We start from the raw sequence: 72,089 nt of genomic DNA, 5'->3' as shown, positions 1-72,089 counted from the left end.
CCCTCAGTGGAGCAGACTTCTAAAAGCTCTGATTTTGTGCTCTGCTGCTCTATTGCTTGCTGGGAGCTGGCTACTTCCCCTGCATATATTGCCTGAATTCAGTTCTCCACTGCAGGAACTTGAGGTCACTACCCCACCGCATGGGTCCTCTGATTCTCTTTTTAAAAAAAATTTCATTAGTTCATTCAAGGCTGTCAAAAATCTTACTCAGCCTCTCAGTTACCTCTTCCAGAATTGGCAAATGCCCAGGGAAAAAGCAAGTCCCAGTGTACCACTTTGGATTTCCCTCTTCTCTGCTATATTAGCTTAGCTATTTAAACTACCCTGTTACCTGTTTCGTGACTCTAAGTAGATTTTTTTTTTTTTAAATTAAGGAGATGTGTCTGGTTTTTGTAGTGGTCCTCAGTGGGAAAGTTGGTCCAAATTGCAAAAGCTATCATTACTAGAAGTCCTTTATGTAAAATGCCAACAGTCTTGGATGGGAATATATATAAAATGTGGATTTATGAGAACAAGGCATGAAATATTAGCCTTAGGAAAGGAAATGGGATTGAAGCTCTAGGAAGACAGCTCTGCCCACTAAAGAAGTATAGGCTAGGTTGTAACAGAGTGAGAAAGCAGTTCAAATGAAGTCACAGTGTATTTATTTCTCTCTCACATAAAATCCAGAAAAATGTAGTTGAGGTTCTTGAGGTGGCTCTGACCTAGGGGCATCCAAGGACCTAGGTGTCCTCTATCTTGCTGCTCCAACAGAGCAACGTCATCCTTACCCTCAGGGCCAATAACTACATTATCGTTCCAGTTAGGGAGGGGGCAAGAGAGAGGAAGAGGAGGCTAACCAGGTTGTTGGGGGATTTTTCAAGAGATATAATCTGGAATTCGAATGTATCACTTCCTTTATTGTGGTCTTGATCCAAACTAATTATTTGTATAGTCATCTCTAGAGGTAAGAGAGGATGGATATGTAATTTTTTGCTGGAAAGCCTGATGACCTGTTAAAAGTTGTGGTGGAATGGGGTGGTGATGATTGTAATAGTAAGAGGGACAAGGAAAGAATGGATCCTGAGGATGGCAGTCTCTATCATGACCCTGGTTAAGAGAGGTGGAGAATGAAGTCTCATACCCAGGTGGGCTCACGGGACAAGGAGGGGGAGACACCAGTATGACTTCACTCAAAAGAAGGGGTGCATGGTGTTTCTGTGTGCTAGGAGAAGATGAATTCGAGTCGAACTTGAGTATGCAACAGAATTACCTAGAAGGCTTGTCAAAATATAGGTTGGTGGGCATCACTCCCTAGGGTTTTGATTCTGTGGGCCTGAGGTGGTTCTGAGAATTTTTTGTTTCTAACAATTTGCTGGATGATGCTGATGTTACTGGTCTGGGGATCAAACACGGAGAGCACTCTGAGCGCCTGGGCTGCTTGAACTGGTTTTGTAAGCATTGACAAAGATGGGTGTATTGTATTATTATACCAATAATAACGTAACTGAGCCCCATGTTTTCTGTTGTGAAGTTCTGGAATCCTTCACTGTTATATTACTGAGGAGATGATAGACTAGATCACCTCCTCACCATCCATGAGCATGACCACTTTACTTTTGATTTCCTCATACTCTGTTTCTGTCTCCAGGCTAAGTCTGATAGAATATCTTGCAAAGCCATTGAAACCTCTTCACTTGAAGCATCTCTGATAAGCAGATTTCACTGTGTGTTTGCTTCACAAAGGTAGGTGCACTGTATTATTGTTATAGCTGTTTATACATATTTTAATGAGAACTCTATGAATATAGGTCTTGGTTCTTCAGGACCAAATGGAATGCGATTTATTTAGTTGTTTCCTCCCTTTTTGAGTTGACTGAGTGGGGTAGTTGAATTTCTAGACGCTAATTTATAGAATGAAGTCGAAAACAAAGGCAGATCAGTTTGAAAATAATTATGTTGGGGTGCCTCATGACTCAGTCAGTTAAGGATCTGATTCTTGATTTTGGCTAAGGTCATGATCTCAATTGTGAGACTGAGCCCTGTGTGGGGCTCTTCTCTCTCTCCCTCTTCTTGTGCCCCCACCCACATGCTCTCTCTCCCTCTCTCTTAAAAAAAGGGAAAAAGAAAAAAGAATGTTTCCTGAGAAAATTACCAAAAACTGGAAGGAATCTATTTATAGGCTTCATTTTTAATGACTGATATCTACGACTTAGTTGAATCTGGATGGCTTTATTTCTGATTCCAAGTGGCATTAAGCAGCCAGGTGGGGGATAGAGAAAGGGGAAATTTTTAATGCTCTAGTATCACAGATGGCCCCAAGCAGGACATTAGGGGACACACCTGGGAAAATAGGAAGGAGCCCCCCAAAACAAAGAGAACAAGAAATGAGGGACAAGTAGGGACAGAAGCAAGACCCAGGGAAGAGGCCATCACTCAGGTCAAGTCCCAAGCTTATGTGACTTATCCAGTGCAGTTCTTATTTTCTCAAATCATGGGGAATCCAATATGCTGGAAACAGGCTGAAGGTAGAGTGTCAGAGAAAATTTGGTAAACTTCTTGATACTAATTTCAGAGCTAGGTCACTCCAATCATTCTGTCAGAAGTCCAGGCAAAAGCTCTGAATAAAGAGAAAAATAAGGTCAAGACACTCAGGCAGGAGAAGGCCAGGTAGAGCTATGGCTACAACTCAGCTTTGTTCTAGAAACATCCAGGGGTTTCAGTGTCGGATGAGAGGTAACTGTCAGTCAAAACTCTTAGTTTTCTGGACAAGTCTGTCCTAGAGAGAAGATCAGCAGTTAGATGCTGGTTCAAACACGTGGGTGAGACTGCCTGGCCGGACATAGTGACTCTCCTTGAGGCTGAGTCAGGAAGATGCTTCCTTTAAAGCTACTTATCCAGAATGTTCTGAGGAAATGAAAGACCTCAAATCCTAAGAAAACACGAGAGGTTTTTTTTTTCCCCTCTGAAAAGTGGTGCTTCTTAAACACCTTTTAAAGAGTTTGGGGTCATTGCCTTTGTGGGAACAAGGCAAAAACTTGTGTTGCTTTGAATTTCAGAATGTATGTATTTACTTCACCAACCTGATAAAGAAATGAGTTTGAAAGATGTCTATAGAGTGTTATCAAGCAGTATTTTTTTCTAAATATGTCCTTTATTTAATGTTTTCTTAAAAATTATTATCATCATTATTATTAGCAACCCTCCAGGAAACTCACTTTTGTCCACATCTCCCCCTCTTCTAGTCACTACCCACCCCCAAGGGAAATCCCTGTCCTGTTATCTGACAGTGTCAATGAGTTCTGTCTGTTTTTGTCCTTTTATAAGTAGAACCAAACAACATATACTCTTTTGCATCTGGCTTCTTTCATGTGTATTGCTGTGTGTGGTTGTAGACTATGTATTCTTGTTGCCATATGGTATTCATTGTGTGAATATACCAGATTATTTATTGATTATTCTGTTGACAGGTATTTGAACAGCTTCCAACTTAAGGCTATTATGAATCATGGTGCTTTCTAGTCTACGACTTCTGGTGAGCCTATATTTATATTCTATTGGTGCTTTATTTTTTTATTTTTAAAAAGAGTTTATTTATTTGTTTGAGAGAGATCACAAGTAGGCAGAGAGGCAGGCAGAGAGTGAGAGGGAAGCAGGCTTCCTGCTGAGCAGAGAGCCCAATGCAGGCTCTATCCCAGGACCCTGAGATCGTGACCTGAGCCGAAGGCAGAGGCTTTAACCCACTGAACCACCCAGGCACCCCTGGTGCTTTATTTTTAATTGTAAAAATAGTTTACCATCACCCCCTTTGAATCAGAAATTGTCTGGTTGTTGCTGTCACAATTTAAAGGGGGAGTAAGTGGGGGTCTCTAAGAGCAGAGCTCCAGGAGACCGGTAAAGATGATCAGTGTGGCTCTGGAATCTTGCATTGGCAAATCTTATCCCTTTCTATACATTCTCTTACTTAACCCTTCCAACAGTTGTCCCATTTCCTCCCCCTCCATTTTATTTTATTTTTTAAAGGTTTATTTATTTATTTGGGAGAGTGAGCATATGTGTGAGCCGGGGTTGGGGGCAGAGGGAGAGAATCTCAGTCCTCACTGAGCAGGGAGACTGACACAGGGCTCTATCCCATGACCCTGCGATCATGATCTGAGCCAAAACCAAGAGTCAAACACTCAAGAGACTCAGCCACCCAGGTGCCCCTTTTTCCTTCATTTTAGAGATGAGGAAACGAAGGCACAGAGAAGCCAAACAGCCCACTCAAATCCACACAGGCAGCAGATAGAGGAGCCAGAATTGAACCCAAGTGGTCTGTATCCAGAAGCTGAGCTCTTTGTCACTCAGCTTTGTCGCCTCTGTACCCCACATCCTCCTGTCTCTCTCAACAGGGTGAGTCCTTCTCCATATTTAAATATGCCTCAGCTTGCTATCTTAAATGGAACCCTCCCATGGCCACACATCTCCTTCTAGCTGTTCCCCCTCTTCTGCCCTTCACCTCCTTAGTTCTTAATGGAGTTGCCTACTCACCTTCTCTTGATTTCCTCACCTCGCTCCCCTCTGACTTTAACCCCTACTTTTTAACACACTAGATCCTGCTAAGGTCACCAGTGACCTCTCTGTTGCTAAGTTCAGTGGTCGTCATGTTGCTTCTTTTATTGTTGATCACTCTTCCCTTGAAACTCTTATCTCTTGACTCAAGTAACTTTCCCAGTTCTCATCCTATCTCTTTCATCTCTCCTCAGCCTCTTCAGCTAGTGAATCCTCTTCTATGTGACTTTAAATATGGTGGTGACTCCTGCCTCATTGCTGGCTCCTTCTCTTCTAATTCCGCACCTTTTCCCAAAATCAGCTTATCTCCACCCAAGGCTCCACATTTACCATCTGCACCCTGATCATCCCCTGAGTTCCAAACTTGTATATCAGACTGTCCATTCCACTTCTCCGATTCACGTTTCCTAGGCACCTAAATTTAGTTTCTCTGGAATGAACTCACGAGTTCTCCTATCCCCAACCTGCTCCTTCCCTTGGGTTCCCATTATCAAGTCCGTGGAGCCATTATCCTTGATATCTGATATCTGATAACTGCAGAGTCATCCTTGATATCTTCCACTTCATAGCCCTCAAATCCAATCAGTTACTGAGTTTCTCCCAAAACTTTCCCTAGTTGTCTCTCAAATCTCTCTAGTGTCCCGCATTCTAGACTTAAGTTACTTTTGTCTCTGGCTTAGATTAGTTAACATCCCTTCCTGAAAGGTCTGCTTGCATTCCTTCTTACCTTTGCGTTTTTCAGATTGCAGCCAGAGTGATCATTTAAAAGTGCAAAAATGAAATCCTGCCATTTGCAATGACATGGATGGAACTAGAGGGTATAAGGCTAAGCAAAATAAGTCAGTCAGAGAAAGACAATTATCACATGATCTCACGGACATGGGGAATTTAAGAAACAAGGCAGAGGCTCATAGGGGAAGAGAGGAAAGAAATGAAACAAGATGAAACCAGAGAGGAAGTCAAACCATAAGAGACTCTTAATCTTAGGAAACAAATCGAGGGTTGCTGGAGGGGAGAGGGGTGAGGGGATGGGGAGGCAAGGTGATGGACATTGGGAAGGATATGTGTTGTGGTAAGCACTGGGTATTATATAAGACGGATGAATCACAGACCTATACCCCTGAAACAAATAATACATTATATGTTGATTAATTGAATTTAAATTAAAAAAAATAAAAATAAAACAATTCAGGTTTCTAAGAAAAAATAAAATAAAAGTGCAATTCTAATTCTATCATCCAGCTCCCCAACTTAAAACCCTTCAGACAGGCTCCTTACTGCTTTTGGGAGAAAGGTCAAAACCCTGATCACAAGTTGTAATACCCTCTATGATCTGGCTTGTGTCTCTAGCCTCCTTTCTTTGGTGTCGGTACCATGGACACAGGCCACACCTTGTCATCCCTGCTTAACTTCCCCACCCCGTACGACCCCTCCGCTTTGGTGCCTTTGCCATCAACCCCTCTTCTGACCCTGAACTCATCCTACAGATCTTCACTCAAACTTCACTTCACTGGGCCCTCAGATGAGGTCAGGACCCTCTGTTATAGCTCAGATCCTCCACTACTCCTCCACATGACTGTTCATGATTGCAGTCACTTCCTTATGTAGATGGTTGTTTTGTCAGTGTCCCCTGATGGAAAGTTAAGTTCCACAAGAGCAGAAACTATTCCTGTGTGGCTGTCTGCCCTGTTTCCAGAACCCAAAAGAGTCTCATATCTCTAACAGGGGCTCAAATCAGTGAATAAATTCGTGACTTGCCAACTTTTTTTTTTTTTTAAGATTTTATTTATTTATTTGACACAGAAAGAGAGAGATCACAAGGAGGCAGAGAGGCAGGGGAAGCAGGTTCCCCCTGAGCACAGAGCCCGATGCTGGGCTCGATCTCAGGACCCTGAGATCATGACCTGAGTTGAAGGCAGTGGCTTAACCCATTGAGCCACCCAGGTGCCCTGTGACTTGCCATCTTTAGAATTTTCAATTCCATCTCTTCTGATTGTTCCTTACTCCTTTTTTTTATCAATATGTCAAGGCTGTTCATAAAAATTAGACTAGGTTGTGAATTCCAGTATCAAAAGAAATGGTTTTATACATTTGACATCATTAGCCATCATACAAAACAAAACCACCATGAGCTACTGCCTCACATGCACTAAGATGGCTGTGTTCAAAAAGACATGTGTTGGGAGGAATGTGGAGAAATTGGAACCCATATGTACTGCTGGTGGGAATGCAAAATGGTGCTGTCACTTTGGAAAACAGTCTGGCGGGTCCTTGATATGATGAACATGGAGTCACCATAGGACCCAGCAATTCCACTCCCAGAAAAATGCTTAAGAGAAATGAAAACATGTCCACACAAAAGCTTGTACATGAATGTTCATGTCAGCAGTATTCATGGAAGTAATCCAAATGTTTATAAACCGGTAAATTGATCATTAAAATGTGGTATAGCCAGGGCGCCTGGGTGGCTCAGTTGGTTAAACGTCTGCCTTCAGCTCAGGTCATGATCCCAGGGTCCTGGGATTGAGCCCTGCATTGGGCTCTCTGCTCAGCAGGGAGTCTGCTTCTCCCTTTCCCTCTGCTGCTTCCCCTGCTTGTGTAGTCACTCACTGTCTCTCCCTCTGTCAAGTAAACAAATAAAACCTTTTTAAAAACTGTGGTATATCTATACAGTGGAACATTATTTGCCAATAAAAAGAAATGAAGGGGCACCCGGGTGGCTCGGTGGGTTAAGCCATTGCCTTCGGCTCAGGTCATGATCTCAGGGTCCTGGGATCGAGTCCCGCATCGAGCTCTCTGCTCAGCAGGGAGCCAGCTTCCCTCCCTTTCTCTCTCTGCCTGCCTCTCTGTCTACTTGTGATCTCTCTCTCTGTCAAATAAATAAATAAAAAATAACAAAATCTAAAAAAAAAAGAAATGAAGTACTTACTCATGCTGTGACATGGCTAAACTTTGAAAACGTGCTGAGGGAAAGAAATTAGTCACAAAAGACCATGTGATTTCATTGTTATAAAATATAGAATAGACAAAATAGGCAAATTCATAGAAACAAAAAGTAGATTCGTGGTTGTCTAGGATCGGTGGGGTTTGGGAAATTGAAGAGTGACTACTAATGGACATGTGGAGTTTTTTAGGGGTGATAAAAATGATCTACAATTGACTGCGGTGCCATAAATCTCTGAACATCCTAGAAGCCATTGAGTTGTCCTCTCTAAGCGGGTGAATTATATGATAAGTGAATTATATCTCAGTAAAGCTGTTAAGAAGAAAAAGATGGTTTACTTTTTTATTTTAAATGAAGACTTTATTTATTTATTTGAGAGAGTGGGAGTGAGTGAGCATTGTGGGGGATCAGAGGGAGAAGCAGAGAGGGGAGCCTGGCACAGGGCTCGACCCTGAGACTTCAGGATCATGACCTGAACTGAGGTCAGACGCCTAATGGACTAAGCCACCCAGGTGCCTCAAGATGGTTTACTTTTGAGGGTAGACTGAAAGCCCATCATTCAGATCTCATTCACAACAATTAATATAGCAAGATTATGGACACAGCCTGTGTCATCTGCATGTGGCTCGTCATTCCAGTACTCTCTCTGCAGATCATGGGCCCCCTTGCTTTGTTTGCTTTGTTTTGATGTGACATTTTTTTTAGAAGATTTTATTTATTTATTTAACAGAGAGACAATGAGAGAGGGAACACAAGCAGAGGAGTGGGAGAGGGGGAAGCAGGCTCCCACTGAGCAAGGAGACCAATGTGAGGTTCAATCCCAGGACCCTAGGATCATGACCTAACCTGAACGCAGACGCTTATCGACTGAGCCACCCAGGCGCCCCTTGATGTGACATTTTATATCTGTCTCTTCCCTTGACTTGTGAGCTCAGAGCAACTAATAGGTCTCCCCTCTCAGGATTGTTGTGAGCATTAAGTGAGTTAACAAGTGCAGTGAGCTTAGTATTGTGCCTGGCACATGGTAAGTGAACACTACATATTACCTATTATTATCCCGACCCAAAACTAGAGGATTTTATATTGTTACAGAAAAAATAGAGCCATGGCTTATATTTTGCAAGTTAAGTGGCTATTATCTGTGTACGTTTGCAAGTCCTATCACAAATCCACTTCGTTTATTTTTCCCCTTCTGCGAAGTCAAGGGCCCAGACCTCCCTCCGCTTCATCCTCACCCTTAAAACAGGGCGCAATAATATAGATGAACACCAGGGGGCAACATGCAACTGCAATTAAAAAAAAAATGGCACGCTTGAAACTTAGACCAGATCTAAAACATCTAGTGTAAAGGGGTGAAACCTCTTTTTTAAATATAGCATTTTGTAGTATTCTTCTATAGGAGGGAAATATCACTATCAGGAGGGTATTGCTGCTAGAAGGCTGACCGCAACGTTACTTAGATTCTACCTACCTCTGACTGCCTAAAGGAGGCTTATAACCATTTCCTCACACGCTGTGCACTCTGCGTACTAGCTCTCATGAGAACACTTAGGTTTCCCTGTGAGCTGGTAGCTCTGATGGAAGGTGTCTGGGAGCTTCCCTTAATACAGCGCTGCCTTTCAAAGCACTTTCCTGTAGTATCGAATCTTGGGGATGGGGGGCGCAGTTGCGCTTCAATTCCTGGGTCCCCCTTGGGTTGCTGATGACTTTCTGTTGAGGTATAGGTGCTCCCATTTGACAGGAGTCCTTCAAGGCCAGGAACCATACCTCACCTTCACCGTTGTGTCCCCAGAAATTTGCAGGGTTTGGCATGTCCTCGTGAAGCTGGTTAAACATCTGCCGGACTAAACTCTTCCATGAACTGAGCCTGGAAAAAGAGGGCAATTCTGACCACCTGGTCCAAGAGAAATGAATGGGACTCCCCTGAGTAGGACTATTCTTTAATTATTCTTTCGATAGTACAAAAGCATTCATGCTCAGAATGGAAAAAATCAGGCAAAGAGAACATTTAACGTACTTCTAATCCCATCTCCCCAAATCTGCGGACTACCACAGACATTCTTTTCATTTTCTGTCAGAGCACAATATATAAACGTGTCTCTGTGGGTGTATGTACACACACACACACACACACACACACACACACACACACACACAGAGTGTTTAGATTTATGGCAGCATGGAACATAGAATTCCACTCTTTGATGGTACTATCTTTAGCTAATCCCCCCCTCTTTTGGGAACTTACATTGTTTCTCAATTTTCTTTTCAAGAGCACTCTGGTGACTATCCTTGTTGCTAAATCTTACCCCACATTCTTTATTAGTTCCTTAGGATAAATTCCCAGGAGGAGAATTTCTGGGTGATGGGTAATTTACATTGTCACCAACTGTGACAGTGCCCTTGATCAGATGAAAAGTTTTAATTAAACATCACACCAGAACTCTGTAATCTTGTCTGTGTGGTGTCATCAGCACTCAAAACATTTGGTGAACTCCATGTTTGGTGATCCAGCCGATGACTCACACGAGAAAATAAATCTTCATCTTTCTTCCTGCCTTTGATCTTGGACTGTTCAGGAAAATCCAATTTGTTTTGAAAGGACAGAGAAAGCTACTCTGGAGGAGATTCATATGGCTGTGGCCCCAGCGTCCAGAGCTAAGATAGACAAAGGGACCACGGAGTGAAGTGTTTGGTGCCCCAAAGGCCAGCTCTCATTGTATAGGTCTTAATGGACTTGTTTAAGAAGTTGAAAAAGTAGTGTCATGACATTTTCCAGGTGTATTCCTCTTAATTCTTTACTAATTTGAAGGGTTTTTTGTTTGTTTGTTTCCTTTCACCTAACATTTCTCTAAACCTTTTCAGAAATTAGAATGAACTCTACTTCCTCAGCCGCTGAGCACCCTGATGGGTTGCCACAAGGAATCCCTTGGGCCTGGCTTTTTTCTTAAAGGTTCTCAAGCTCCTCTTTCTTTAGACCTCAAAGGTATACACAAAAAACTCAATATTTAAAAATACAGGGATTTCCTCACGGGAGGGGAGAGAGATAGCAGCCCCGACTGGGCTTAGTATTTCTGTCTTGAGGGGCTCAGGTGTGCTGTTGATTGATGGGAGTGGGTAGGGGCACAGCAGTTGTACTGGTTTTTGCTATATTCCGGGTTTATCTGCAGAGGTCTGGGGAAAGGGCTGGTTGGTCTATGAGGGCGGAGACCCCAACTAACTCAAGCCGGCCCTTGGTGCTGCCATTTGTATCCTGCGCCGCCCAGAAATTCACAGTGGCTGGGAAGCCCACCCAGCTAAGCCTTAAGGGCTGGTTTTCAAGGCCCTCTGTAGTATAACCTTTACCCTGCTTTTCCAGCTTTCATATCTATGCCTTCTAGAGACCTGCACAGATGCTTTGCCTCCTTTTGGCCCAGCTGCTGCTCTAACCACCACTGTGACAAACAGCTCTCTGCACCTGCGGCCCAACAGCTCTCACTTTAGCAGCGCTGAGAATCATTCACTTGCTGACTGGTGTCTCCCCAACCCTGCAGTATGGGCGTACTTGTCTCCTGGTTGCCTTCTGGCTGTGTGAGGGACGTGCCGTGATGTGGGGCATACGGCAGTCAGTGGGGGATGGGACTGAAAGGTGAAGACGTCCCCTTCTGTCTGTTAGTTGGGCAGTTCAGAGGTCCTTCTACGTGACTCCTCAGAAGCCTCCAGGGGGATGAGGCCCCAGATGCTCACATGGTGACCAACTGATCTCGCACCCCTGTGCTGGCTTTCCCTCCTTGCCTGGTCCCCTCACCCCCATCCTTTCCCGCTATTCCCTGCGGGGAAACAACAGTAACCCTCCTATTTGCTGCTTCCTGGTTACGTTCCTGGCTCTTCATCTGTTCATTTCTTTGATATCACTTGGGGGCCATCTAGTATGTTCCTGGTGTGGGGAAGGGCCCTAAAATATAAAAATGAATGAGACACTAGTCTTGTTCTCAAGGAGCTGGTGGTTTAAGAGAGGAAGCGGCAGCTGAAACCTGGCAGCAGGACATGGAGAGTGCTAGTCCAGAGAACCAAGGTGTAGGGGGGTCCAGGCGGTAGGACAATTGATCCGGTTTGGGGTCTCTGGGGAGTTTTCTTGAATGGAAAGTAATTTGCTGGAAGAAAGTGGAGGAAGACTTTTGGGGCTGAAGGAAGGGTTTGGGCAGACAGGAAGTCATGAATGTTTTTTTTTTTTTTTTTTTTTTTAAAGATTTCCTGTATTATCAGAGAGTTCGTACAAGGAGGGGAGGGGAACAGGGAGGGCGGAGGCAGAGGGAGAAGCAGATTCCCCCACTGAGCAGGGAGCCTATCACACAGGGACTCGATCCCAGGACCCCCAGATTATGACCTGAGCCTCAGGCAGACACTGCACCAACTGAGCCACCCCAGCGCCCCAAGTCATGAATGCTTTATGTCTGGAACCTGTGGAAAGTTCGGGGAGGCTGGGTGGAGGGCGCAGGAGGAATGTACACATGGGAGTCTCTCAGGATCTAGGTGCTTGCTGCACCTGGAGAGGTCTGAGAAGGGGCCTGGAGTGGCTTCTTATGTGTGACCAGCCTGGTTTTGTCCTTCTGCACCCGGTGGCCCTCCCACTCTAGCCTTAGCCTCCGACTGGGGTAGATGTCTGCAGGGATGGACTTGGGACAGGCGTGAGGCCCAAGTCTGCTGGAGTGCTCCTGCGAAGCTGAGTCTTTCCTCACCTAGCTCCTGGTAATGTGCGAGGCTTATTCGGCATCAGTTTCTTGCTGTCACGTAGAGCCAGGATGAAGCCAGGGCCTTGGAACAGCCGGGAGTGGTGAGGTCTATCCTTCCTCCCCCACAAGAATGCCCATGTCTTTGCCCTGGCACTGGCCGTGCGGACTCGAGCTTGTGTATGTTTCTGTGTTCTCTGCTGTGCAACAGTCCTGCAGCTGGGGCTGTGGGTGGCTTTCCACGGACTCCCACCCGCTTGTGGTAACCAGGCAGCTTCTGACCGGGGCCAGGCCGGTGACTTTCAGAACAGAGCAGACTGACTGGTAACTGGCCTGATCAAGCAGACCCTGCCCTGAAGGGGTCAGCAGCGGTTGGTGGGGGGTAGAAATGAAGGGACACACAGACAAGGTCCTGGGCAGAAACTGAGAGAACAAGAGAAGGAGAGCAAAGGAGAGCAGAGGAGAGAGAGCAGGGGGAGGGGGAGTCTCAGCCGATTGAGGATCTGCCTCCTGGTTTCAATTCAGATGGTGATCTCAGGGTCCTGAGATCTGGCCCTGCATCAGGCTCCACGCAGTGGGGGCAAGGGTAGGGGGGCAGACTGAGATTCTCTCTCTTTCCCTTGGCCACCCCACCACATGGTTTCTCTTTCTCAGATAAATAAGTAAATAAAGTCTTAAAAAAAAGAGAGCAAAGGAGAGCGGAGAGGAACAGGGTGCTGGCAACAGGGTGGGCACAGGCGGTATGGCTGAGTCACCATGAGACAGCAGCCCTGGGAGCTGTGAGATAGTGAGGGCCCTCCAGAGTGGCCTGGACCACCTCTCTGTTTCTTTCTTTCTTTCTTTCTTTTTTTTTTTTAAAGATTTTATTTATTTATTTGACAGACAGAGATCATAAGTAGGCAGAGAGGCAGGCAGAGAGAGAGGAAGGGAAGCAGGCTCCCTGCTGAGCAGAGAGCCCAATGCGATGTGGGGCTCCATCCCAGGACTCTGGGATCATGACCCGAGCCGAAGGCAGAGGCTTTAACCCACTGAGCCACCCAGGCGCCCCCACCTCTCTGTTTCTGAACTCCGCCCCAGACTCCAGCAGCCTGTGGGTCTGGCTGGGCCCGTGCTCCCGGGAGCACAGACAGACATCCACCCTCCTAGTCCCTTACACATCCGAACTCAAAATGGCGTCAGGAGCTGCATGGCCTGGGATGGATGGCAGCCCTGTCGCCTACCGCTGTGAGAACTTGGGCAGTTAACTGCCCTCTCTGTGCCTCAGTTTCCTCCTTCGTGAACCAGACTGATACAGGTGTCCACCTTGTGGGATTGTTGTGATAAGTGCACGAGTGAAGGACAGAGCCTGCAGAGAGGATCCGGGAGCGGCAGGAGCAGCTCTGTGACTAGGGAGCAGCCTGGGGCTAGGCAGGACATGCAGTTGGGTAATTGCGGAGAGTGGAAGGGACCCATTGACAAAAGCTGTGGGTGAGGTGCAGGGACAGGCAAGGGAGGGCAGAGCCCCTTCTGGCTAGCATCCGCTGGAGCCTTTCCCGGTTCTGGCCAGAGCTGGCGAGGAAGGAGCAGTTAGCAGACACCTGGCAGTCTCCAGAGAGGGCAGCCAGACAGGAACCGTGGGCTCTGGACAAGCCTGCCGCTGGGCCAGACGGCCCTTCAGGGAAGAAGTGGAGGGGATACAGACCCCCAAGCCCTCTCCTCCCTCATACTCATCTCCTGCCCATGCCACCCAAAGACCAGTCCAACTGGAGGTGAAAGCCCAAGGCAGCACAGAAGTCCACCTGCCAGGGCCCAGAGCTGGGGGTGAAGGGTGAGCAGAGAATGGACAGCCCGCCCCCTGGGAGCCGCAGCTGCCCCAGCAGCCCCCAGGAGAAAGATGGTTTTGGGCTGGGCCTGCTGAGTCACGGCCAGAGGGCGCTGACTCCTGGGCCAGAGGGTGCTGGCTGCTGGGCAGGGGTGATTACCGATTACCAAGGGAAAACTGCTGTGTGTGTGTGTGTGTGTGTGAATATGGATATTACACAGGTCAGGGAGGGGAGGTGGAAGGCAGTGCCTGGTGTGGGTCAGGGAGGAGGCTGCCTGGCCTAGCCCAGGCTCTCTCTAGTCAGCTGCATGGGTGCCAGGCCTTAGGCTTCCCTCCTCTCACTGACTCAGGTCCCTGTGGTCCAGACCAGGACGCTGAGACTCTAAGTTCAAAAAGCCAGGGGTCATTAGGAATGCCTGAATGGGAGCCCTGGGGGGTAGCTCTTCACTGTCTCTGGTCTTTAACACTGAGTGAGCATTGCTCAAGGTGTGGTCACTACAGGCCACTGTAGGAATTTTTGTCCCTTCTGTGTTTTACCTGTATCACTTACTGAATATTTTCCTTTTGGAAATTGCACCCCCCCCCCGCCTTTTTTTCCTCTGGTACTTTGAACAGTTTTTGTTTGAAAAGGAAACCATATCACTACCATAAATGGAGAGCTAGGCTCATCTACAGTAAAGAAGGTAAACCATGCCTGGAAATGCAAAGGAGTTTCTGGCCTCTGGCCTGGTGGGCTAAATATCAGAGCAGAATAATTTCAAAATAACTCCCTTTCAGTTGATAGGTTGTCCTGGGAAGCTTCTCTTCCCTCTATCTGTCGGGTCCCTAAGATCTTTTGTCACTGATCTGATATTGGATTGGAGCCAGAGCAGTGCTTAACAACCAGCTCTCCAAAAATAAATGTAAACACACACACGCACTCTTTCTCAATCTCACACACACACTCTTAGTACGCATCTTACTGATAGCAATGACCTGTAGCACACAAATTACAAAGAAAAGTATATAGTACTCTTTATTGTGAATTCCATATATTCTGTTGATTCTCTGAGAATGTTTCCTTCCTTCCTTCCTTCCTTCCTTCCTTCCTTCCTTCCTTTCTTCCTTCCTTCCTTCCTTTTAAAGAGTATTTGTCAGAGAGACAGAGAAAGAGAGTATAAGCAGGGGCAATGGGAGACAGAGGAAGAAGCAGGCTCCCTGCTGAGCAAGGAGCCCGACACGGGGCTCAATCCTGGGACCCTGGGATCATGACCTGAGCCAAAGGTCAGATGCTTAACCAACTGAGCCACCCGGGTGTCCCAATATATAGTACTCTTTACTGTAAATTCTATATAGTCAGTTGATTTCCTCAGAATTTTTTCATTGCTCTTTGCTGAGCTCACCTATCTGTACCAACCTGAGGCTGAAATTGACAAACAGGTGTGGTTACAACATAAGTGTAGGTTGATACTATTAAGGTCAGAGAGAAAAAACAAGGACACATGTCAGAAATTCACTAGTTTGTCAATATCATCAATGATGTGAGTGACTTCTTTGCTAAACTGTGTAATAGTTTTCAAAATACTGTAAAAATATTTCCTCACAATGTTGTTCTGTTTGCTCTAGAATGTTTGGAATATGACATACTTTTTGTTAAAACTGTACTACTAGCAAAAAGAAAAAAAACAAAACAAACAAAACAAAACAAAACTGTACTACTAGCATTTTTCTCCCTTACTTTTAAAAGTCCAGACAAAATAAAACAATAAATCAAGCCATGGTGTGGAGCATTTGCTGATTTCTGTGGTATAAATACTCCTACCATGACCCATTTCAAGTGAGCTAATGTGCCATCCCTGAGCGTGATGCAGAGTTGAGAGGGGAAGCCCCATGGCTCATTCTTTCTAGTATCTCCACCAAACGGATACAATGGACACAAAACCTCAGCAGCCTAGAAAACAGTTAAATGTAGCAAACTGATTGGGAAAGTGGGAGTACTTAATGCTTTTATTTTTAACATAATTTATCTCATTGTAAATTTTTATAAATTTGATTTTTAGTAATAGCTGTATTTATCAACTGAATCTCCTGATTCCTCAAAAATTCACTCAGAACTTGTACCAGATCCAGTACACCAGTGATTGTAACTGTAGTGATTGCGTATGCACTCCTCATGGCACCAGTGTCCAGAATAATCTCTGCTTTTCTTAGATGGACACACTCCAATCAGCTCTACCTCCGAAGAATAGCAGAGAATGTCTCTCTCCTTATTTCTCTAACTTCCTAGTCTACTTTCCTTGTTACTGACTCTGCTCCCCAGATATTCCTCGAACATACCAGGCACGTCCACCCCAGGACCTTGGCACTTGGTATTTTCCTTGCCTAGAATGTTCTTTCTCTAGATGTCTGTGATTCACTCCCTCATCTCCTTCAAATCTTTGCTCAAATGTCTCATCCTCTCAGTGAAGCCTTTCCAGACCACCCTATTTATAACTGCAACCCCTCCCCTCTGCTATTCCCCCACTGACCATGCTTTACTTTTATGACTGACCTGCTTTATTTTCCTCCATAGCATCAGTTACTTTCTATGTATTACGCTGTGTAAGATCCTCCTGTATATTTGTTTATTGCCTTTATTATCCATGAAAATGGAAACAACACAAAGGCTAGGTTTTTTGTATATTTTGTTGAATTCTCTGTCTGAAACCATGCCTGGCACAGGGTAGGTAGTCAATATATATTTGTTGAAAAATGAATGATTCAATTGTGGGTGCCTAGTAAATATGTATTGAGTAAACAGATGAGTAATGAGTATTGCTTCATGTCCTGGAGGCACAAGTTACCAGGGGGAGATGTAAAAAAAATACATATATAAAAAATACATATATATATATGTATATATAGGTACATATACGTATATATATACACACACACATACATATACATACATCAGCTTTATTGAGGTATAATTCATATACCATACAATTCCCCATTTGAAATGGTTTTTAGTGTATTCAGAGTTACGTAACCATTACTAATATCAATTTTAGAGCATTCTCATCACTTTAAAAAGAACCCCATGCCCATTAACAGTCACTCTTCACTGGCTCTCCATATCCCCAGCGCCAGGGAACCATTCACTTACTTTCTGTCTCTGTAGATTTGCCTATCCTGTACAGTTCCTGTAAATGGAATCATATAATATGTGACCTTTTATATTTGGCTTTTTCACTTAGCAGAACATTTTCAAGGTCCAATGTGTTATAGCAGGGATTGTGTTTTATTTTTTTATACTGGTGAATAATAATCCATTCTATGAATATACCATATTTTGTTCCTTCATCAGTTGATGTATATTTGAGTTTTTCTACTTTTTGGTTATAATGAATAATGCTGCTATGAACATTCATGTACAAGTTTTTGTGTGGGCATATGTTTGCATTTCTCTTGGATATATACCTAGGAGTAGAACTACTGGGTCACATGGTACTCTATGTTTAACATTTTGGAGAATAGCCTACCAGCAATGTATGAGATTTTGAATTTCTCCACAATCTTACCAATGATCATTAGTATCTGGTTTTTTTATTATGCCCTTCCTAGGAGGTATGAAATAATTCATCTTTGTGACCTTGATTTGCATTTCTTTGATGGCTAATGATGTTGAGCATCTTTTCACGTGCTGATTGGCTATTTGTCTATCTTCTTTGGAGAAACGTCTATTTAGATTCTTTGCCAATTTTAAAATTTGGGTTGTCTTTTTATTACGATATAAGAATTATTTATATATTTTGAATACTAGATTATGAGATATAAAATTTGTAAAAAAAATAGTGAGCTGTGTTTCACTCTCTTGATGTTATCTTGTGAAGCACAAAAATTTTAAACTTTGATGTCCAGTTTGATGATGCTCAGAGTTTTATAGTTTTAGCTCTTACATTTAGGTCTCTGATCCATTTTGAGTTAATTTTAACATGTGGTGTGAGGTAGGGATCCAACGTCATTCTTTGACATGTAAATATCCAATATCCCAGCACGGTTTGTTGAAAAAGCTATTCCACCCTTGAATTTTCTTGGCATCATTGTCTAAAAATAGGAAGATTTTAAATCAGATTTGTGTAATCTAATTTGCGTCTTTGTAATTTATTTTGTCAAGATGTATTTGGCATAAAATCCATACAAACTAGCTCAAGAATAAAGGGAATGCTCCTACTGCCTAGATTGTGATTTTTAAAACATTTTAGTTTTGAGAAATTATTATGGAGGTATAATTGACATATAACATTATATTAGTTTTAGGTGCAAAGTGTAATAATTCAATATTTGTACTTATTGCAAAATGATCACCACTATGTCTAGTTAACATCTATCACCATACATAGTTACATATATCTTCTTGTGATGAGAACTTTTAGGATTTTAGGATTTATTCTCTTAGTAGCTACTCTCTTAGTAGCTTCCAAATATACAATACAGTAGTGTTAACTATAAAATACCATGCTGTATGTTACAGTCCTAGGACTTATTTATTTTATAACTGGAAATGCATAGCTTTGACCCTTTTCACCCTCTTTACCTCCACCTCTGGCAACTACTGATCTTTTCTCTGGATTAATGAGTTGGTTTTTTTGTTTGTTTGTTTGTTTGTTTTTTTAAGATTCTACATATAAGTGAGATCATATAGTATTTGTCTTTCTCTGTATGACTTATTTAGCATAGTGCCTTCAAGTTCCATCCATGGTATTGCAAATGACAAGGTTTTATTTCTTTTTATGGCTGCATAAATATTTCATTGTATATATATACCCCATTTCCTTTATCCATTCATCCATTGATGGACATTTAGGTTGTTTCCATGTCTTAGCTATTGTAAATACAGGCATACCTCATTTTATTGGCTTCATTTTATTGCGTTTTGAAGATATTTCATGTTTTACAAATAGAAGATTTGTGGTAATTCTGTGTTGAGCAACGCTTTTGATGCCATTTTTCCAACAGCATTTGCTCATTCATGTCCCTGTGTTATGTTTGGTAATTCTTGCAATATTTAAAGCTTTTTCATTATTATTATATTTGTTATGGTGATCTGTGATCAGTGATTACAACTTGCTGAAAGATCAGATAATGGTTAGTGTTTTTAAGCAATAAACTATTTTTTAATTAAGTTAGGTGCATTGCCTTCTTTTTAAAAAAAACATAATGCTATTGCATATTTAGTGGACTACAGTGTAGTCTAAACATTTATATGCACTAAACATTGATATACCAAAAAATTCATTCTTCTCACTTTAATGTGATACTCACTTCATTGTGGTGGTCTGGAATGGAACCTGCAATATCTCTGAGGTATGCTTGTAATGCTGCAGTGAACGTTAGGCTGTGATCTTGAATTATTATTTCTCATTAAAAGAATTGAAGGTTCCTCAGAGACATAGTTGATTTTAGCTTGAAGGCAGAAGGAGTGAGATGAGTCTGGAACATTAAAGATCACTATTTATATCCTATCAAAAGGACCCAGGAATTAAGCTGAATAAGAGTTCACCAGGCCAAGATGGACTGGTATGAACGTCAATAAGGATAATAACTACAGTGGATAGAAATACATAAAAAATGTTTAAATCCATGATACATACTGATTTAAAAAATTTTTTTATTTTATTTATTTTTTTAAGATTTTATTTATTTGTCAGAGAGCAAGAGAGAGCATGCAAGCACACAAGCAGGCAGAGCAGCAGGCAGAGGCGGAGAGAGAAGCAGGCTCCCTGCCGCCTATGCCGGACTCGATCCCAGGACCCTGGGATCATGGCCTGAGCTGAAGGCAGCGGCTTAACTGACTGAGCCACTCAGGCACCCCCATAATGATATTTTTTAAAATGTTGCTTCATTGGTTACATTGGAGGTTGCCAAGAAATCATCTCACTGTTTTGTAAACTCATGAAGGAAAATGAGCATTTATCTTACCTTTCCCTTGTAAAATGTACCTTCAAATAGTGGAAAAGGGGAGGTTTCTTACTATAGACGTTTTCCAGCTAATGAAGATGGAGTGACAGATTTGGAATATCATTCTGTAATCCCTAATGAATGGATATGGGCTATCAGTGGCTGATAACATAACCAGTAGAGACTGATTGATTGATTGATTGATTTTGTCCTTCCTGCTATGGAAGGACACGATGTCTAGTTAACATGTGTAGTTAACCACTCTGAAAGTAACCGCATTTAAAAAAGAAAAAATCAAATCTGATTTTGATCAAACCTCTTGTCTTCACTACTGATTTAAAAGAAATACAGAGTGCAGAAGATTCTATCAAGTGATCATCTGGATGCAATGAAACTGCAGGTAACTGCTATAGGACATCTGGGCTCTTGAATAAAGAATTTCGGAGAGAGAATCTATAGATTGAAATAGATGGAAACATTTCATCAGTCTGATGTAGGATCTCACATGGATTCCCATTCAAACAGAATACTTCAACCAGGGAAATAGGAAATCTGACTGGGTATTTGATTATATTGAGGAATTATTAATTTTAATAGGTCTGATAACAGTATTGTCATATAAAAGTTATCATCCTTAGATACTCTATACTGAAGTACACAAAGAGATGAAATGATATAAATACCTGGGATTTGATTTTAAAAATCCCCATGTGGAGGGTGCCTGGGCAGCTCAGTCAGTTGAACATCTGACTCTTGATTTCAGGTCACGATCTCAGGGTGGTGGGGTTTGGTGCTCAGCAGGGACAGAGTCTGCTTGAAAATTCTCTCTCCCCCTTTGCCCTTCCCTCTATTCTCCCGCTGAAATAAATAAATCTTTTAAAAAGTCCACCTGTGAAAAAAAAATGCACATGTGGATGTAGGAAAATAGATGAGTATAGATGAAGCAAGATTGGCCAAGGGTGGATAATTGTTGGAGTTGGTGACAGTACATCAAATTCATTACATTGTTCTCTCTTCCTTCTTTTGAAAATTTACATAATAAAAGTTTTAAAGAGCATTATAAATCTTGACAACAATAATCAGAGAATGAAAATCAGTGAGAGAAAGCATGTGTTACTTGCTATAACGGTGGTGGGTGGGAGTCAATAAATACAGTCTAAAACTGAGAAAGGGAATAAAGCAACTAGGGGAGTGTCTTGGGAAGGCACAAGGGGCCATCTCAGCACAGGATAGCTCAGAACAGGAAAAGGAGTGTCGCTGGGCCTTGTGGGGGTGAGGAGTGAGGACTGGGACCTGGAAAAGTGGGCAGTATGGCTGCTCACTCTACCTCTTGGGTTTCCTTGCTCCCCTTGTCTCTGCTTTTCTTGCTGGGCTCATCTTGGCACAGCCGTAACTTCCCAGGACTGTGTGGGTGCCATGCTCACCATGGACAGTCTTCCACTCTCTTGAAAGAACTGGGTTGGTTGCTGCTCAGCCAACAAATGGGCTGGCCTTGGGTTAGGTCATATCAACTGAGGCCAGCTTTGTGAGTCTATGGGGGGGCGTGAGTTGGTTTGGGGTTCCCATCGAGTTTTCCAGAAACAAGGCAAATTCTTTAGAGGGAGTAGGTTTAATTGTGGGCCATGTGAGCCATGATGCTTAGCTGATATGGGGATGGATTAGATAAAGGAGAGGCTAGAATTAGGAGATCAGACAGGACACTGTTGAACTCCACAAATATTTACTAGACACCTTCTGTGTGCATGACCTTGGATTAGGGCTGGGGATGTAGGAGTAAAGGAAATATGAGAGATGGAAAACCCTGTAAAGGGGATGGTGAGGTGGACAAGGCTGGATTTCAGCACTGACTGCCTTGGGGTCGGTCAGGGAGACCCTGCTCCTTTTTCTTTTCTTTGCATATCCTCCCCACTGCCTGAGCCCTGGAAAATCCTACCCAGCTCTCAAAGCCCATTGCACACACACTGCCTCTTCCAAGAAGCATTTCTGATCTCCCTTTGAACTCCATATCAATTTGAATGTCCTCTGACTGTCATGGGCTTTATAATGACACAATTTGTGTAGCTGCACATTTTGTGATTGTAATTTGCCTTTTGTCTTCTGCTTTCAGACTTGAACTAATCCGTTAGAGTCCCTATGCTTGCTACATGTGCAGGCAGGCCCATGGGATGGGCCAGTCTTGGCCTTGAATCCAATTTTCACTGCTTGCAAGCTGTGTGATTTTTTTTAAAAAGATTTTATTTATTTATTTGACAGACAGAGATCACAAGTAGGCAGAGAGGCAGGCAGAGAGAGAGGGGGAAACAGGCTCCCTGCTGAGCAGAGAGCCTGATGTGGGGCTCGATCCCAGGACCCTGAGATCATGACCCGAGCTAAAGGCAAAGGCTTTAACCCACTGAGACACCCAGGTACCCCAAGCCATGTGATTTTAAGCAAGATACTTAGCTTGATTTTCTTCATGGGTTAATGAAAGTGGTAATAGTCACCTCAGCATGTTTTTGAGAATTAAATTATATCAAGGATATAAAGAGGAGAGAAGGAAGCAGAGAACAATTGATGGATATGTAGTGAATGCAGACCATGTTTGGCCTTGAAGGGTGAGTAGCATTAGCATAGCTGGACACATAAGAGAGTACATTGCCAGAGGTATGCCCTCCAGTCCCTCAGGGGACAGGGGAGAAGGGTGGGTTGGCTAGAGAGAAGGGCAGCAAGGGTGCCACACTGGATGGACATATCTTCTTGTCAGCAGAAGCCTCTGTAACTCTAGGACTCAGGCAGCCGCACGCGCTTGTCCGGTGTAATGGAAACTCTGCCTTGAGCTGCAGTGTGCCTCTTACTTGATATCACTGTCACAGAGTCTGGAGGCAGTAACTGGAGCAGTACTTAGGGCTTGTCTCTCAGGGCGCTGGAGATGGACAGTCTTCTCAGCAATGTTCAATAGTCGACCCCTCTGTTCTACTTGATTCTGATATTTTCCTGAGGGGTTTGTGACACCAAATCCTCAAGGGTTTCCCCCACCTTGGCAGCCATCTTAGAAGTCCCATTTCTGGGCTCTGGTTCCTCATGTGGCAGTTGTTCGATGCAGGCCCGAGTCACACTCTCCTCTATCCAGATGATCTCCCCCGGTCTTCTTATCCCCTCACAACTTAAACACCATCCATATGGTGGTGGCCTCCGAAATGATACCTCCAGCCTGGCCTCCCCTCAGAGCTCCAGACTTAAGCAACTGTCTGGGTGCTGCCTTCACCCATGTGCCTCTCTGGATTCTTCTTTAAACCAGCTCCTTCCCTGGTCTCATTCACTTCAGCAACCAGAACTCACCTCATTTCTAAGGGGAGAAACCTAGGAGTGATCACCTTTGGTTCTTCTCCTTTTCTTATTCCTATAACTACTATTCCACCCCATTTCCCCACTCCCCATCTAATGCTTTAGCAACCTCTGCCAACTCTACCTTTAAGACTCAGCCCAGGGGCACCTGGGTGGCTCAGTGGGTTAAAGCCTCTACCTTCGGCTCAGGTCGTGATCTCAGTGTCCTGGGATCAAGCCCCGCGTCGGGCTCTCTGCTCAGCGGGGGCCCTGCCCACCCTTCCCACCCCGTGCCTTTCTGCCTACTTGTGATCTCTGTCTGTCAAATAGATAAAGTCTTAAAAAAAAAAAAAGACTCAGCCCAAATCTGGGGCACGTGGGTGACTTAGTGGAGTGTTGGACTCTTGGTTTTGGCTCTGGTCATGATCTCAGGGCTGTGGGATTGAGCTCCACATTGGGCTCTGTGCTCAGAGGGGAGTCTGCTTAAAATTGTTTCTCTCCCTCTGCCCCTCCCCCTCAGTACACACACACACACACACACACACACACTCTCTCTCTCTCTCTCTCTCTCTCACAAATAAATGAATACATTTAAAAAAAATAAAACTCAGCCCAAATCTGCCCATTTCTATTTAACTCTCCTCTGCCCATCCTTGTCCAAGCCATAATTATGTCTCATAAGAACAAATGCAATAGTATCCTAAATGTGTGCATTCTTGCTCACAGCAACCATTTTTCTTGCTGAGCAGCTAGAGCCAGTTTTAAAAATCTAAATCAGATCACTTATGCTCCTTAAAAATTTTCCAATGGCTTTCCATTGCACCTGGAAAGAAATCTAAACCCCTAGCTTCAGCCTCATGGGGCAAGGATCTATCTTCTTACTGACCGGCCCTCCAACTGTCTCCCCTGTGACTACTGTGTTCCAGCCACACTGGCTGGTTCTACCACAGGCCTTCTGTACTTGCTGTTTTCTTCTTGCCTTGTGCTTCCCTCCAGGTGCTTTTTCCTTGGCCTTCAGTGGCTGCTCAGTGTGATACAGGCACCTGGTCATCTCTAGCACATCCCTCCATTTCTGTTGTCTGCAGAGCAGTTCTTACTCTCTACTACTTTCTTGTTTATTTTGTTATCTATTGTTCCTCCCCTGACTGGAATGTTCATTCCTTGAAAACAGGCATGGGACTGTTTTTGTATACTGCTTTATCCCCAAGACCTAGTATAGGGCCTAGCACACACTCGGTGCTGTAGGGTCTGGAATTTGTTTGGTTTTACCCAATTTGTAAACTAGTAAGTTAGCCTTTTACTATTTCCTAGATGCTGATCGAGACATGAAACTCCAGAGTCAGAAACACAGGACATTATTACTTCCAGGACAGCAGGCAGCATAGTACCAGCATGCTTGCCTCAGGTTCCCTTGCCTTCAGTCCTCATGGGAGATGTCACATAGGTCAGATGGAGGCTGTCTGTGCAGTGACTTTGTGTCGCAGGTGCAGAACACTGAACTTGGGGAATTCATGACTTTTATAGTAAGCAGTAAGCAAGCCTACTCTTCATCCCTGGGGAAGGCATTACTTCATCCCTCAAGGTTGCTTGCTGACAACACAACCTGAGAAAGGGCCCAGGTAAAGAGCAGTCAGGCCTTGTATCCCCGGTATACTGAATAAGGTAGGCAGGAGCATGAGAGCTCCTTAGAGCAGTATCTCCACAAGAGGCATGTCACAAATATTTGTTGACTGGAAGAATGAATGAAGGAAACCTGGTCTCAGTGCCTAGGTACCAGGTATTGATGCCTGCAGGTGGACTCACCTGAGGTCAACACCTGCCTGGATCCCTGCCCATCACTTACTCTTCAATACCCTTCTACCATTGCTCTTAGCCCTCATGATACCTTACTCGTACCTATACTACCTGAAGCAGAATGCTTGTTGAAATGGGTAGTTACTTCTGTGAATGCCTGAGCCTGATACCATCTGTGCTTGCTGGATGGGGCTTTCCGCCCATGTTTGTGACTGGGTCTGTCTCTTCAGAACCTGCCCTGGCCTACTACCACATTGCACTGCTGTTAAATGACCTAAGATTGGTCCTGTGTAACCACATGACCTGAGGAATATTCACAATGGTGCTCATAATGGCGTTTTCTGGTACCTATTGGGTGTGTAAGACCGGAGATGTCTGTTGTAGTCCTGCTCTTCAGCCTAGAAAGTACTCCAAGGAAAGATGTTCAGTGGCCTTTCTCATAATCCAGAGTCCAGACTTACGGATTTGGAAAGTTCAAACTGACATTATCCTGGGTTGACAGAATTTAGTGATGCTGACTGACGAACAGAGCTCTCAGAGAATGAAGACATATTTGAAAACCAATTAATTTAATTGGCAGAAAGGTTTAACTGTCAAGTAGTTGGAAATAATCTACCCAGAACATTCTCACCCTGTAAGCAAATTACATGGGAAGTTAAATTGTATTCAGAAAGCTGTCTGGCAGGCTCAGAATTAGACCCACACTACCGCACTGCTAGGTGATAGGGAGGTTTAATGACATCCTGCTTTGAAAGCCTGATGCGTCTGTCTTTATGTTAGAAACATACCTATCAGCTTGAGCCTTATTGTTTACCCTAAAGAGTTCTTGGTTCTGAGCCAATCTTTGCCTCTTGGGCTTTTCTTTTTCAATGTTTCTAGGTTGACAGTTCTCCCTTGTTGATCTATACATTCTTTTTTTTCCCTCTGGATTTTACTTCCAATTATTTTCTATTCATTTACTGCACAACTACTTTGCAAGTACATCTTATTGTAAAAGACTGTAAAAGCAACATATACATATACAGAGGAAAAACACATGAAAGGTCTTATCCCTCCCTGCCACATCCCTCTGCCATTCTCCCCTCCTGTCCCACATTCAATGGGACATCAGGGAAATAAATGTATTGGTATCTGGAAGGAATTATTCAGGAAGACCTCAGTATGGATCGGTGATTATTTCTGGGAGAGGAGTTTGTTTTTGATTTTTTACTTTATTCTTTATATTTTCAGCATTAAAAAGTTTTTAAAAAAATAATAACTCATATAATCTATAATAAAATTTTTTAAAGATTATTTATTTATTTATTTGACAGAGAGAGAGAGAGCGAGAGAGCACAAGTAGGGGGAGCAGGCAGAGGGAGAGGGAGAAGCAGGCTCCCCGCAGAGCAGGGAGCCTGATGCAGGACTCAATCCCAGGACCCTGGGACCATGACCTGAGCTGAAGGCAGATGCTTAACCAACTAAGCCACCCCAGGCACCCAATAAAAAAAAATATTTCTTTTAAAAAAAGGGAAAAAAGCATGGCATTCGGAATCCTGCAGATATGAGTATGAATTCCGGCCATAGTGCCTTCTGTCTCTGTGGTTGTGTATATGCTAATCTGCCTCCTTGAGCCTCAGTTACCTAATCTGTAAAAAATGAATGCAACACCCCCTCCCTCCCTTATAGGCTGTTATGAATAAAGTATGCGAAAGCACCTGGCACATGCTTGTCAAATAAATTTCCTTCTAATGAGAAGAAAAGGCACGTTGCCGTGGGACCCCTCTACAGATCATTTCTAATTATATATGTGAAATGTTCCAAAGCCACAAAATCACAAAGACAGTGCGTATGCATATGTGTAGGTGTGTGCGAGAAGAAAAGGAAAGAAGTATATGATTAAAACTGTTAGAAAGATGCAAAGTGATGTGAATGTCCCTGGTACCACTGACTATACCCTTAAAAATGGTTAACATGGTAATTTTATGTTAAGTATATTTTACCACCAAAAAATGTTAGGGAAACAAAAACAACAACAAAGCACTGCCAACACAGGAATGAGGACACCTTTCCTTTCCCACACTCTCTGAGCCCTGGACTTTCTCAGGTAAACGTGCAAAGCCACATTTTGTGTTTTCTTAGTTTGCGTCACGGTAAAGGCATTTCTCTGGAGGGCCCATTTCCACCTGTGTTCATTTCCTGTGTAGTAAATACAGGTCAACATGCAGCATGGAAAGTGGTTTATTTGTATGTCTGGAAAATACTGACTAAACGAGGAGACATCTTTGACCGCTGGCACCGCTGCCTGGAACAGACAGGGCAAGGGATGCGGGCTGGGCGTGTGGGGAGCGCGTGGAAGAGGATACCCCTTTTCGCTTCCTTCCCTGTGGACTGGTTTTCAACTGCTTTTCCCACACCTTTTCACTGAGTCTTTTTTGTTTGTTTGTTTTTAAAGATTATTTATTTATTTATTTGAGAGAGAGAGAGAGAGAGTACATGAGCAGGGGGAGAGGGAGAAGCAGAAGCTGCCTCCCCACTGAACAGAGAGCCCTCCTCGGGATTCTATCCCAGGACCCTGGGATCATGACCTGAGCTGAAGGCAGATGCTTAACTGACTGAGCCACCCAGGCACTGCATGTTCTTCAGAACCTTAACAAAAGTCATATTAACACATTGGCTCCATACTTGGAGATGGCTCTGGAGGCAGGAATATCAATGGTGAAGCACTTTGCTCCTCGGACAGCCCACCTGACGGGCAGTCAGAGGAGCCCCCATTGGTCAGGGTCCTACTATGCACACACGTCCTTGCCTCTGAGCCTTGCATGGGTGTTTCCCATAGTGAACCTCTAAGGTGAGTGTTAGCTCCATTTTATAAATGTGGAAGCTGAGGCCCAGGGAGGCTAGTGTTTTGCCAAAAGCCTCCCACTGCACATTAGTGGCAGAATCTGGATCTCAATGTTGATCTGCTTGGTCTCTGAAGTCCATACTCTCTTCCTTATCCTTGGTAGGTCACTTCACTTATTTTAACTACAGTGTATAAGGGAAAAATAAAAATAAGGTGGGTGTTTGGACCAGATCAGTGGTTCTCAGCTCTAACTGGATGTTGGCCTCTCCTGGGAAGCTTTAAAAAGGCCGCAGAAACTTGGGCCTCCTGCCAGGGATTCTAACTCTTGTCCTCATATAGGCCCAAGTGGGTTGAGAACCCCTGGTCTTCCCCAGTGAATCTCCAACTCTAATTGCATCCAAGTCACCTGGAATTGTGTTAAAATACAGATTCTGACTTGGTAGGTCAGGGGTGTGGCCGGAGATGCTTACATTTCTAACAAGCTCCCAGGTGATGCTGATGCTGCTGGTCCGGGGACCACACGTTGAGTAGTGAGGGTCTGAATGCTCTAAGGTTACTGTCCCCGTCTAACATGCTGCGACAGTAGAGAAAGCAGTTTGAAAGCACAGGTATACTGTATCCACTAAACATCTGCATCTCTACCTCCCATTCATCCCCCTCTGTTACAAACAAGCTGTATTCTTTTCGGTGGTCAAAATGCACGAAAACCAAACATCAGTAACAATGCGTCGTGGAACACCTCGAAGGGCCGTGACTCTAGCACCTGTTCCTATCCCGGTTCAATAGCTTACCGGCTCTAAGCTTAGGCAAGTTGCTTCATCTCCCTGAACTTCAATTTCCTCCACTTCAAATTGAGGCTAATAAGCCCTTATCCCCACTGGGATATGGGGAGGATTTAATGGGTTAATATAGACCAAGCACTTGGCACAAACAGGTACCCAGTAAACGGCAACTGCTGTTATCTTGCTGAACTTGGCAAGCTGATCCAATCTTATGATATAGTTTCCTGTAGGGTCAGAGGAACCCTCACCAGTGCCTTTGCAAGAATCACCAGACACAAAGCAGAGTCTGCCTTTGATGTGAAGGTCAGGTGACATTCTGACATAAGACATTTTAGGGTATGGACCCTTCAGGCCAGCATTTCTGCCATTGCCTAGAGAATCACTGGGACAAAGAGATTATTTCCTCCCTTCACGGGGTTGTTCGATGTTCCCCCCGTCTCTGTTCCCTGCCTGCCCGAGGCAAATTCCCCAGTGATTTTTGATATAAAAACAATGTTAACTCTTGAAGTGTTTCCTTTATGCTGTCAGCAGACTAACATTTTTTTATTCCGTCAGATATCTGTGGTGGGCCAGGTACCCAGGGATACAGGGATGGGCAAAAAAAGTCAGTCTATGTCACCCTGGAGTTTGTGGAGGGGAGGCAGACACTAAGCAAATAAAATATACAATTGTAACTGTGGAAAGTGCTATGAAGGAGAAGAACAGGGTACTCTGGAAGAAACGAGGGCTTGTGACACCACCAACTCTCATTTAAAAAGAGCCTCGAGTACCCATGTGTAGAATGGATTGGAGCAGGACAAGATGGGGGGCAAGCAGTGGGGAGCTTACAGCTATCCAGACCTGGGTGGCAACAAGACTCGGAGCAAATACCCTTAATCTGTATTAGTTATTATAAAATATTAGCTTGTAGTTCTAATAGTTTTATAATTTTCCCCCTTTTGTTCAATATAAAAGATACCATGTTGTCATCATGAAAAATTCTAACATGTATGGCTTTCCTTCTCTACATCTTCTTCCTTCCTTTCTCCCCTCCCTTCCCTCCCCTCCCCTTCCCTCTGTCTCTTTATCTTTCTCCTTTCCTCCCTCCTTTCTTTTCTTCCCCTTCTTCCTCCTCCTACCTTCCTTCCTTCCTTCCTTTCTCCCCTCCTTCCTCCCTCCCCCGCTTTCCTTCCTTCCTTCTCCTATAAAATAGTGGTGGTGAGAGTAGGTGTTGGTATCAACAGGGTCTAACATTCTCCCTTGCTCTGTCATTTGGAGACTCCAATATAAATGAAAAGAGTTCACAAATCCAAAATTTTAAGCTTCAACTTAGTAGCTGAAGCAGGTTTAACAATACAGAGAGTTAGATTTCCTATTCTTTAAGAAGTCTTTCTTTCGGGCCAGCACAGGTCAGTGGAATTATAATCATACTCCAAGCACAGGCTGCATGACTCAGGAAAGGTCAAGGCCACCAGCATCTCAAGACAGAACTACAAAGCAAAAATGGTCTTTATTTCCAGGCACTGTGCCTAGCTCTAGACTGTGGGAATCTGAGAGGCAGCTGGAGCATGAGTCACCAGCTAACACCGACTGACACATGCTGGATCACAGTCATCCCAGAATCACCTCATATAAAACCTGGTTGGCGTGATTTACACACCTCAACTTTAAATAGCTCAATTGTCTCACAGGAATTAATACTATAGTAGAAGCATTTAGAAAAGAAACCTTCAAATATTGCAAGTTAGGAAACGTGGCATCAGAGAGGTCAACTGACCAACCTCAGGTCACATTGCTGATACTTGGCAAGACCCCAGACCTGAAGTTAGGTACAGGCAAAATTTCCTCGGACGGTGTTGTAGGGAAGTTGCATGACTCTGCTGCTGAGACAGAGACACTCAGCCTTCCGTCTGAATATGCGGGTAGTTCCAGGTCCTACTTGATGATTGAACCCTCAGTGACCTCTCCTGTGAAATTCGTCATCATGTGCATTGGATAGTTCACTGTGGGCACATCACCCTCTTAATCCCCTAAATGTTAAGGAATCAGGGAAACCAAGACCTACTCCTGCTCACAGAGAAGCTGAGAATGCCTGATCTCAAGGTTAGTTTGTTTAAAAATTTTTTTGAAAGCATAGAATATAGAATAATACAAATACAAACATAACATACACTCAGGTTTCTGAGTCCCAGAATGAACAACTATGGACATTTGTTCCCAAAGAATTTTGAGCATATTTTTTCTTTAGAATGGCTCAGGCATTGGAAGACATAGGTTGAATCTACCATCTTGCTTGATCAGCCTGATTTCTATCAAATTAGAATATAGAACTAGGACAGGAAAGGGAAAGAAATTGTTTTATGGTACACAAGTGGACCATATGATGAGTTTTGACAAATGCCTATCACTGTGTTTTAAATTGCCTTTGCAACCGGAACTACATAAAGCCATGTTTTAATTTACATAATCTGTTTTGCTATTTTCACTTCCTCTTAAAACAGGGAATAACCTGGGGATTTTTGTTTGTTTGAGGGCTGAAAACGCTTAGTTTTTAAAAAGCCAGAGAGTAAAAATTAAGCTTACAGATTTCCAGTGATAGAGACTAAAGGCAGCTAAATAACTCTGGAAAGTAAAATTTCAGAGTTTTGTTGCCTAAAACTTTACTTTCGTTTGTTGAGTTCTGGAAACACGTTTGAACTGGGAGTGTGAATTCTGGAATCAGTGCTGCCATTAAGGCACTATATGGCTGCTGGCCCATCACTTTACTTCCTGGGGCCAAAAAGTTAAGACTTTATGCTTTAGGAATAACCTGATTCCATGATCTCTTTCTTCATGGGCTTTTGATTACAGCTTTCTTTACCTTCAGTACCTTGTTGAACAGCTGGTCCCGATTTTCCCCCATCACACAGAACAAGAGCGCTTGGCTAGGGATGTGAAGTGGTAATGACAAGCTAGGCTGGCTTATGCACAAAGCACGTTGCCTGGGTGCTGTGTGCACACTGGACAGCCACATCTGGATCCGTTCTGGCTCTGGGATCTAAGTGCACCTGCTCCTGGATCCTAGTCTCACCTCCATAGTACCCCCTTTGTCCTGGCTTGCATGTGACTTCCTTGATAACAAGAGCTATAGTTCTCATTCATTTATGAACTCGTTATAAGCACCTTCTTTTGCTCACGGCACTATTTTTCACCTTTATTTGAAGAGTAGCTTAGAGGAGATTTTAGCAATTCTTTAGCCATGTCTGGTCTTTTCGCCATAAACATCTTTGCCACAGACGCTTTGCCACAAGCATTTTTGCTGTGTAACTAATTGTCCATAAGGCAATTTTGCTGTAACAGATCAAATAACTGGTTTCATTTCTTCATTGATGAATCAACTGCCTTTGGCAGAGTTAATGCATTGAAACTAGTTGTCTGTTTCACTTCTCCATTGACAGAGTTCCCATTTTTGTACGTTACAAATCTTAGCTAGCCCTCATAATGGTGTGTACAGGGATACATAGATGTGTTGATCTTGAAATGGTCGAAATAAGTACGTAGATTGACCTAACCGAAAGTACGGTGATAAAACTTATGGGAAGTGTGAAATGAGTGTAAAGCCAGAGTACATTCTATACCAGAAAATGACAGCCCTTCAGTTACATTGATAACAAAGCTCAGTTACAGTGCATTATACCTTTAGCATTTCTTCCACGTTTCCCATACAACTTTAGAGGGTCTAGCAATGGACATGCCAAGAACAAACAGCAGCCTGGAGGTTTTCCACAACATGATACAAAGCTCCATTACAAATATGAACCCTAGTATTGGGAAGCTGCTACCTTTCTTAATGAAGAAATTTTAGCAAAAAAAAAAAAGAAAAAAGACGATGCTGAACAAGGAACAACAAGCAAAAAGAAGTATAATACTATGAAGGAAAGACTTGAAGACCAGTGATTAGGTATAATCCACCAAGGAAGATCGGTTATCTGTACGGTATTATGGTGAATGTACACACATTTTAAATGCATTAAAATATTTTGCATTCTGGGGTACCTGGATGGTTTAGTCAGTCAAACAACTGACTCTTGATTTCAGCTCAGCTCATGATCTCAGGGTTGTGAGATCAAGCCCCGTGTTGGGCTCCATTCTGGGCATGGAGCCTGCTTAAGATTCTCTCCCTTTATCTCTCCTTCTTTCTCTCTGTCCCCCCAGCACCCCGCTGGCACACTCTCTTAAAATATTTTGTATTCCACAATAGAGTCTTTTTAATTTTGTTATTTGTTTCATTATGTCCTTTTTAATGAGCGTCCAAATTTTATTTTTTGTGGTTTTTGTCTTTTATGACAAAATTGCCTTATGGCCAATTAGTTATGCAATGAAAGTGTTTGTGGCAAAAATACTTGAGACAGAAATGTCTATGGCCTGTGTATAGCAAAACTTTCTAGAATCTTCCTTAATTGCCTGCGCTGTATCCTGGATAAAATCTCAACACTGCATCTCACCTAAAAAATAAAAACAACTCTAAAGCCATCCCTTCTTAGGAGGCTAGTCTAATGTCACTGGGCTCCTCAGTTAAGCACTCTTCTATCCCCACCAGGCACATGGGACTATATTCCGAATTCCTTTGAGAGTTTGGGGTTGGGATGGTGAGAGTGGGTCACCTTGGGCCAAACCCAGGACTCCGGATAATAGCTCTAGCCATGACTCTTCCTTCTGATTCTGTAACACAGGGGAAATACTCTTCTTCTTCAAGTGCTAGCACTTGCAAGAACATCTCCAAGGAAGAGACCAGTAACACAAAGGACAGAGCATGGTTCGGGGAAGTGAGTGTGGACCCCAGATCTAACACAGACCTGCATCAGGACCTTAGACAAATGACTGTTTCTTCATGTGGAAATAGTGATAGCCCAAGGCCAAAGTAGTGATGAGGTTTCATGCACCTGCACATTGTAGGCATCCAATAAATAAACATTATTCAACAGGGAAAAAGCAGCACGATATTCATTTTTGGAAAATATTTATTAAAAAACTAAAGTGAATGTGGCAAAAAACAACAACAATCCAACACGTACCCTTAAATAGCAAGCATATGACACTGGTTATAAAGCTTTTCCAACTCTACTGATCTAGTCTTTCCCACCATCTACAGTCAAGGATGGCCTCTGAGGCAAGCCACATGTAAACAGGTCATCTGCACTAGTGATGAGCAAAAACTAATTACGTGACACCTATCAGTGGCCATACGATTCGCTTTCCTAGGCAATTCACCCCAAACACAAGAGAGCGACCAAATCTCAGGAGTGTGTTCCTGGGAATCTGCAGTTCTGGTTCTAATCTGGGCATGGTAGGTGGTGGGGGCATGAAATAGTAGAGAGACAAACAGTATCAGTAGAGGGCAATCGTAAAGCACCTTTAAAATCTGGACCCTTTCCACAATTTAACCCAGTAATTCTCAAACTTCATTGTTGAACAGAATCACCTGATGAGATGGTTAAATCCACAGGCTCCCCAGATCTGCATGTTTAGGATTAGCACTACAGGTGATTCTGTGCCTATTGGTTTGCCATTCCGTTTGAGAAACACTGCTTAAAATGCATTTAAACAGTTCCTATCCCCCCTAAAAACAAGGTAAAAGTTAAGGAATCTATCGACAGTCACTGTGCTTTTGTCAACTTGGAGGGACCAAGAGAGGGAGCCAGGCAGGAAGGAGCCTCCCATTCCTAACGTCCTGGTCTTCGGGAGCCCTGAGCCACCGGTCAAGTGCTGTTCAGGAAGTAAATAAAATGTAATAATAAAGTTGATTTTAGATCACAGAACAGACTCCAAATGACTAACAGGCCAACCCCATTCATTCCTGTTTAATGAACTCTGCTGGGCTAATGCCAGATGGGAAGCTGCTTGTTCAAACAGAACGTGGGGTAACTGGGGGTCTTGATCCGTGAAGACACAGTGAATAGAACACCTATAAAAACCTTTATTCCCCACTGAGCACTGTGCCCAGATAATTGCAGCGCCTCACGGACAACACGTAGAAATGGTCACATTGATTCCAAGGTTGCCATTATCTGCAAACAGATGTGCTATGGCTGTGTCAAAAACAAGGCAGTCGCTGTTCATGATGGCCGCAGCCACACCATCGTGGATGGACCGGGGCGTGGCCTCCCAGGTCAGCCTCCGCCGGTTCCCGTTCAGCTCCAGTCTGTAGGCAAAGTTCTCGGCTTGCTTGCGGGTGCCGATGAGCAGCACGATGGCGAAGAACTGCTGGTGGCCCTCGTACTTCTCCTGCTTCTCCAGCACCAGCATGAAGTGGTGGCCGAAGCATGACTGCATCATCACCCAGTCGACGGCCCCCGGCAGGTTAATGTCCGTGGCCAGGAAGACGATGTCTTCTCCCTGCAGGGTGGTGATGCTTTTGTGGGCATGCATGAGATGGGACATCACGGCTTCCAGGGACCCCTGCCACTTGCAGGAGGCCCCGGGGCAAGGGCAGGAGTAGGGACGGTATTCACAGATGTCTTCGTGTTCTGGCTTCTCCGTGTGGTGCAGGGTCAGGGAGCAGCCCGTGGTGGCGTACTGCAAGAAGGGAAAGAGACGCCGTGAGCCATCGCGCCTGCGCCGAACTCCTACAGGGGCAGACCTCGGACAGGGGCTCACCCACGAGGCTTTCTAGGGCTTCAACTCTAGCCTCATTCCAACTACGCTTGCTAGAGGGGAGTTAACCAGGTAAGACTAAAGAGTCTCCATTATTATTGGTCATCAGTACCGCCAATCCATAAAATCAGGGGAATTTTCTTAACCAGGAGCAGACTGAAAGCCACTCGAGCATTGTTGAAAACGTTCAGACGTAACGGTGGAAACGTGAAGCACTCTTACTATTATAACATCTCCAATACGACTGCTGAGCCAGCTCTAGAAAACCTGGCCTGCCCCATTTTTTATGGGAATTTAAAGAACTTTGTACAATTTTACAATGGCTTAGGCAAATGGTGGGCAAGGGATATGCTGCCTCTAGACTGGTTTTCACCTGAAGATAATTAGGAAAGCAATATAGCTCCTCTTGGTTGTCCCCTGCCCCTTCTTCCTAGCTCAGATCGGTGACTGGCAGGAAGGCTGCGGGAAGGCTGCCCTTCAGGTCTCGGCTCTTGCCTGCTGGGGTGACCAGCCAGAGTAGAAGAGGGCTGGACCCCCTTCCCATTGCTAAAACATTACCCCACTTTACCTTTTAATATCCCAATCCCAAGGGGATTTGGACATACTTTTGGGTACTAACTTGGGACCCTGTTGGTTAGTTTGGTTCCAGCCAGTGGAGGTTAAAATGAGAAGGGCCCAGACCACTTCCTCAAGTCCCAGCACCCATCTTCATGACCACGTATGTCGGCCCTCATGACAGGCCCGGGAGGCAGGAGAACTGAAGTGGGTCCCAGGGTAGGCTCCCCAGCAGGGATTTTGATAGTCAGTCCCTCAATGCTGCCATAATAAGGTAGGGACGAAACCTTTTTCTCCCTTGTTGAGATGATATTCCTGATGAATAAATCACACCTGTCTTGGGAAAGGATGACACCGAAAGGAATTACTCCTACTCCCAACCCTCACAAGAATGACAGTGTTAATTCCTAGATACCAGATGGGGAATTGGCCCACAAGTAGACACTTGTCCAGAAAACCACGCTGTTGCCTTACAAAGAATTAGAAGAGCTGAATCACATTTTTTGGGGTGAAACTAGGAGTCGGAGCACACAGTGGCGGGTGAACTGTCTGGGTTACCTCCCTTGGCTCCTCCCACCCCTTCCTGAGATAGGAAGACAGCAAATAAGGGCAGGGCTGGGTCCTGTGTCTAAGATGCTATGACCGTATGCTCACAAAACAAAGCCTCACATCTGTTTTTGGTTGTTTCTACCCTGCCAAGGGAATAAACCCCTTATAAACTTTAAAGCCGGTCAAATTCTGACCTTTGCAGATGCGTTTATTTAGCAACAAGCAGGCACCCAGTACCTTCTCCATACAGGACCCTAAGCTACAGTCACTGAGAGGAAGCTGAGAAGGCTGGCTCCATTCTTTCGGAGATGAGTCTCCCCAGCAAGGAAGAAGGTGGTGGCTTCAAGAAAGAAATGCAACTGGCTCCTCCCCTGTACCTCAACCTCAAGCGGATTATACCCACCTGTAGTAGATATTGGCAGAGGTAGTTCCCTGTTATGGACTTTGCCCCTAGGGAATGCTTATTTACCTTCCTGAACCTGAACCACGGACTGATTTTAAAAGCACGGGTATAAAAAACTTTACCATCAGAAGAAGAAACAAATTTATTTATCCATATATATTTCTCCTTGGTGTTTCTAACAGGAAGGCCCTAAAACACCCCAATCCCTGTTACCTGTGTTTTAAATCTAGAGTGTGGCTAGGAATACACAACCTTCTGATGTTCTTCTGTGAGTGATGCGCGAGGCACCTGTGCCCACTTTAGACACACATATTCCATGCAATAAAAATAGCAAGATAGGCGCCTGGGTGGCTCAGTAGGTTAAGCCTCTGCCTTCAGCTCAGGTCATGGTCCCAGAGTCCTGGGATCGAGCCCCGCATTGGGCTCTCTGCTCAGCGGGGAGCCTGCTTCCACCTCTCTCTCTGCCTGCCTCTCCAACTACTTGAGATCTCTGTCAAATAAAATTAAAAAAAAAAAAAAAAGCAAGAATTAGCCCAGAGCCCAGCACATTCTCTGGTGAAATAAGCTCCTGATCTCTGGATCTGAAGAAGTTTCAGGATGGGTTGTTTACCACAGCTGCCCCCAGAAAACTCCAGGAACGCAATGACCTCTGGCAAAGAACGTACAGAAAAGTACCACCTGCACCTCTTCCCTGACCCAAAGCCCCAAACCGCTCCCCCTTCACAGACTCAGATGTACAACAAATATTCATCGTCCAGTGATTATTTTAGAACTCTTCTTGTGGAGCTCAGGTAGGAATATTTATATTCTGAATTATTTGGTTTGACTTACAAGCCACACACTCTTCCTTCGACCCAAATATAGAGAACAGGGAATCTACCCCAAGCGACATAAATAGAAAAGGCATTACTGAGTGTTTGTGTGGACAATGACCTTACCAAAAGAAGGTCCTGCTACAGCCTCTATTAACTTAAATAAACATATTTTTAAAGCGTGAGGAGCTTACTCTGCTTTTTCTAAACAAGCTGAACTTTAAAGTCAATCTATTCCTTCTCTTTTCCATCATGGGTAAGGGTGTGTCTTCATGACCACTGGTGCCACTTTTATGATGACTGGGTAAGAGATGATCTCTAAAAAGAAAAGATCTACACTTTAAATAGGCGTGCACTCACGCGTGCACTTTTTTTTAAGATTTTATTTATTTGACAGAGAGAGAGATCACAAGTAGGCAGAGAGGCAGGCAGAGAGAGAGGAGGAAGCAGTCTCCCTGCAGAGCAGAGAGCCCGATGCGGGGCTCGATCCCAGGACCCTGAGATCATGACCTGAGCCGAAGGCAGCGGCTTAATCCACTGAGCCACCCAGGCGCCCCTCACGCGTGCACTTTTACACCACACTGCATCCTTGTTACTGTCTCAGCATTGTTCTGAAATAGGGTCTTTCATCCAGGGATCAGAGGGAGGGTTTGGGGTCCATGAATTCCCTGATACTGCAGAACCGTCTAGGTGCCTCTGAGTAGCACACCCAGATTGCCCTGGCGCCTGGCTTGGGTTTTCCTGACAGGTGCCCAGGGTTCCTAAGGTCTGAAAACCTCTGTCCTAGAGCACACAGAGGGAATCAGCTGCAGATTGTGCCCTGGTGGTGGTTCCTGTTGAGAAGGGCCATACCGCTGAGCACCAACAAACAACTCAAAAATATCGAAAGTACAGACAGCTACACGAAGGGCGAAGGACGACCAGACCAAAGATGGTGACAGGTGATCTCCGAGTGGGGATGGGATGAAGAGTAGAGAAGGAAAGCTTCACTATGGGCAAAGTGGACGGTGGATGGAGCAGTTCCATCTGGTTCTAGCATGGGGTGAGTGGAGCAAACAGTGGGGATAAAACCTAAATGAGAAGACAGGTCCAAATTCCTTTGGCGACTTGACTGACAATTCAGTTTATTTTTCGGGTTTCTCTACAGTAGCACTACAGGGTTTCCCCGCTATATGAAAGTATAGTGCTCCCAAGAAACCCTTTGGAAGACAAATGGCAGAAGGCAAAGAAGCAACTACCATTAACTTATATGGAAAATTTTTCAAGCATTCCTAGTCCCAGAAAATAACCCCTCTTGGGCTTTTCTGATACTTTAGGATACATCTTGCTAACAGATGCACAAAATCAATTGAGATAAAGCACTGATGCTCACAGGTGCAGTTCAAAGCTACAGAGTCTTGATGCTGAGATGCTGAGTATAGGTCCCAGGAAAGGAGCCTGGTGAGGCCACTCCTGCTGCTCGGGATGTGCACTGCAAAACAAACGCTGAGCGCTATTTTCCCTTTCTGCCCTTTTTTTTTTTTCTTTTTTGGTAATAGTGAAAATCCTCTTTGGATTTCTTTTGGTTAACACAAACAGGTCTTCTGTAAAAGCAACGTCAAGTGACGTCAAGTGAACAAAAAGTGGAGGGATGGCTGTACTGATATTTTCGACCAGATAATCCTTTGTGGCGGGGGCTGTGTTTGCACTGTAGGATGTTCAGCAGCATCCCTGGCCTCTATCCACTGGAGGCCAGTAGCACTCCTCCCCTCCCCCATTGTGACAAGCAGACATGTCACAGTCATGTCTGGGGAAGGGCAAAGCAGCCTGGGGTTGATTTTGATGGATGACAAAACCTGGCTGGGCAGCCACAGTGACAGCTGGAAGGAGAGGCCCACACCAGTAAGCAGGTCCAGCTGGTCACTGCCCCGCCCAGCGGGTGCTCCGCAGGAAGGCTCAGGAATGCCAGCTGAGACACACGACTAGAGCTTGGTGGTTTGCAAACCACGGAGGTAGGCTAGGGTGCTAGTCCTACGCGTTTTAAAGCCTGACTGACTCATCCCGGCAAGAGGCCATTCACCACCACACTGCGGGCAGAGCCCTGCATGCCCCACTCTTCCTCGAATGCTCTTTTGTGGTACATGATCGCTGAGATGTCAAAGAATCAGTATTTGGAAGTAAAAGAAAGAATTCACATTTGCCTTGAGCTCCAGTCTCCAACTTACCCCACACAAAACCTAGGGTCCACGGACGAACTGCTTCTGGAAGCAGATTCTGATACTGACTTCTTCCCTGGGTTGCAAGGAGAAAGACAGCCCTGAGAGCAGGGCGCCTCTCCCTAAGGAAGGAGGAGTCGTGCCTCCCAAGTAAGTAACCAGTAATCAGGCCTCCCAGCTTCCCTGGTACCTGGCAAGAAAGTGCTGAGGTTTCACTTTTCACACACTGGCCCACCACACAGGGAGGGTTCAAAGGGTGCCGCTTTCCTGGAGCTGCCTGCCTCTTCCTGCACTTTCTTCCTGAGACAAGCCACCTGGGCTGCCTGTGTGTCCTGGGAGCACGTCCACAGCTATAAATGAGATTTCTCCACAGGGGAACAGCTGCTCCTTTCCCCCAAGGTTGGGGTGAGGAGGGAATTCACTTTAAGTAAACCTCTTTCGGGGGAGGGGGGCCAGAGACACAACCAGGCACAGAAGCCCAAAGCTCAGGAAGACGTAGGGAGGGAGGGGGAAGATGACCCAGCAGAATGAGAAACAAATGTTGAAATAATATCTTGGGCTTCTCTTTAGAAACTCTTCAGGTGGCAGTGGCTCAAAAGTCTTGTGCAAACATGTTTTGCCACAAAGGGCAATGTGTGACCCGGTGCCTCCTTTTTAAGTCTTTGTAGAAAGCGGTGAATAGTGCCAATTCTTTTCCTGGGCATGGGGTATGAAGGTTATATTTCAGTTGAATTTAAGGAGGGTTTTTCCTTTTTTGGCACTGAAACTCGTTTACACAGGAATGTGATGAGGTACGTTGGAGAACAAACACTAGACACCTGTTATTTACCTAATAAACACAGTCACATTGTATTTGTTTATGGAATGAGTAGATCAACAGAGTAACCTTGCTTGGCGGGGGCGCTAGTGAAGGTCACGGATCTTGTGACTGGTTTAATTTAATGCAAGTCCGTGCAATGCAAGAAGGATTTTCTGAGCTTAAACAACCAACAGTCTACTACAATGGAGGTGCCCTGAACTCTGGGCAGAGGCAGTCCCTGCTCGGGGACCATGAGGTAACCACCCTGCCTCCGCCTGCTCACCCGTCCTAGGAAACTGAAATTTATTAGCAAAGTTTCTGCCAGAGCCTCAAAGGACAGTGTCTCAGGAAAAACAAAGCACACTCAATATTCTGTTGTTGATGCTCATAAACTTTTGAACTAAATGCAAGCAATGATCTTGTCCGAGGGTAACCACAAGCAAACTGTGCTTCTCTGTCCATCTCATGAGCTGTAATGATCACAAAAGGCACACATATGGCTGAATGCGATGCAGGACCCCGGACCTGGAAACCAAAACTGCCGCAAAGGGTGTTATTGGGGCAGCAACTGGAAGTCTGAATATGGACTGTGGATTCGATACTAGTATCTACCGCATGTCACATTTCCTGGTTTTGATAACTGGGCCGTAATTATACAAGAAGATGTCCTTGTTTTTAGGAGAAACACAGTGCACTTCTTAGGGGTAAAGGGGCAGGACGCCTGCATCTTACACTGAAATGGCTAAATAAATGTATGAATAGAGAGTGCCCAAAATGATAAAGGCAAAAAGGAAACAACAGGTGAATGTGGATAAAGGGTATATAAGAATAATTTCGGGGGCACCTGGGTGGCTCAGTGGGTTAAAGCCTCTGCCTTCGGTTCTGGTCATGATCCCAGGGTTCTGGGATTGAGCCCCACATCGGGCTCTCTGTTTGGCGGGGAGCCTGCTTCCTCCTCTCTCTCTCTGCCTGCCTCTCTGCCTACTTGTGATCTCTGTCTGTCAAATGAATAAATAAAAAATCTTAAAAATAAAATTTAAAAAATCTAAAAAAAAAGAATAATTTTGTATTTTTATGAGTTGTGGAAGTTTGAAATCATGTAAAAATAAAAACATGTTCAAGAATTCAGAGACTATGGGGTGCCTGGGTGGCTCAGTCATTTAAACGTCTGCCTTCAGCTCAGGTCATGATCCCAGGTTCTGGGATGGAGTCCTGCATTGGGATCCCTGCTCAGCAGAGAGCCCACTTTTCCCTCTCCCTCTTCTTCTCCCTACTTGTGTTCTCTGTCAAAAAAAAAAAAAAAAAGAAATTCAAAGTCTAAGTTGGCATATTTATCCTTTATGGCATAGAGATTCTTTTGGCAGAGTCCATTGAATGAATTAAGTTTTGAAACTTTTTTTTTTTAAGAAAATATACTTTTAAGTGTGTATCTACAGGTCAGCAGAAGGAAGCCAATAGTTTTTCTTTTACTAGAAGCTCTTGGAACTCATTGTAGTGAACCAGTAGAATTTTTCAATGAAGGAGACATCATTGTTATAATGACCAACACTTCTTTGACTTCCGTGCCCCCCATGGAAGACAAGCTTTCTCCATTGTTCCTCTGATCCTTTTAGTTTATGGGCACCTCACAAATCTGTGGGCCTGGGGGAAATAAATAAATAAATACACATACAAACGAATATATTTATATATTTAAATATTGATATATTTACATATATATACACGTGTGTGTGTGTGTGTGTGTGTATTCCACCCCGCCCCAGCCACTGCAGTTTCACTCTCCACCACACTTTGTGGTCCACGGGAAACTCCTCTGTTTGACTCCAGACATGTCAGAAAGAGGCTCCAGGAATGAAGCTACCCATGTCCCCTTTTGCTCACCGGTAAACCTCTTTTACTACTGTGGAGGTGAACCCATAGATGGAATGGGAGTTGTATGAGTTCAGCCAGAAGGATGTTCTCCTGGCAGTATAACTTACTATGTCTGATCAGCAGATAACTAGGGGACTACTGGTGGAGGTCTCTTATCCTCCACTCTTGAGACTTGTTCGAATGGGAGTTGTGGGTTAAGTCTCGTACAGAACCAAATCATGGTGAAACTTACATTTTAACCAGAGGTTAAACTTAGACTTTACCACTTTTTTTTTTAAGATTTTATTTATTTATTTGAAAGACAGAAATTACAAGTAGGCAGAGAGGCAGGCAGAGAGAAGAGGAAGCAGGCTCCCTGCTGAGCAGAGAGTCCGATGCAGGGCTCGATCCCAGGACCCTGGGATCATGACCTGAGCCGAAGGCAGAGGCTTTAACCCACTGAGCCACCCAGGCGCCCCAGACTTTACCACTTTTAAAAAGGACTTCTAGCAACTCAAACCAGCTCCTTCATGACTAAAAGTGTATTAATCTGCCCTCAAAATATCAGTGGAGGATAATCCCACGTTATTTTCTCATTAACTTATGGGTCTACTCATTTTGTTTATTGATCTAGTGATTTGTTGCCTGCTTCCCACCCACCTGATATGCGTAGGTAAATGGATAAATATTAGATTTACCTGCAGAAGATGACTATTCTCCACTGCATGTGTTAATTTTACTTTAATTAAAAGTCTTACTATGGAACTTAGAATTTTAAAAAATTCAATAGACCTTGAGATCACAGGAAGAGAAATGTTTTAGACTTCAGACACTGTGGGTTCATTAGTTTTGGTAAATGCTTTTCACATATTTTATTTACATAAACTATTTGGGGTGGGCGTGTTTGAAGCTTTTCTGGAACCTCACATAGATGGACAAACAATGATACTGTTGTCATTCAGATGGCTCTATATTCCTCTTGCCTAAAATGAGTTTACAACCACTGGTAGAATACAGTTAGAGCAGAGTGCCTGGGTGGCTCAGTGGGTTAAGCATCTGCCTTCGGCTCAGGTCATGATCCCGGGGTCCTTGGGTCCACAGAACTGTCAACAGCTCATCCCTGGACTCTTACAAGTTCAGATCTAGGCAGCAGGAGAAAGTGAACTCTCTTCTTGTGCCTTAATTGTGATGCTCACCCTGCATCTGTCTAGCATCCTTCCTCTAAGAATCTTGGTGGATCTTCACTAACCCAAAGGGCAGATTCCTTACCACTAAGAGGTGGTGCAAAGAATTCTCAGCCAGTGAGGCTGTAAAGCTTCCATGGATACTAATACGAGAAGACACTTTCACTCGGTACCAGGACCCTTAAACAGTGTCGAGACTAAGAAAATACTGACATCTAACTTCACTAACTTTCTTCCAGAGAAGGGAATTCTAATTCAGATCTTGGGCTCAAAAATTCCTCCTCCTGGGGCGCCTGGGTGGCTCAGTGGATTGAGCCGCTGCCTTGGGCTCAGGTCGTGATCTCAGGGTCCTGGGATCGAGCCCCGCATGGGGCACTCTGCTCCACAGGGGGCCTGCTTCCTCCTCTGCCTGCCTCTCTGCCTACTTGTGATCTCTCTGTCAAATAAATAAATAAAATCTTAAAAAAAAAAAATTCCTCCTCCTGCCTCAGGGAACCCTGACAAACCCCATACTGCAGAGAGCTTTTTCACAGAAGGGGTAGAAGGCCCATTCTAGAGTTTCTATCCCCTGAGCTTACAGACTACATGACTTCAGGCATATCTCTCCGAGAGGATACTGCATCCTGTTTCCTTGACAAAGTAATTAGGAAACAAATGAGATCATATACCTAGTTCAGACAAGGTAAACAATATTCTGCATAAGCGGCTCCACCGGCCTCCCTACATGACCCCGTCAGGATCTTCCATCCCTTCCTTATTCATGAGCAAACTGTTGCTTGTCCTTCATAATGCAGACTTTCTCTTCTAAAAGCATAAAAGTATTAAAGAAATGAAAAAAGTTAGTCTTGTCACTGTAAACCAATGCCAGGACCAATGTATTCAGCTACATGAAAACCTACATGATTGGGAAGAGGGAAGAGCAGCTCAGTGGGGGGAATTAGTGGGAGAAAACAGATTTTTTTTTTCTTTTTCAAGTCTATGCCTGGACCTGACCTCAGACATTGGCCATTCGATTTCCACTGGCTTCTAAATGTGCACATTTATGTAGTGTTTCTTCTGTGCTGGGCTGTGCTAGGCTCTTCGCATGAATTATTACCATGTTGGATCCCCCCAGCAACCAAATCTGTACCCCATTTTACCAAGGACCCACTGAGGTTTGGAGAGGTCACCAAATCCCTGGTGCAGGGCTGGAGCAGGGATCTGGACGAGGAGGTTCAAATATGGCCTCCCTCCAAAGTGCTAGAGAAGAGGTAGCCTCGTGAAGGAATGACCCAGAGATAGTGACTTGTTGATTCCAAGTCTTAAAATAGGGCCCAGGCCGACACATTTAACACAGGTGTATCTTTCATCCATCTACAGTGTCTGTGGTTGAAAAGTGGGGGTGGGTAACCTTTTTCTCACAGACACCATACAGTCTAAAAATCACTGCAGAAACTGGAAAGGAGAACCTTTTCTCAATTTTTAAAAAAACTAATAGAGCATCTGGGGTAAAGCTGACGAAATTCTTCTAGTGAATTTTCAGTATCTCTCCTTGAGATACTTGTGCTTGAAAGCACACTCTCAGGTTTATATAAAGATACATTTAATCTGGGAAACTTATTTTCCGGTTTTCTTATTTTCTTTTCCAGGGTGTGCAGAGTGTTGTCACAGTCTAATGCCCCATGTATGATCACGTCCTGCACAAGTTGCCAGCAATACACAATGCCCCTGAAGGCCGGGCGTTCGCTTTAACAAATGTGCACCTCTCTCAAGAAGTGGGGACCTTATGAGTTTGAATGAGAAATGCCACTGTTCGCAAATTTTGTCAGGTGCACAAGTCTGGCTCTTTGGACATTTTATAGGGAAGACTTACTGTAGTCGTATGCGGACAGCAGTTTGCATGGAGCTTCAAGAAAGGGATCGAACACAGAACATCAGAATCGAATCGAATCTCAGGATGGGCATTTTATAGGCCACACCTGCTGTACCTTTTAGTTCTCCCTCTTTCTGGTCGTACCAAAGGTCAATTTCAAGTAATAATGATTGACTCCTAGCTGTAGGTGACAACCTGTGAAAAGTGACTGCCAGTTATACAAAGAATGAGCATTAAATGTCAGTGTGCTGACAAAGCATTCTAGTCCTTCTGTTTTGTTGTTGTTGTTGTTGTTTTAAGATTTTATGTATTTATTTGAGAGAGAGCAGAGAGGGAGAAGCAGACTCCCTGTTAAGCAGAGAGCCTGATGCAGGACTCAATCCCAGGATGCTGGGATCATGAGCTGAGCCGAAGGCAGATGCTCGACCAAATGAGCCACCCAAGTGCTCTAGTGCTTCTGTTCTTAATTTTACACTGAAAAGTTCTGTCAATTGTGTTCTTGAACATCTTGTGCCTCATCATCAGTGTATGTGGACTGTGGTGCTTGCTAGCACTTGCTTTCATGGGTAAGCCTGTCCAGCTCCACGCAGTGGTGAAGACCACAGGGACAATACCCAAAGTCAATGATTTTTGTCTTAGGGGAAATTTTTAGATGAAGAAAAGGTCTCTGAAACGGTTCTAGTATCCTCTCAGACATCTAGGTGACTGATTAACCATCACCTAGCAACCACCCTGCTACCACCCACCTTCCATTTGAAATGGTGAAGCAAAGACTTCCCAGCTCTAATCTGATCTCAGAGCACCCACCAGCCAGGTATTACCTCCACTCTTTTTAAATGATGAACAAAAAAGCTCAAGGAAGTATGTGTCTGGACCGAGGTCAAACCAAACAAGGATGGGGGCCCAGTTCTTACCTAGTGCTCTTTTCCCTGGAACAGTTTACTAGATTATGAAATTTTAGGGCACAAAAAGATTTAAAAAAAAATTTTTTTAAAGATTTTATTTGAGAGAGTGGGAGGGCGAGCAGAGAGAGAGAGAGAGTGAGTGTGCACATGGGAGGTGGGGAGGGAAAGGGAGAGGCAGCCCGACATGAGGCTTGTTCCCAGGACCCTGAGATCAAGACCTGAGCTAAAGGCAGAATCGTAACCGACTGAGCCACCCAGGTGCCCCAAAACATTCTTGATATAATGATTTAGTCTAGCTCTTTCTCTTAAAGACACTCAGGTCCAAAGAAACTCACCTGTTCAAAGTCAAAAATCTAGTCACTAGGACAATAGTTCAGGTTTCCCAGGGGCCCAGAATAGAATATTCTCTTGGCAAAATGCAGATGAAAATAAGCTATAAAATCACCAACAGTTGGGACCTCTCAGAATTCCAAAGCTCACATATGGCAAGAGTAAAATGAGAACTTCCAGGCTCAGTGAATGCTTTCAGAGAGGGAACCAGATCAGAGGTCGCACACCGGCAGGCAGGATTTGGTTTGCGGACATGGTGGGTTTGGCTTGCAAGTTCTGCCTTTAAATATGAATTTGGCCAATCTTAAGAAAATGGAGTGATCCACATTTTAAAAATTCAGATTTCTGGCTTTTCTTGAAAAAACCCAAAGGTCTGGCAGGCTGCATCCAGCCTTTGCCTCCCTGGTCCTCTTTAGAGGTGTGTTCTCTGGCTCCCGTCTCTGCTGCTCCTTGAGGTCTCCTGAGCTCTGGGGCCACGTGTCAGGAACCTCTCTCCCTCGCATCACCTGCCCCTGCTGGCCTTTAGGTTTGTCCACACTGAGGAGGCTTGGACTTTGCACTGGGTTATCTGACTTGGCTTTTTATTTTAAGGTATAAAAACAATGCTGTCACGACCCAAACGCAGGGAAGACTTGTCTGGCTGAGGCTTTGCAGTTCAATAATTATTTGGAGATGTGCTACTGGAAACTTTTAGAGAAAACAAACCAAAAAAAAAAAAAAAAATGGAGAGAAACATATCATAGTGTAAGTGGGCTGGAGTGGTTTAGCATTACCCACAGTTGTGGAGAGAAATACTTGGTTGATATTAAAATAAAATAAACTGTTGAGTGGGGGCACAGATGTGTCACCCTTCACTTCTCCCCCTACGCCCACGCTCCGCTGAGAGATGGTGGGTTTGAGGTATGGGAACAGGATGTCAAAACTTCTCAGGTGTACAGCAAGCCATAGAATGGCCTAAAAATATCACAAGTGGAAGAGAGCCCTACTCTGAACAGAGATCCTTTTCTTAAAAGGAGACTTGAGCTAATAATGCATGTGATGCCCTCTATCAAAGATGCTGGCAACACTCTAGCCTTTAATTAAGTGGCCCCATACCTCTGTAAGGAACCTATTTGGCAACAAATCCATTTTTGGGCCAACTGAAGCATGGACAGTCCAGAGCTGGGATGACATGCCCCCCATATCAGGTTTGTAGGCTATTTCCCCCGGCCTTCCCATCATGCATGCCTTATAAAATTCCAGCCAGCGAAGTTTGTAGCGAACATGTGTGCTGTCTCATTGGGATGCTCCCATCAGAGCTGGCAAATTCATCCAACTGGATGGTTTCTTTCGTGAGTGGTGTCAACCGTAAGCTACAACATGGAGCCCTGGAATAAAGGCTCAGATGGAAAATTGCTACGCAGCACACAGGATGTGCGCCTCTGGGACGCAGGCTCATGACCTGGCCTACTGATCTTGACAAGTCCCTTAATCTCTCTACAGGCATTTGTTTCTTCACCTGGAGAACGGAAAGGCAAACTAATAAAAGATGACCCTTGCAAAGTAGCTGGCACACAGAAGCCACCCAGTAACCATTCCAAATAGCCTACCTTGTTTCCATGGTATTCTAGAAGCTACGGGTCCTTAGACATCAAGCAGTTCAGTCCCTTTATTTATAGGTGAGGAAATCAAGGCCCCAGACAAGCTGTCTCTTAGGCAAATCATGGCAGCACCATGATCCTCTTGAGACCTGGGCTCTGGTACTTCATCCAACGTCGTTTTTCTCACATGAGGCAGCCCATGTGAGAGAGATTCTGAGAGTAGGCATAGTGACAGGGCAGTCCCTACGATTACCAGGAGCAAGCACAAGCCAAGGGCTAGCTAGCTACACAGACCTATTTGTTGAAGTCTGACACAGGTCTTACCACTCCCCACTTCCCTCAGCCCTCCTCAACTGACATATCTTTGGTGCTTGCTGTAGTTTATCAAATCTAACTGGCTGAGCGGTCCTGTTAATAATTCGAATGACTGGTCAACCAAAGTTGAGGGAAGCATTCTCCAGCGTCATAAATCTCACATACAGAAGTGACCCCAAGATCACTTTCTAAACTTGGCCCCTGGCCTGTAGGGGAGTGGTTGACCCTGTTTAATTTCAGCTTGCAAAGTGATGGCTTTCCCCAACTGCATTCATACGGAATAGGGACTCGGAGAGTCACTGACATGGTCAGAAACACTGAGTACCCCTGATTCCCAAGAGAACTGTGCTTCGAGAAGGGCCTCACTAGCATATGACACCTTAGGAGAAAACATGCTTCAGTGGGAACCAGAATCCTAGACCCTGAAAGTGAAACCACATTTTATATAGCATAACTGTTTCCTTCCCTTCCTCCTAGAAGCAACAAAACGCTCTTATAAGATCGCTTTTTAAACATAAATTATGGAATACCAACTGATACCAAATGTTTATTTGTGAACTGTAATTCACCTAAAGCTATTTCTATTAGTCACTGAAGGTCTAGGAAAAAGTAAGTGGAAAAGATAGCTCCCCGGAAATCCTGAGGGGCACAATACATCTCAAACATCCAATGCCCACTGATATGTCAACTATCACCAAATCTTCTCTTGATCACTAGGCTGCCACTTTCTTCATGACCCTAAAAATTTATAGAAATATTTTATCCAGATTTCATGAGAAACAACTATGGGTCTGGGTAAATTAGTTAGCATTATAGGAGAAGTGGCTGAAAGCAGAGTTAATTTATTAAGGTTAACTGAAAACCCATAACCCAAACAGATTCAAACCTTTATTTGAATATGCTATTTTAAACTGGATTTGTGGCAGGGCACAGACCAAATTAAATCACTCATTTTACTGACTTCAGTCCCAAGCTTCAATTCTCTGGTGGACTATTTTTAATTTAAAAATAAGCTCTTGCCCTATAAAAATAAGCAGCACCAAGGAGAAATTGCAAGACAGCTCAGATGGCCCAAGAGGCAGAACAGTTTCTTTTACAAAGAAAAAACAACTCAAAAGTATTAATGACATTATTTCCATTTCTAAGTTTAGAAAATGAACGTTAGGGTCTAGCTCTAAATTATAATGAGGTATAATAGAGAGGTATGTCTCTGAAACTACTCCTGAAGATTTTTAAGTGGTAGATGTAAGTAAACAGATGCTAAAATATGATCACAGAATGAAAAACTATGCAGCCATTTAAAATACACTGAGGAAGGGCTAGGTTTCGGACATAGAAAATTATGTGTGATAATATGGCTTTAAAACAGCAATTTGCCCAGGTTATTTCTGGAGAATTTCGATCTACTGTGTGTGTTTATGAACCTTTTGACACACACTGAATCCACGATTTTATATTCAGCTGTGAAAATGTACTTAAATATGGCTAGAAAAAAATCTATAAAGACACACTGTAAACCTAACAATGGTGGGAAAAGGGGGCGAGAGGTCTTGGGTCTTTCCCTTGACTTTCCCTAAGACTTAGTGGTTTGCATTTTTTGCAAGAGCACTTATAACTTTTTAAACTAAATAAAGTGGTGGGCTTGGAAGTATGGTAACAGCTCTCACGTGTCCTTCCAGTTAAATTCCTGCTCAACTCTTGTTTTCACCCCCACTTAGTACAAATTCACATCTCCCCAGTCCTTGGAAGGCTAGGAGAGGGAAAGGCTTGGCTTGCAGGGTTTTCTTGTTGCTGGAGGAAAAGAGGCTGTAGGCGCCCTTTTTTTAGCTACACTCCTGAAGGCTCCCACGTGTCAGGCGCGCGCAGAGGGCAGGCGCGGGGCTCAGGACTCCAGTACCAATCCTTCCAAGCCGAGCGCTGGTAAAGGATGCGTACATATAGTCCAGTTCTTCCCTCCTCAGTCCCCCACAGTCAGCTTCCCGGTCCAAGTTTCACTGGTGCAGCCTAGCCCTATCGAGCACACCAAGCACACTTTCTGCAGGGTACGCAGGCACCCAGCGGCGAAAGCTATAATGTGTTCTAAAGCGATCGCGTGCCAATTAGTCCCGGGTCAGCGCTCAGACAACTGTCAGCTGAGTTACTCCCAAAGTGGACAGGTGGGCATGGGGGAGGGTGGACAAGTGTAAACATTTCTTTCTTTCTTTCTTTCTTTTTTAATAGGAGAGATATGCCACCTGCCTCTCAGCTCCTGTGAGTGGGCTGGAGGACACGGGAGTTCCCGGGGCTCGCCCGGAGGAGGTGCGCGGGTGGCACCTGGGCTTACCTTGCAGGGAAACAGGACCGCCGAGGCCACCTTCTCCATAGCCAAGTTCCTGATGCTGGGCGTCAGGGCGCCCCTGCACGTCGGGCAGCAGCTCAACTTCTGGCGGCATTGGTTACATACCAGGTGCCCGGCCTGGCACTGCAGGATAGGGGGCAGGACATAGTCAAAGCAGACCGGGCACTCGAAGAGCGAGGTCAGCTCGTGGTGCTGAGGGGACACCGGGCCGGCCCCGCCGCCGCCGCCGGGGCCCGAGATTACCGCCGCCGCGGCGGGCACCGCGGACGAGCCGGGGCCCGCAGCCGAGATGGTGGCGGCGGCCGGGGGCGCAGCCGGGGACGGAGCGTGCTGGGGCTGCGGCGGCGGCTGCTTGCTGCAGGGTTTGTTAGCGCTGGGGCCGGTGGAGGACGGGCGGCTCATCGCGCTCCGAACCAACCATGGAACTGCGGGCGCCTGCCTGCCGCGGGGCCGCCGGGGTCAAGGCGGAGCACGCCCCGCGGGCGGCAGGCTCCGAGGAAACGCCACCGCGCCCAGCCCGGAACCGAGCAGCGGAGACGGCCGGCACGGGGCAGGCCGGGGGCTGGGCTGCGCAGACGATCCCCGCGGCCCCCGACGTTCCGAACACCCCTCCGCGCCCCCAGACTCCTCCTCCCGGCGGCGTCGCGGGCCCTGAACCCGAGCGGGTGCGCAGAACCCCGGCCCACCAGCTTCTGGAGCGGCAGCTGACGCAAGCCCCGGGGGCGCGCGCGGACGTGACGCCTGGACACGTGTGCGGCCGCTCAGGCGCGCGGGGACTGGCAGAGCCACCCAGCGCTGGGGCGCGGGCTCCGCCCGAGTCCAGCTGGCAGCGCAGCGGGCTGCCTAGCGCGGGCCTCTCCTGCCCAGGCTGCGGGCCCGGCCCGCGCCAGTGAGCATGCCCGGCTCGCGGCGGCCGCGCGGGGGTCTGCCTTCCGGGTTGAGGAGGGGGCCGCCCTTTGGCAAGGCGTCGCCGAAGTCCTCTGGCCACACCCCGGGGAGCCACGCCGGCGTTTTCCCGGGCGCAAACCAGAAGGACAACTTCAGGCGGGCGGGGGCTTGGGTGGTGGGCGGGGCGGGACGCGGGGGCCCCTGGACAGGTCGGAAAAAACCGTGAGGTTTCTCTTTCCCCGAGTTGAGTCACCCTCGCGCTAGGGGAGGAGGGCCGGCGGGGCTGAATCTGCAGCGCTGGGTCAGGACGCGAAGCTTTGGGCGGGAGCAGGGCAAGGGCTCGGGTTGAGTTGGCAGCGGGCACGGGACCTAGTGCTGGGTTGTTAAGGGTGGGCGTGGACCACTCCTTAGTCTTGGTCCTTGGGGGAGCGGGGTGGGAGGTGGTGGGGAGGGAGGGGGTAAACTCTTTGATTTACCGGCGGACCTGGCGATGTTGATTTGAGCGCCTCTGACTTGATAGCAGGCCAGGGACAGAGATCATGGAAAGCGTGGTTAAAGGAGAGTTCGAGATCACGCGGAGTGCCAGAAATGTGGGTTGGGTCTTGAGGCTTCAGGAAGGCTGGATGACCCTCTAATACAACGCGGTGCGTCCTCGTCTTTGAAATCCCGTGGAAGTCCAAAGACAAGGTGTAGGCGTAACGGAAGCCCTAGAGATGGTACATGATACTCCAGAGAGAACCACGCGTTAATTTAATGTATACTGTATGCGCCCAGTCTAATTGCTGTTCTGCCTAAGATGAACTAAGATGGAATTGGTGAAAGGTGCTGCCTAAATGGGAATCCGATGACTCGTTGTTGGACAGACCGTGCTAAGAAACAGAAGTCAGGACTGGGTGGAGAACGGTGCCCTGCCTTTGCCATCTGTGTGACTTTGCGCAAGGTCTTTAATGTCTCTGCGGTTAGGTTTTCTCATCTGTAAAGGTGGAATAAAAAGAGCACCTACCTTATAAGTGGGACGGTGAGGATTAAATAAGTTTGATACATGCCAAAATCTTGGCCTATCCTAAGCTCTTCTTCCATGTCAGGTATTTAAAAAAATATATTATTAGTGAATATTTAATGAATAAAATCATGTAAGAAATAGGCTGTTAGAGCCCAGGAGAAATAAACTTTAATCTTAGGCATCCAGAAGGACTACATGCATAGAATTGGTGAAATTTGATCTTAAGTCTTGAAAAAAATTAATAGACATGATGTCATTCAATCATTCAGTAAATGTTTCCTGAACATTTATTATGTGCCAGCCATTGTGTGGGCTCTGAGAGTGGTTTTTGTCCAGTTTTCATTCTAGTAAGGGAGCAATGCCAATAAGTACTCAAGAGGGAGGATTTCAGCTAAATAGATGGGGTGGAATGGGAGTGAAGACATTGTATCGGGAGCTAAAGGACAGGGAAAGAATGCATTTGGGGATTTACTGAGACTTGGAATTGGGATGGTGCATGGGGCCTGGTAAGTCCTTTATGTCTTTACCTACATGAGAAGTGGTGACCACTACAGATTTTTAAGAGTAGCACTATGACATGGCTGAGTCCGAGTTTTTAGAAGGGTACTCTGGGGGACTACAAACTAAAAACTAATATTTACCGAGTGCCCACTATGTGCCAGGCATAGATGGTTCTAAGGATTTTGTAACAGCCCTACATGATAGGTTACTGTTGTGTCTCCATTTTATAGTTGAGGAGACTGAGACACAGGGAGATTAATTTGCTCAAGATAAAACAGCTGATTATGTTGGAAAATGCTCCAGAGCCCCCTTTTAACCACTAGTCTATAGCCCTTTCATTTGTACCCAACTCCTACTTACAGTCTAATTAAGGAGTTGAGATTAGCAGACTCAACACAATCAGAAAACAGTTGTAGAGCCTGTAATAAAGCACCGAATTTTGTGGGCACACTTTACATAAATTCTTCCCTCAGCTGATCTTGCGAGGAAAAAAAATTAAATTGTATTTATTTCATTTTTACCATTTCAGAACATACAGAACATAATAGTGCCAATGATAGAACAAAAAAATCACTCACAGTTTCACTTTTATTGGAGATAATATAATATTTTCTACTTTTAATTTAAAACCAAAGTGAGTAGAATTTATTACCAGAATTTATTTTCCTTCTCTCCACCTCTTGCCTCTCAGTGCAAGTACTCCACATTCCCAGGACTTATACAGGCTTTCACTGGAGAAGCAGGCTTCCCACCCTGGCCATGCTGGCATGGGCTTCCTGTGTTCCAGCCAGCTAGGCCTTGGTGGTTCAAAAAGCAATTTGGTTTTGGAGACGTTGAAACAAAGAACAAGAAAAACAGTTCTCCGCAGAGACAATTGGTTTATTTTTCTAAAAATACAACTAACCCATCCACTCTTCCCTGTCAGATGCCTCCCATGGTATGAAGAAATTTCTTGTTTCCTCCTTTACGTCATTGCCTCTTGATTAGGTCGACCAGGGTAATTAAAGAAAAAAAAAAAATCTCCTCTGGGCAGTTGCTGAAGGTAGGTGGAACAAGAGTGGACGGGCATGCTGGTTGACCCACATCAGTGACCTCTCCAGGTTGCCAGACTGGCCTTTCTGGTCCTACTTCTTCCTTGTTCCTTCCTTGGGGCTTCTGAACCAGAGGAAGGTGGCCTTTGCACAGTGGCCACTGGGAGCAAGGACACTCTTTGTCATCAGGGGATGTGTGCTACGTGGAGTTGTGTTTATTTGCTCTTGGGAGTTGCTGTTATTGCCAGGTTTGTTTTTATACGTGACCTTGGGGCCTGGGGAGGTGTTGGGGGGGTCCCCTGGTCTTTCATGATCTCCTGATTCATGACTCACTTACCACATCTGCTGGATGACAGGTTGGCCTCCTTCCCCCACCCACTGAGTCCAGATTGCACAAAGGGATACGTATGAAGCAGGACACCTCTCCTTAACCCTTTCCCCCCTTTGTACTACTGTTTAAAGATGAGGGGTGTACTGAGTAGCCTTCTTTCTTTAAAATACGAGGATGGGTCTTTTTTTTTTTTTTTTTTTAAAAAACAATTTCCAGGTGAGCCCCTAATCTCCCTTAAACTGCTGAGCACAATGAAAAATGCTTCAGCTAGAAAGGCAAGCTCTTGCTTTTCTTTCTGTAACTTACAAATTGTGTGGTTTTGCAAATTGGACAACTTCTGCACTCAGGGCAAATGGTGTGCATTTTCAAAGCAAAGTGTGGTTGGGCTTTTCTGTTGAGATTTGAAGATGACTCAGGAGTGCACCGAAGCTTGCTGCGCAGAAATTTCTGATAAGGGGAAAGCTTGTGGGAAATTCTGGAGGTGACTGTAACGCCTCCTGGCAATTATGGTAGGAACTTTTACTTTTATAAAGTAATTTGTTTCTGGGGCACTTTCTCATGCTCAAACTTGTGAGTAATTTGGGTATTTCTTGAACAACCATCCTGGACTTAGGACTGTGTATTGAACAGCGTATGTTATGCATTTTCACTGGTTTTGTATCCTGTGCCACTGTTCTAAGTGCTTTACATAGCTTAATTCTTTTAAACTTCACCATGACCTATAAGGTATATGTTTACAGATGATAAAACAGGTACAGAGAGGCCAAGATATTTGGCCCAAGTAGCCTTTAAGATGGCTCCAATGAGCCCTCCCCTTCGTGTCTGCACCCTACGTAATTCCCTCCCTTTGAGTGAGAGCTGGACCTCCGAACTCGCTTTAAATGTCTAGAATATGGCCCAAATGATAGAATGTCACTTCTGAGATGAGGTTTCAAAGAGACTAAGACTTCCATTTAGCTATCCATCTGTCTCTAAGTCTGCTCCGTGGGCAAGCCAGCCGCCACGCTGCAAAGAGCCCTGTGAAAAGCCTCATACCACAAGGAACTGATGTCTCTGACCAACAGCCAGGGAAGATTCCAGGACTAGCTGACAATTGGATTGTACTTATAAGACCCTGAGCCAGAGGACCTAGCAAAGCTGATGTACAGAAATGGTGAGACGATAAATGTGTGTTGTTTTAAGCTACCAAGTTTGGGGGTAATTTGTTACATAGCGTTATATGACTGACATACTTGTCCAAAGTCCGAAAGCTTGTCTGTAAAAAGAAACGCAAGGTATAGACCCAACTTTTTCTTAAATTACTTTTATTATAATGCTGCGTAAGTATCTAGAACCAAATCTAGGAATGAAAGTTCTACAATTATTGTTGTAACAATTATAAAAACAAAAAACTAGAATATCAAAAAAATCAAGAACTTATGTTTTTGTTTCTTATTGTGATTTAAATTCATATTTTTATAAGATAATTTCATATGACAGATGATGTGCTGAAATGAAATCATCATTTAGTTTGTCCATCAGCAGGAAAACAGACTAGGTAAAGCCATCCTACAAAATCCTCTGTAGCTGGGACAAGGTCTTAAAGACAATTGCTCTACAGAAAAAACAAGCTGCAACCACGAAGCCCCCAAAGAATCCCATTTGTGCATAAAGAACCAAACCAAACAAAACTACTATTTCTTTGCATGCGCGAAAGGGCATAGAGAGCCCTAGAGGGAGACAGTGAACTGATCACAGTGATGGTTTCCAGGGAGGGGAGTGTGAAGGGATGTGGGGAACTTTTGCTTTGTATTTTCTATATTTCTGTCACTTCACCTCTTTTGTCTTGATTTTTCTTTATTTTTTTTTTGCAACAAGAATTTATTCATGTGTGATTTAAAAAAAAAAAAAGTGTTGTTCTTGTCTGTCAGTCCTTGCTTCCTGGCATAAGCCAAATTCAGTCCTGGGGCAAAGGTGAGGGCAGTGTTGTGAGCCAAGTCATTGTGGCCACTGGTCAGCAGGCTAAATGCAAAGATTTATTTAGTTTGGAGGCCAAGGCTAAAATCAGACCCAGGCTCGACTTCTCGGGGAGTGAGCAGCTCGGAAGGTGAACGATATTAGTGGTAGCTCCCTCTTACACCGTGCTAACTATATCTCAGACACCCTTTCAAGCACCTAACATTTAATTCTTACAAGAACGCTATGATGCATGGACTGTTACCCCATTTTATAGGTGAAGAAAGTAAGGATCTTGGAGGTGTAGTATCTTGCGCCAGGTCACACAGCTAGCACGTGGCAGAACTGGTACTTGGATCCAGGTGATTTTACCTCCAGTATCTGTGCTGTTAATCACTTGGCTATGGTGCTGGCGATCTTTTTGAAACTCTGGAACAGTGAGATAAATGCCATAGTAGAGGTAGGAAAAGAGAGGAGGAAGAAACTAGTGCTTCTTGGAGAAGTATGAGGAAGATAGTAAGAAAAGGGACATTATTTCAGTGGAGTGTTTTTTTTCTTTATGGATCTTTATGTAATATAACTAGAAATGCACAGGATTGGGTGGTTTTGTTCATTTGGGTCTTGGAGCAGGAGTAGGAGTATGAAAGCAAAGAAGGGGTATAGAATGCAGTCCAGGGAGAGGGAGCCATGCGCATGAAGGTATGGAGCTTTTCAAACTTTGATTTACCGTGGGGAGGCTTCCTCCCTTTCCCTTCACATGCCGCCCCAAATCAGACCCCTGCTCTCTGCCTCTTTCTGAGCTAGCTGTTGAGCTAGAGTTGCATGTCAGCACTCTCCCTGGACTGTTTATTCTTGGATCTCTCTCTTAGTGAGACAAAACAGGTTTAGTCCTTAGTGAGAAGTGAAGAAAGGCAGAGGGGAGAGACAGTTCCGAATACCTTCCCCATTCTCCCCGCCTCCCCAGCCTCATTTAGGATTCCCCAGAGAGCCTCATTCATGTAGGGCCCGATACAGAATGTGGATCATTGAGAACCAGCAAAATTGACATAACCTTGAGGCCTCAAATAATACATTCCTCTCCTTCAACATCAATTTCATCAGATTAAAAATCCAATAACAGGCTGTCATTGAGTCTGAGAAAAGAGATGGTAATAAAAGGGAGAATCTGACTCCATAATAGAAAGCAGGTGATTTTTAAAAATTGGTTTCTCCAGCTGTCTGTGCTGTGGAAATTTAGAAAAGGTAGAAAAGTCTGTGCATCTTTCTTCTCCCCAGGCCTTCTTGCTTCCCTGCGGACACGCTCCTTGCCCTTCTATGTGGTCGAACCAGGTGAGTGGCCCCGATATTGCCCCTATTCACCCGGCTGGGCTGTGGGGAGCCTTCCTCACTTCTCCCTGTTCTGCTTGCTCCATCTTCCCCAGCGTGGCCCTCCGTGCTGTCCATCCCTGCTGCCCCGCCGTTCCTGAGGCTCTGCCCGAGTCCGCTGGGGACTCTGCCTCTTGCCACCAGCCTCCCCCCACCTCTCAAGTGCAAACACAAATAACCTCGGTAAATGAATGGCTGGATACCTGGTAACGAGAGATAACATGCACATCGTTGACCTTATTGTTGCATTCACCGGATGCAAAATTAAGTGCCCACTGCGTGCCCTGCCTTGGGGCAGGTCTGCCTGGGCCCTCTGAAGGCGGAAGATGGAACTTACTTCAGACTAATCTAGGGGGCCTCCCATGGGAATAAAAGGGTAGGCAGTGCCAGCAGGCCTTGACACCGGAATCAGGAACTGGGGAGCCTCCAGGATGGAGCAACTTGGGCTCTTTAATTCTTCCTCATAAAGAGGATATTTACTTTTCTTCCTCTTTCCCTGGACTGGCTCTCACTGTTTTCCAGACCACAGGGTCAGAGGCAGGCAGCCTGTACATTTTGAGTTTATGGTTCTCTCTCTTCCAGCTCCTTTCCTTAAAGAATGAAGCAGTGCCTGATCTTGGCTTTTAAGTCCAGGTTGCAGATGAAAATCTGTTGGCGCAGCTTTGACCAGCTGGAAATGGCCTGTCCAATCACTAAGGCCAGACTGACAACCTCCCTCCATGCAAACATGGCTGCTGGCTGCCCACTCTTGCTGCTGGCGGGTGGGGGGGAGGGCTTAGAAAGAATTCTAAGAAGTGGAGTTTGGGGCCAGTTGGATGTTCTAAAAGCTGTCTCCGATGTGTTATAAGGAAAGCCGTGACCACTAGCTTCCTCCCATTGGGGAATTTGGTGAGTTGGAGTTACTTAAAACCAATGTAAAATCTTTGCTTTTGTGGGAGGAAGTTGGAGTTTGTTGTGAAGTTTTGCTCTTGACTTTAAGGAGGCATAAGGCTTTGGGGTTTGGAGAGAATGGTTATTTCAAATGAGTAGAATAGAAGGACCATTGTTTCTTAGCAGGAATGCGTGAGAGCAGTAGAGACTCCTTCCTGGGGTAGATTCAAATTTGAATGGTGAGGGTTTAGGTTAGATGAATGGGGGCGGAGGAATATTCATTGGAGGGATTTGAACACCAAATAGGTTTATACTTGTCCTGTTAAGGACCGTGAACTGGGATGGTTCCATGGAAACTGGGCGTATTCTGGAATCAGACACCTCTCCGAGTCTGTCCCTTCTTACAGTTTTATGTGATTTAGACAGGTTCCTCTGTATCCTCATCTAGAAACTAGGGAGACTGGTACTGGCTTCCAGTGAACAGCTGTGTTTTTTGTCTGCCGGGCATCCATTCCCACTCCCGAGAAATGCTCCTCACTGTCCCTTTGGGTAGGATTGGCCTCACCCCCCAGTTTGAGGACAGACACATGACCACCAGGACTAACCATGCAGCACCCTCCTCAGGGCATTTTTATTTTCATCTGTTGTAAAGTGCTGTAATTCATATACAGAACAATGGTATCTGGTAGGAATGGTGCCTCCTTACTTGTGGTGTTCTGTGTACTGCCTAATAACTTGCCTAATGAAGCAGAGTTGCTCTGATCCTGGCCAACTATAACAGTCTACCCCCCTGGCCACAGATCAGGGAGAGGTGAGTGGCCCAGGTCTGGCCAATGGGAGGTAACTGTACCACATAAAAGAGTCAGTCTGAAAGTAATGCCAACACAGCCCACAAAAGAGCTCTGACAGAGATAGAGGTAAATGCATCATGTGAGCTCCTTGATCCTGAAGCTATAGAATTACAGCTATAGGGTTAAAGCCTCGGCTTTTGGCTCAGGTCATGATCCCAGGGTCCTGGGATCGAGCCCCGCATCGGGCTCTCTGCTCAGCGGGGAGCCTGCTTCCTCCCCTCTCTCTGCCTGCCTCTCTGCCTACTTGTGATCTCTGTCAAATAAATAAAATCTAAAAAAAAAAAAAAAAGAATTACAGCTATAGAGGAATTTATCAGCTATATAACCCAATACTTGCTGAGAGAGACTGTCCCCCATGGGTCTCTATTGCACTATACTTCATTATGGAGATATTAAAAGATACACAACAGTAGAGGAAAGAGTACAATAAACTCTCAGGGACCCATCACCTATCATGTCCACATTCTGTCGTTTTTGTTTAACAAGTTCCTACTTTTTTTAAAAAAACTTTTCTGGAATACTTTTTATCTATCTATCTATCCATCTATCTATCTCTACACCCTACATGGGGTTCAAACTTATGACCCTGCAATCAAGAGTTGGATGCTGTACCAACTGAGCCAACCAGGTGCCCCTACTTATCTGGACTATTTTAAAGCAAATTCTAGATATGATACAATTTTACACATGAAATACTTTAGTAGACATCTTTACAAGATAAGAACTTTTTCTTTAATATAACTACAATAATATTATCACATCCAACGGAATAATCATAAATTCATAGTATATAAAAGACAACGTTTTGGGACACCTGGGTGGCTCCTTCAGTTAAGTGTCTGCCATCAGCTCAGGTCATGATCCCAAGATCCTGGAATTGAGTCCCACATCAGGCTCCCTGCTCAGTGGGGAGTTTGCTTCTCCCTCTCCCTGCTGCTCCCCCTGCTTGTGTGCTCTATCTGGCAAATAAATAAATAAATCTTAAAAAAAAAAAAAAAGAATCTCATGTATTCAGTTTCCCCAAATGACTACAAAAGTATCTTTATACAGTTTTATTTTTCAGCTGAAAAATCAGACTCCAAAGATTGCATATGGTTAGTACGTCTCTCAGGAATCCTTTAATCTATACAACTTTGTCCTGCCTTTTATTTTCCCTTAGCATTTCTTTGTTGAAGAAACTGAGTCCTCCATGTAGAATATCACAAATTGCAAATTAGGCGAATTGTATTCTTTGATGGAGAGAGGCATTGCTCTATTTTTCCTATTTCCATGAAAGTCAAAGTTAGATCTAGAGCTAAACTGTGCATATGGCAACTACTAGCTACATGTGGTGATTGGACATTTTAAATGTGATTTGAATTGATATGTGCTGTAAGTGTAAAATACATGCCAGATTTCAAAGACTTACTATTAAAAATAGAGTATTTTATTAATGTTTTTATATTTATTACATACTAAAATGATAATATTTTGGATGTAGTAGCTAAACAGAATGTATTTTAAAACTCATTTCACCTCTCGGGGTGCCTGGGTGGCTCAGTTGGTTAGGCATCTGACTCCTAATTTCAGCTCAGGTCCTGATTCCAGGGTCGTGGGATTGAGCCCTGTGTGAGCCCTCTGTGCTGAGCGTGGAGCCTGCTTAAGATTTTCTCTCTCCCTCAGCTTGTGTTTCCCCCAGCCCTGCTCTTGTGTTCTCTCTCTCTCTCTGTCTCTCTCAAAATAATAATAGTGATAATAATTTCACTTATTTATTGTTGCCTTTTCAAATGTAGCTATTAGAAAATTTAAAATCACATATGTAGCTTGTACTGTATTTCCACTGGATGGTGCTGGTTTAGAGCTTAATTAGATTTAGATTCAGTTTTTTTTCTTTTTTGACAAGATAACGCTGTAGACTGAGATAATGTGGTATACCTCTTCTTGCATCACCTCTGATGACACATATTTTCCAGTTGCCCTAACTTTTAATGATGTTGAGATTGATCAGAGAAAGAGAAAAGCAAGTTCTGTTGGCAGTGGGGACTGGTAGGCCTGCACAGCTAAAACATTGTGTTCTTCTCTGGAACAAAAGCCATTTCACAGATTGGTATTATGTGAGACCCTCAAGACACTCTGTGACCATAAGGGGCAAGAGAAAAACACGACAACTCTATAATCAGGTTTGAGGAGAAAGAAGAACATCGTTGGGGCACCTGGGTGGCTCCGTGGATTAGGTGTCTGTTGGTTTCAACTCAGGTCATGATGTCAGGGTCGTGGGAATGGGCCCTGCCTGGGGCTCTGGGCTCATCGGGAAGTCTGCTTGAGATTCTCTCTCTCTCTTCTCTCCCCCTGCTCATGGTCTTTTCTCTCCGTGTCTCTCTAACATAAACAAATCTTAAAAAAAAAAAGAACATTGTAAAACCACAAAACTCCCCCTTTATGGGATAATATGAGTGTTGTTGGTTTTTTTTTTTTTAAGTTACCTTATGTTAGTGACCATACGGTATGTCATTAGTGTTTGATGTAGTGTTCCAAGATGCATTGTTAGCTGTCGCTTCATTACCAGTTACAGCTTTCGATTCATTTTGTTCCTTCTGCCTTTTAGAGGAGAATTATTAAAATATTCAATAATAGAATTACCCTGCTTTCTGACAGCTTCCAATTAAGGGCAAAGTTCTGTTTCCTTGAACTATCCCCCAAGTCACTACAAAGCCCCAATTTTTAAAAAATATTTATGTATTTATTTTAGAGAGAGCATGCATGCACGTAAGCATGCACGTGCAGGAGTGAGGGGAAGCGCAGAGGGAAAGACTGTCCAGCGCACCAGCTCTGAGTGTGGAGCCTCACGTGGGGCTTCATCTCACAGCCCTGAGATCACAACCTAAGCCTGAATCAAGAGTTGGACGCTCAACCAAATGAGCCACCCAGGTGCCCCCCAAGCCCAAGTCCCATAAGTCCTGTCTGACACCCTCTCATGGAGACCTCCGTGGCTCTCTTCAGTGTGCGTTCTCTCTCGTTTCAATGAGACAATCGGTACAACTTTGTTTGACTGCAGGTGTGTTTCTGGAAAACTACGGCTAGAGAGCACTGACTGTGGTTTTAGGCAGTGTCAACCTCATCCTTCCCCTGTCAGATCTGCTGGGTAGATTAAGCAGGGTACAACTTAATGCAATTACATGATTTGGGCATTCCACAGTTAGTACTCTTTGCAACCCTTGTGAAACTGGACTTATCGACCCAAACAATTATTGAAGTCTTTTTACAAAGAGACCTATGCCTGTTTGGTCATTGTATTCATTTGCTAGGGGCTACTGTAAAAAAAAGTAGCACACACAGGGTGGCTTAGACAACAGTGTCACAGTTGTCTCACAGTTCTAGAGCCTTAAAGTCCAAGATCAAGGTATGGGCAGGTCTGTTCCTTCTGAGGGCTGTGAGGCAGAATCCGTTCCATGCCTTTCTTGTAGCTTCTGTTGGTGTGCTAGCAATCTTTGTATTCCTTGGTTTATAAACCCATCACCCTGATCTCTGCCTTCATTTCACATGGGTTCTTTCTGCACCTGAATCTGTCTCCAAACTTCCCCTTTTTGTAAGGACACCAGTCATATTGGATTAGGGCCCATCCTAATGATTTCATTTTAATTTGATGACCTCTCTAAAGATCCTGTCTCCAAATGAGGTCACACAGCGAGGTACTGGGAGTTGGGACTTCACCATGTGAATTTGTCAAGGATACAATTCAACGCCTAGTGGACACTTGGAATTGTTAGACTCTTTCTCGTGTCAGTAGCTGCCACTCATAGGGGTAAGTAACAGTGGATACTCCCCGACAATCTCACTATTAACTAGTTTATACATAAAGTGAGTGTTCAGCCATATTCTACACACATATGGGCATTTATTTAATAAGCATGCATCAGTCAGTAGGCCCAGGAACAGTCTGCACAATCCGTCCTGTAGTCTTAGGGAGTCCCAGTTCTCTTCGTTTAGGGGCTCTAAGCTACATCTTGTTTGATGGATTCATCCAGGATAGAGACCCCAGCTACAGGCAGGATTTGGTTGTCCCTATGGTGGTATCAGCCAACCAGAATCTGAAATCAGGGCTGGACAGGGGACCATTTCTGTTTCTAGCCCTGGATGTGTAAAGGTGAATGGTTCACCTTGATGGTGACAAGGTGAGGAATGTCTCTAACACATTCTGTCTTGAATCTCAGCAGTTTTACCAGCGGCAGTCCATTTATAGTATCCATTATGCTAATAAATGAGTCACTAATTTCACCAATGGAAACCTATTAATAACATTTATTATAATTAGCAAAGCCTCTGATGTTGATTGAAGGTAGCTGAAGCCTTGTGATACTCCTCTTTAGTGTGTGGCATTTTGATTAAGTGCTAGCTGTGAATTCTTGATTAGGGCAACCGACTGTCCCTAGAGTGTACACGGAGACTAACAAACACACACGTTTATATCACACTGTCTGAGCTCAAGTATTTAAAAGTAAATTACAGACATCATAACCAGACCACACTATTTTCAGAATTGTGCTTGGGAGAGTGTGTAATAAATGGATGCACACTGGAGTGTAAAGAACATGGAACTGGGTCAAGTGTGCCCTTGATCAGCTATCTTTGTGACCTTGAGCAAATCATTTAGGTGTCCTGGGTTTCAGTTTCTTCGTCTATAAAATGAAAGACCTGGATTAAATGATCCTTTAAGTTCCCTTTAGCACTTAAATTCTACAATTCAATTCCAAGAGCTAATAATTCAACAAGTATAAAATCATATAATATGGAGTGAATACATGACTGCTCAGAGGAAATGATACGAAGTTGGGATTTGGATTAGTTCAGGAAGACTTCTGGGGGAGACAAGGCAAAGCCAGTTACCAATGAGTTATTTCATCTGACAATGTGTGTGTGTGTGTGTGTGTGTGTGTGTATGTGTGTGTATTTTATTTTTTATTTAAAGTTTTTATTATTTATCCGTTTGAGAGAGACAGAGTGAGCAAGAGCATGAGCAAGGGGGAGGGGCAGAGGGAGAGGGGGAAGCAGACTTCCTGCTGAGCAGAGAGTCCCATGCTGGGGCTCGATCCCAGGACCTGAGCTGAAGGCAGACACTTAACCGACTGAGCCACCCATGTGCCCCAATGTGTGTGTATTTTAACCTATAAGCCCATTGACCTATACAGATCAGAACAAGTCTTAGTACTCCAAGACTCTACTTAGGATATTAGATATTATATGAGGTGACTTTGTTAGCTTTTAGAATTTGTAGTTGGAGGGGAGGCCGAGTGTTGGTTTTGCTGGCTTGATGTCAATGAGCCCTTCAGTGGCCGATTGTGTGCCAGCTACAAACTCAAAAGAATCCTGTGTCCCACCAGTTAAATTCTGTGCGTCCTCTCGGAAGACTTGGAGTAAAATGGCTATTTCCACAATGAAAGTCTGAACAAAGATGCACGTTCCTTTCTGGTCAGGAAGCAAAGGGAAGAACATCCCAATTTCATATACCTTGATGAAAGTAGCATTCAGATTTTAAACACTGCCACAGGCACTCGATTTAAATGAACCCCACTGACAAAGTAGTTTTGTAGTTCGCCGTACTTTGCGGACTTCCTCTGCAGGGATGGCAGAGGAGAATCTAATAGCTGCCCTTGGTCTGGGTAGAAACACATGCTGGACAGAAGGGGGATGGGACAAACTGCAATGTCCACAGGAATGAGGCAAGTCGTCAGCAAATGAAGCCAGTTGATAGGAGTTCATAGGATAAGATGGGCAGCCCTGGTGCCATTAATGAGGGAACGCCACCAACCAGCCCCTGGGGACCGTGCCAGTGGCAGCTGTGTGTCCAAGGTGGCCAGCTTTGGCAGTGTGTCTGGAGTGGCCAGAAAGTGCAATATTTGGTCTTCACCTAAAGTTGGAAATCCAGATTTTTATGTGACAATTATTGATTGTGGAATGTTTGTAATGAATACAACCTTGTGCAGCTTCATAGTCCGAACAAAACTTCTCTCTGTGCAAGGTGGACATTTAGGTCATTGATTTTTTGTGGGGGGGGGGGGGCCAAAAAAAACAAGGGCTGTAGACATACCTGGGAGCAAAGTTCAGCAGAACCGCCTACTGGCTATGTAACACTGGGTCGGTGTATAAGATGTCTGCAGCTTATTCTTCTTATGTGTGCAAGTGAGGGTCTCTTTCCATGTTCGGTAGGGTTAGTGTGTGTTGAATGAGAGAAGGTATCTGACAAGGCATGCATACCTTGTCAACTGACGTTTAGTTCAATAAATGCAATATGTGCGTTTGTTCTTTTCCGATATACCCTTTGGACCAACAGTTTATAAATTGGATGCCCACAGGTGAAATCCAGCCACAAGACCTTTTTTAAAAGAAACTGAGATATAATTGACACATAACATTATATTAGTTTTAGGTGTATAACATAGCGGTTCGGTATGCATATATATTGTGAAAAAATGAGCAGATTAAGTCTAGTTCACATCCATCCCCATACATAAATTTATTTTTCTTCTGATGATTGCTTTTAGGACAAATCCTTTGAAAAAAACTTTTGGGTGGGGATTTTATTTTCCCCTGAGTTTTTTTTTCCCAAAGATTTACTCACTTATTTGAGAGAGAGAGAGAGAGAGAGATGAGAGAGAGAGAGAGAGAGAGAACGAGTGGGGATAAGGGGCAGAGGAGAAAGAGAAGCAGATGCCCTGCCAAGCAGGGAGCCCGACTCGGGGCCTGATCCCAGGACCCTGAGATCATGACCAAAGCCGAAGGCAGATGCTTAACCCCTGAGACACTGGGGTGCCCCTCCCCTGAGTTCTGGCATGCCCTTTACCTATCTGCTTACTGTTCATATTGACCATGAACAGGACTGCTTGTCCAGAGGAACTTTGTTTTTTTCTTCTTTGCTCACCATGATCTGGCTATGTTGTAGGCTGTCAACTCATTGTTACTATAGCTGCCCACTTGACATGTGAAAGAAACTTAATAAAAATAGACCATTTAGGATACTACAAGCCATCTACTATGATAGCTACTGTAACAGGCATTGCCACTGGACCCTTTTAAGCCTGATGTCAGCATATTGAAGACTTATCCCTCTGTCTCCCTGCCTCCATGTAGGTAGGCTAACACTTTTGACCTTCTAAATCATTTGTTACCCATCAAAGCCTCCAAGGGTCTCTGTCGAAAGAGCAGAAAGTTCCATGGTAACTTTCATTTCTGCATTACCGAATAACTACATGGAGGGCATGTACGCTTCACTGGTAAATGTGAGACTAGACAGTTTATAGTCAGTTTCACAAAGTGGGTTTCAGTATCCCCAGTGCATTTGAACTTCAAAGCAACTTTAGGTCTCTCCCCCTTTGTGATGTCAAAAGTGATAGGCAGTGGGGAAACAAGACTTGCTTATGGTTGCAAAGTTCACAAATTCCCTTCCAGATTGGCCTCCGGATTTCTGGAGAGGAACATCAGCCTCCTCCCTTGATAGGAGACATGAAATCCACAGTTGGCCATTGTCCCCATCAGTCTGCTACTTTCAGTTTTGCCTGATTCCTTAGTCATCCAAATTTGTGACCCTAGCATATAGAATATTCACCTGACCCTGAAGGCTGTGTGGTGTATTTGCAATCCCTGCTGTATCAGTCAGACTCTGTTCATTGATACGAAGCTTCGTGATGCTGACTGTGGAGAATCGAGAGACAGAATTATCTGTGTAGAGGCTAGCTGGTGCAATCAGGACCACAGTAAATTCAACAGAAGGGTCATGTCTCAGACTTCTCCGGCTTCTGCTTTCTATGATATTTAAATAACCTAGTAGATTTATATGGCTTCCATTGACCATGCACCAAAGTATAACTGCTCATTTTCCCCCTAGCATATTCTGTGCTTTCTGTGCTAAAAGCACGATATAAAAATCCAACAAGCAATGTTTCCTTATCAAATAATAATTAAAAGGTTATGTTGTAGGGGTTCTGGAAATATCATCGCTTCCCCAGGAAATAACTGTGGAGAGATTTCCCACTGTGGCTTGACAGTAGGTGGTATGGAAATGAGTGCAGCAGCCAGGAAAATATGCACAAGTCCCAGATTCTGGGCCTCAGTGAAATATAATGGGCAGCTGGTGGATCTTAACATTTTCCAGCCTGGAAAATTATGATTTGGGGAGTTGTAAGCAGTTTATGCTTCCCAGGGTTGAGTTTGCCAATTTGTCTTCAGGGCTCTATCAATCAGAGTCATTTGGTGCAAGCAACAGAAGCAGACCTCGGCTGATTTTAGCAAAAGGGGTTTTATTGAGAGGGTATGGCGTACCTCAGAGAACAGGAATAAAAATGGATGAACTGTGGTTTTTGATAGAACTATGGTTCAGATGGCGAGAGCTACCAGACAGTCTCTTTGGGTAGGCTTTTAGGATGAATGATTTTTCATTTTCAACCTCAGAGTCCTTTAACTCAAGGTTCAGGTTCTAGGGAAGAATATTTGATTTGCTAACATGTCTCTTACTTTTGCCTGGGAGCAAGTGCATCTTGATTGGCAGTCCCACCATGACTGCCTGCCACGGGGCTGGATAGTCAAAATCAAACTCTCATGCTCATTCGAGAGATGGGGGAACAATGCCAAGAACACATCTGCCCTGAGCCAGACTTTCCCTTTGTTCCAAGAGCAACTGTCTTCCCAGACATATTGGTTAAACACCTTTAAGACAAATATCTATTGCTTAGGGGACAAGACTCAACTGGACATGTGTCAGGGTCGCAGGAAAGGGCATCCCAGTGTCTAAGATCAGGTCAGACGTCCCCTCTTGGCTCAGAGTCAGTGCTGGAAATAGCTTATTACCCAGAGAGGTAAAAGGAGTGCTTAAAAAGCTATATGCAAGGTAACCAGTAATAAACTGAGAGGCTGTTCAGTACTGGCAGAAACCCTGTTTCAATCTCCTGGAGGGGAGGAAATGGATTCTGATTTCTGGGACTGGGAAGGAGCTAGGTATGTTGAGTTCAGCTTCCCCTTGATCCCTGGAGGGAAGCTATTGGCCCTCAGGAAGCCGAATAAATAGCAACGCATTCATTCACATACAGAGGTTCTTAAAGTATGGTCTCTAGAACCCTGGGGGTTCCCAAGATCATCTCTGGGGGTCAGAAAGGTCGAAAGTGTTTTCATAACTATGCTAAGATGTTGTTTTCTTTTCTACTATGTTGACATTTGCACTGATGGGATGAAAATGCTTGTGTCTTCCCATGAATCAGCCAGGGTTACTATCCTCTCCTGACCCATAGTCAGAAAAAAAGCCCAACTCCATAGTTTAAGAATATCTTTAATGGGGGTGCCTGGGTGGTTCAGTGGGTTAAGCCTCTGCCTTCAGCTCAGGTCATGATCTCAGGGTCCTGGGATTGAGCCCCACATTGTGTGGGGGGGTTCAGCTCAGTGGCGAGCCTGCTTCCCTGCCCCCTCTCTCTGCCTGCCTTTCTGCCTACTTGTGATCTCTCTCTCTCTCTGTCAAATAAATATATAAAATCTTAAAAAAAAAAAGAATGTCTTTAATGAACAGTTAATTTCATCACACCAGCCATTGTCTGCACTGCTATGACATCCTGGAACTTAGGTCTTGTCCACGGGAAAAGGACTTGGGCTGTTGTTCGTACCCTGAGCTGAAGTAGATTTGCCCTCCAAGCACCATTTTACTTACCAGCCACTGCTGACAGCTATGTGGTTATTCAGACCAGCACATTTGGCAGAGATTTTCTTTAAGGAAATGCCTGTCGTTTCAATGTAACTGGTAGTATTTTTTGCTAATAATACAATTTGTGCTTCTAAGAAAAAAATTAGAAGTTTTGAAAATTTATATGCACCACCATAGGCTTGAGAGCTTTCTAATACTTAAAGACCTTTCTGATGATGTTGGTGGCAGAGTTAATGAATGTGGTTTGGGAGTACTGTGTACTGAAGTGAAGCAACATTTGGAAGGTCTGCTTAACCCAGTTCACCAAAACTTCCTAAATATTCAATGTGTGATGTGACCAACATCCATTCAGACTGCAAGCTTGGTCAGAGAATTGTAATATAAGAGAGTCTGAAAAGTTCACTGATGCGGTTTTATATTACATTATGATTTTACATTGCAATTAAAGAAACTACTACTTGTTGAGTTTTGGTGTAGTATCAAAACAGAATATCCACAATTATCTGAAAATATTAAAATATTCGTCTCTTACCCCACTATATAGCTCTGTGAGGCTGAGTTCTCTTGATATACTTCAACATACTTCAACCAAAAAAAAAAAAAAATTGTGGGGCGCCTGGGTGGCTCAGTCAGTTGAGTGTCCGACTCTTGGTTTTGACTCAGGTCATGATCTCGGGTTGTGAGATTGAGCCCTGTGTTGGGCTCCGTGCTCAACACAGTCTGCTGGAGATTCTCTCTCTCTCCCTCTGCTCTCCCCCCTGCTCTCTTTTGCTCCCTGTCTCTGGAAGTAAATAAATAAATCTTAAGAAAAACCTATTGCAAAACAGACTAATTGCAGAAGCAGCTATGAGAATCTGGCTATCTTCTATTAAGCCAGACGTTAAGGTTGTAAAAATATATAACAATTATACTCTAACTTTTTTAATTTTAGAAAATATAATTATTTATTTTTAAAAGATTTATTTATTTGTCAGGGGGGTAGGCACAAGCAGGGGGAGCTGCAGGCAGAGGGAGAAGCAGGATCCCTGCTGAGCATGAAGCCCAACACAGGACTCATCCCAGGACCCGGGGATCATGACCTGAGCTGAAGGCAGACACTTAACTGATGAAGGCACCCAGGCATCCCAAAATATAATTATTTCTGACAAAACAAGTTATTTGTGTTAATATTTGATGGATATATTTTTGTTATTTTTAAATGAATTAATACATTGATATTAAAAATTTATTAGTTTTAACTCCTACTGTGTTACTGTGGTAAATAGCTATTAATATAACCCAGATAATTAAAGACGGTTTGGAATCCTCAATAATTTTAAAGAATTTAAAGGGGTCCCTAGACCAAAAACTTTGAGAACTGCTATTCTAGTGGAATTCCTTTTACATGGAAGGAGATATCGCAAGTAGGGAAAAAAGGTTTTTCTCTTTAACAAAAAGAAACTATCTCAGAAGTTGTTTTGGAAGATGCTGTTGACTGACTTCCTTCAACCACTGGGATTTATTCTCATTTTAGAATAGAGGCTGAAAAACCAAATACTTTTCAAACATCTACTGTATCCAGAAACAGCCATGTGACCTAGTTTTGGAACATGATTGTAGAAGATGCGGTTGGTGGCCTGTCCTGCTCTCCCTACTGGGACAATGTGCCTATCCCTCAGCTGCTGTGAATGGTCTTCAACAAAAGGTAGCCTCCTTGCTGCGAAATGCAATGACCAGAAGGGCATGCTATGTTACCCTAGGCTGGGGTGAAATTTCAGCAGAATTCACGTCTTTGCTTGGCTCCTTCCCTCTCTGCTTTACACTACTTTCTTTCTTATTTTTTTCTTAAAGATTTATTTATTTGACAGAGAGAAATCACAAGAGAGGCAGGCAGAGAGAGAGGAAGGGAAGCAGGCTCTCCGCTGAGCAGAGAGCCCGATGTGGGACTCGATCCCAGGACCCCGAGATCATGACCTGAGCTGAAGGCAGCGGCTTAACCCACTGAGCCACCCAGGCGCCCTACTTTCTTTACTCCCTTCTAAGTTTTACTGAAAACACTCCCTCCATCAGTCACTCACATAAGAACCTTCGTTTCAATCTCTGGAGAACCCAGTCTAAGACAGACGTAGGCAGAAGTCAGTGGGAGTGACTTGCTGGAAAAGCATTTGCTTTCTTGACGAACAAAAAGGAAAGGGGAACATATCCAGTGGCCTCCTTGCCTCTCCCATTTCTTCTTTCCCAGAGCATGGTTGTGATGTCTGATCTAGGGCTCCTACCCTTGGCTAAGACGCGAGAGACATAAAGGAAAGGCCAGAGAGTCCTAGAGCCAGTGCCAGCAGCTCCTCCTTCCAGACTTTTATATGTGAGAAAAATTAATTCTATTTGCTTAACTCAATGTTTCTCTTAATTGCAGTTGAACTCATTACTATCTGATATAGTTGCTGTGAGACTATAATGAGAAAATAATGGACGTAGCATATAGCAAGCACTCCAAAACTTGTCATGTCCCCTCATCTCTTTCTAAATTAATTTTCTTGGTTGGAGTTTATGAAAAACCAGATGAAATAATACAACACCTTTGTATAATATAGGTCAACATTACCCCTTTCTGAGCTACTTATATTTTTGAACCAAGGCCTTGATTAAGAGAAGAATAACCAGGGGTACCTGGGTGGCTCAGTCAGTTAAACTTCTGACTCTTGGTTTAAGCTCAGGTCATGATTTCAGGGTTGTGGGATCGAACCCCGTGTGGGGCTTTGCACTTAGCATGGAGTCTGCTTAAGATTCTCTT

At 44.4% G+C, this 72,089-nt stretch overlaps 1 protein-coding gene across 1 annotated transcript; it reads right to left on the bottom strand.

The window, feature by feature from the left end:
* Nucleotides 1-33,567: 33,567 nt before the first annotated feature.
* Nucleotides 33,568-51,300, bottom strand: SIAH2 (siah E3 ubiquitin protein ligase 2). Its single transcript, XM_046003938.1, has 2 exons — nucleotides 50,872-51,300; nucleotides 33,568-35,140 (listed from the first exon to the last, which is right to left on the bottom strand). The coding sequence occupies exons 1-2, from the start codon at nucleotides 51,286-51,288 to the stop codon at nucleotides 34,583-34,585; spliced, it is 975 nt and encodes a 324-aa protein (XP_045859894.1). The 5' UTR covers nucleotides 51,289-51,300; the 3' UTR covers nucleotides 33,568-34,582.
* Between the last annotated feature and the right edge of the window lie 20,789 nt (nucleotides 51,301-72,089).

This window comes from Meles meles, chromosome 4 (genome assembly GCF_922984935.1).
Source record: "Meles meles chromosome 4, mMelMel3.1 paternal haplotype, whole genome shotgun sequence".
In the NCBI taxonomy this organism is placed as follows: domain Eukaryota; kingdom Metazoa; phylum Chordata; class Mammalia; order Carnivora; family Mustelidae; genus Meles; species Meles meles.
The sequence above is the reverse complement of the archived record's forward strand: the minus strand, read 5'-3'. Positions and strand labels throughout refer to the sequence as shown.

Coding starts and splice junctions, on each gene's coding strand:
- SIAH2 (XM_046003938.1), bottom strand. CDS start 51,288: ATGAGCCGCCCGTCCTCCACCGGCCCCAGCGCTAACAAACCCTGCAGC. Junction 35,141..50,871: donor CGGTCCTGTTTCCCTGCAAG/GTAAGCCCAGGT, acceptor CCCTTCTTGCAG/TACGCCACCACGGGCTGCTC.